The sequence below is a fragment of the Apteryx rowi genome, unplaced genomic scaffold (assembly GCF_003343035.1).
Source record: "Apteryx rowi isolate R43461 unplaced genomic scaffold, aptRow1 scaffold_17, whole genome shotgun sequence".
Lineage (NCBI taxonomy): Eukaryota > Metazoa > Chordata > Aves > Apterygiformes > Apterygidae > Apteryx > Apteryx rowi.
In genome coordinates, this window is record NW_020447974.1 from 2,685,757 (window position 1) to 2,755,970 (window position 70,214).

General features: G+C 34.7%; 1 protein-coding gene across 1 annotated transcript; it reads left to right on the forward strand.

Annotated features, from left to right (window-relative positions):
- The first annotated feature begins 15,249 nt into the window (after nucleotides 1-15,249).
- Nucleotides 15,250-43,867, forward strand: FGF7 (fibroblast growth factor 7). Its single transcript, XM_026060631.1, has 4 exons — nucleotides 15,250-15,458; nucleotides 15,996-16,565; nucleotides 42,863-42,966; nucleotides 43,356-43,867. Exons 2-4 carry the CDS (start codon nucleotides 16,280-16,282, stop codon nucleotides 43,548-43,550), a joined length of 585 nt encoding a protein of 194 aa, XP_025916416.1. The 5' UTR covers nucleotides 15,250-15,458; nucleotides 15,996-16,279; the 3' UTR covers nucleotides 43,551-43,867.
- Nucleotides 43,868-70,214: the final 26,347 nt, after the last annotated feature.

Sequence of the window (70,214 nt, forward strand, 5' to 3'; positions counted from 1 at the left end):
GTTAGACCATCTGAATTCCCCCAACTTTTAGTATAAAATTACAGTAAAAGTAGTGAGAGGGAAAGAATGACTTTTTTTTTTTTTTTAACATGACCAGGAAGGCACCAGGCTGAGTCTCTGAACACATTGGTTACTGCTGTGCAGAAAGCACTGGAAACGTATCTCCATTTAAAAAGCAGACTAGTTTTCACACACACAAATGTATTCTCAGAATAGCAAAAAGCTTCAACAGGTGCAGTCGTGCAAGGAATTGCATGTGGACGCAGGCATGTGGTAGAGGATCTAGCAGGAACCCAGCTCTATAACCTTGGGTATTTTCCTACAGTTTGAAACTCTGTCTCCAAATATTTAATATACATGTTTATCTGTTTGTAATTAAAAGAAAAAAAAGCAAAAAAACCCAACACACAAAACAGTAGGTCTGACTCCTGAACTGACTCATCTCTTAACGAAGGTGTCAGAATAATTTATCCAGACAAGCAATACAACAGACTGAAGCCATAGCAGGCTTAATTAATTTGTCACTTCAGTAAATAGATTAAAAAAAGTTGAAATAGAAAAGCTGAGCAACATATTCATTTAAAAGTGAGCAAAGGAAAATGTAACATTTTAACTAAAAATTAAGTTACAAAAGACTTAACTTCTTACAAAATATGCAGTGAAATATACAACAAATGAATAGAGAATTTGAGTTTCCTGGGGCTAAGTACAAAAACAGTATATTGATTTTAGAAACTTATTCTGCAACAGTTTAATTTTAAAATATAACTGGCCTACTCGAAGCATAGTTAATCAAAACGGATTGATTTCTGACAGCTGTTATTGTTTGAAAAGTTAATATCTAGGAATTCTGTATTGATTTGAAAGGGCATCTGTTTCTAGAATGTGTAAAGCTTTGATAAAGCAGAGATAATTTATCTGCTTTCATTTTGTACAATAAAGCTGCTCTCAATATTCTTATCCTTATCTTATAATATTGCATGTTAAATAGAGTGGCTTTATCACGCCATCAGTTTTCAAGCAGAATCATTGAAGTCAGGTGGGCTTTCTGCTCCAGAACGGAAGGAGGGATATGATCCAGTATCATCTTACTTGTAGTGGGAAAACGGAAGAAAACTAGTTATTTATAACTATATAAAATGAAATAGTAAAGGCTGTATTATGCCACTGATTTATAAATAGTTTGTTCACTGATAAAAGTGAAAAATTATACTTTGTAAGGTATAGCTAAATTCATATTTCATTCTATTATGGATTTATTAAAATTTATTGACCTTGCAACAGTAGTGGGGAAACGTTAACAACAGCAAAGTATTCCAATTTTTATTATTCAAAAATTCTTTTGAACTAATTATTTTTGCTTTTAAATATTCACTTTAAACAAATAAGTGCTATTGTAAAGAAAAACTGATGCACCTTTTTTCAGCCTTGAGGAGATACATTCTGGAAATAGTGCTCTGTTTCTGCTTCTCTTCCACCCCTCTGCATCTTATTTACTCATTTATTCAGCAAAACTCTAAATTGGCACTACACACCCAGAAAAAACAATTTTTGTGGTGCAGCTGTTTCTCCAGCCAAAGGCAAAATTGAGCTGCCTTCCATGCACAAGACAGTGGTATCTTCCAAAACAGAAGGTGGAACTAAGGATTTTTACAGGGGGTCAGGGCAGAGGGGAGGAGAGGCTTTCTCATAAGATTTGGCAAAAAAGAGCCTCTGTTCTTGTACTGAAGTCTAGGGTAGAGTTGTGACAAACTATATGCTTGACATCCAACTAGCTGAGCAATGAATTGGTAGGGAAAAAAAAACAACCCATAGCTTTCAAAAGTCATAGAAGTTCTATGACTACTAGCCATTTACTGAGCTTTTATCCTATTCTCTGAATGTGTTTTATTCCACAACAACATACCATTCCTAAATATATGCACATAGAATCTGTGTGTACGTGCATGTATTCTTCTGTACATATACAAAAATGAGCAACACATGACGACATGAGTCTACCAGAAAGTTAAGCTTGTAGTCCAGCAAGGGGGGTGGGGGGAAGACGCATGCTAAGTGGCTGTTCTCATTCTCAAAGCACCTGCAGTGAGGCCACCTGAATTTAACTCCCAAATTTATTTAACTCTATTGCTGTCTCATTTCATAACCTTGGAAAATTTACATCTCCTCTTCATACTTCCCCAGCTGTGATCCCAAGATCAAGAATTCTCTATATTTTTTTCTTCAGAATTAACGCTGCTTGCATATGCTCCTTGCTAGGGAGCTCCTAAGTGTTTTCTGAAGAATACTACAAAGTTTTAGAAAACATAAATTTTCATATTGGTGAGTTTCTTTTCTTTTTTGTTATTTATACAGTTTTGTCCAAGAATTCTGAAAGCAATCATGCAGCTCCTGCAGAAATAAAATTGCGATATATACAAGAAAAATACTAGAGGAAACCACTTGAAGTCAGACCACAAGAGTAGAAAAGTTAAACCGGGATCTTGAAAGACAAATTTGGTTTGCCTTCAGGGTATAATTTCAACACCTGAAACATTAGCCAACACACACCATCTATGACTTGAATTACATCCCAGGTTGGAACCTTGTTACCATACCAATAGCTTGAAATTGGCTACCAGGGAAATCTAACGAGGCCAAGCAGACGGAGAAGTGATTCTCCACCCCTTTCTTCAATAGAAGCAAAAATATTTTTGACTCATGAAAATACTTCCAAAATGGAACACTTAAGATGAGAACAGTTTATAAAATACAGCTGAAATATTTGAAATTATATAGTGTCAAAAAGGGAATAACAGTCAACCAAATAATAAAATCCAGTTCACCAAAGTAACATTTAAAAGAATCTTCAATCTTTCCATTCTTTTCAATTTTATAATTATTTTTCCCCAAACAAAATATTTCTTATTTATATTATCTGGCAGAGAAATAACAGCTCCGCAAATAGGATGAGAATTCCAAAGTACTTCTGCATGTAGTACATAGTAATATTTCCATTCATCTACCACTGAAATGCATCCATGTCCAATAGGAATATAGCATCACTTCAAAAGTGTGCAGCAGAACTGAGCAGTTTAGTATCTGAAGTGAAGAATATTTTGCCTGATAGAAATTATACAAACGGAATTTCCCCAGCAGAATGAACCCTTCTAGCAAGTAACTTGAGTGCCTAAGGTATACATTAGAGGTATATATTAAAGTGAGAGTTCTAAGAAGTATTTTCAAGGCTCAATCAAAGGCTCTGTAAAGTACTCTGTTATCAGCGTTTTCTCAATAAGTAACAGTAAATTCTCCCCGCCTCCCAAAGTTATTTCTAAAGGAGAGCTTCTTCAGATTATCCTGTCATATTATGGAAGCCTAGCCTGGAGATGGCATCAGAGTGGATTTACTTTAAAGTACGTGGCAATGCAGTGAGGCAAATACGAACGTAACAGAGGTAGGTCCACACTTCAGCAAAGCCTTGCCACATAAGGTATCAGTCTGCTGCTTTGCTGAAGGACTATTGTTAATCCACACAAAATTGCAGAGCTAGTATGTTTTAGTTTTACTTAATTGCTAAAAATAGGTATGTATGCATTAGTTAGAGACATGATAGCAGTCTCTCCTGCTTGTTGTTGGCTTGAATCAAGACAAGAAACGTAGAAAACAAGTATTGCCACCTGAAAGATTTTGGCAACCTACGTGAAACAACAGGGCTCAGCTTAGCTGCTAGTAAACAGTCTTGTAATTAAATTATTAGTCTTGTAATAAAATAACCACTGTCACTTTCTGGCAGTCTTACCATATAGGCCAAGTAGTGAATCAACTAATAAAGTAAAGAAAAACAAGACAAACCAACCCTATCCAACCTGATCACCTCTAGGTGTAGGACTGGCATCAAATAAAACACAGAAAAAGCTTACATGTAACCTAGCTGGGATTGCTTTACCCAAACTCTTTGTCAACAAGAATGCTTTATTTTCCACGACTATCAGTGGAATGCTCATACTTTAAAAAAAAACCAGGAATTTCTGACAGTCTGAAGAGTTTTCCTATGCGGATGTCAGATATTTCTCTGTTATTAAGACCCAGGGTGAGTTTAATCTGAAAAGAGATCAGTTGGCCTACATCATTAACACACTTCTACAAACAGTGGATAAAACAGTTTTAAATTACCAGAAGTTGCATCATTACAGATTATTATTTTAGCATTGTTAGCCCTCTATAATATGATGTTGCTCCCACAGGAATACTGATTAAAATAGGAACCAGATGTGCTTTTCATGACCAGATTGAAAAAGATAAACAACCAGAAAATCAATTCAAATAAAAAGGATGCCCTAGGGGTGTTTCTCAAAACTGAAGAGGGAGAGTGTATGTATCTTTTAGAAGGGTGGGGCAGGAACTGAAAAACACTTAAAAACAGAACTCTCATTAAAAAAAAACAAAAACAAAAAGCACCTAAGAAACATGGAATCATCTAGTCTTTTAGACACCGATTTTGATAATACTCCAAAGCAACATTAACTTAACGTGTTGTGCATAAGCAACACTAAAACAAAGAAAAAAAATCAGTATTTTCAGTTTTGCTCATAAAAGACATCCATGAGAAATAAAGCTCAAAGACTATTTTAGGCCTAGATTCCAGTGTTTTAAAGGAATACTGCTTTGGCTTACTGGCTTGTAAATACGATATTGAAGTTCCAAAGAAATTATCTGTCTTCACCTCCGGACAGACACTAAAAGGAAGCCTTATCTTCTTGCCAATCCTGATTGGAGCACTTTTTATATTAAATGCAGGCCAGTATCTGGAATCTTGAAGACTGTGACTAAGACTTAACAGTACTGCGTTCCAGAGCAGGCCAGCTGTTTCTTTTCTTCATATGCATTAGAAAACAGCAAGACTTCCATTCACGAAGGAAGAGGGATCACAAATCACAAAGGAAATTACAGGATCAGTCCCCAGTGCCATAGATTCCACTGCAGATTTCAGTGTGGCTTTTTTGAAGCCATATATTTTTTCCCCAATTCCTTGCATGCACAGGCCATGAAACAGAAACCACTGAAGGAGGAACTTCCCTGTCTCCTCTAACAAGCATGGAGAAGAAAGGTTTTTCCCATTTGGGCAGGAAAAAAAAAAAAAATCCTATGTCTTTGTCCCTGATCTACCTTAATCTCGTAATAGCCAGTGAGCCAGTTGACTCTGCTCAGTACCGGCTCTAACGGCTTTTGTCCTGATTGCGCCAGGCCACTTTGCTTCAACTGAGAGTCACTTCCACTATGGAAAACAAAGACCACATAATCAGGCCTATATAACTTGGCCTGAAATAGTACACCCTATAAAGGTAAAAGAGAGAACTTGTTCCCAGCTTTCACGAAGAAACACTTCTGGCTATCAGTATCTTATTTTTTGTATGAACAAAGCTTTGTCACTGCTTGGCACAGTAACTACTCCACCCCTACTAGTCCTTCACTGCAAATAACAAAAGTCAAAATACATTCTGTATTGAACATACTTAGCACAATACTTAGAAATAAAAGATTACATATATCTTAATACACATTTAGTTTGCCAAATGATATTTCTCTTAAATATGTTTTAAAAAACACCAGGCAGGAGGAAGGGGGATTTAAATGAGTAGCAACAAATAAATTCCTTGGTCCCTCCTTGCACTCTCTTAAAATGACCCCCAGGTTACTAGGGTTTACTTCCTGTGGACCTCCCCTCTATTTTGTAGCTCCTGTTTGCACAGTTTAGGAACTCATTACTTTCCTCTGTTGCTGCCTAGGTCTCACATCTCTCTCCCTCTTTCCAAGAATTCTCCAAATTTTTCCATTACTTCTTCTCTGCCAATGTTTTAAATGCCCCCTTAATTTCCCTTTCCCCATAACTGATTCCCCAGTCTCTTCCATATGCTGGCACCTGCTAGTGCAATATCAGGCCCCCTTGGATCCTTGAGGACAACGAGAGTTTACCAATCTTGCCAACTCAGACAATAGCCTGGCTGAGAGGTAGTATTTGTGGATGTTAAAATATTGGTATTGGATCAAAATTGCATTCTTTGAGACATCATCTGCTGTGTTTGAGACGCTGATGTCTAATAGTTATTATAGAGACGATTCGGGTAGAAAAGTATTAAGTAAGATTCCTTGTTCCTCACACTGAAGAAAGAGGCAGAAGTAGCTGGAGTTGACAGAGCAAGCACCCCTCTGGAGGTATAAGAAACAATACTTCCACAGAGCAAAATATTTCAAATAGAACATAATGGCAGCTTTTGTGTGTCTGCAAAAGTTTTGTGATCCTACATTTCCTCCTGCCTCACACTACAGATTGTGGAAATAGACAACTATGATACCCTCTCAACTCCTCCAACATCAGAAGAATATTGTTTCCAAAGTCAAGCACTCAGACATTGGGAAATACCAGAATTAAGACTGTTCATGTAACCTTTTGGGGCACATAAGTGATCTTTCTTTGCATGACCACATATTTTTGCCACAACTGTAAAACTAGACACTTCTATAAAAATTATCTTCTCGTTATTGAAGTAATGGCTATCAAAGTTGTGTTGGTTGCAAGTCAAATGAAAAGGCAGGCAAACATACGGGGCATTACTGATAAAACCTCACAGTCCTCATACTAGGGTTTAAGAATTGTAATAAACCTCCAAATTTTAAGAATACTTTAAGAGATCTGTCTTTTCTTCCACATCTTTTTGAGGTCTTGAAATTAGTTCTTACCCCATCTCCCAGGTATTACTGAGAATTAACACAAAACAGGCGAATGAGGACTTCTCAAATCAAGAAAGGAGCCAGACAGAAAAAGTTTTAGTCACCAACAGGAACAATCAGGAAGGGCACAGCCCATTTACTCAAGTAGAAAAATTAATCTGTACCTCAAGATTATAGAATACATGTTAAATTTGATAAGCTATTCACCAGAGACATTTAGAGACCAAGAATTCATACCAGACACTGCCAATGTATTGTTCTCATCTAACAATACTATGAAACAAATAAAGGCATGATCTTCAGAGAGGAATTTTATTGAAATGTGGTTAACTAGCAAAAAACTGCTTGTCAAAATTCTTAAAAAAAACTTTTCAGTAACTTTTCTTAAATATTTATATCTTCTTATTCTGCGGTTTTCAGTCAACCGAATTAAAAAAAATAAAACCTTGTTGGCTGCCATGTCAAGGGACTGTCACGTTCTGTAACTCAGCACGATGCATTTCAGCACAGTAGCTTCCACACTGGAGTTCATACACCTATTCATTGTGAACACTTGGACAAGGTTTTTTCATTTAGAAAGTCTCTGGAAAAAAGATATTTTCACAGTATTGGGTATTTATGAATTGTTTGTTGTGCACACTTACTATTTTTGGTCACTAGTCTCCAAAATCACATTATTTCTACTTCCTGAGTGAATGATGGGCATTCTCAAGAACAGCTATTCCTCAAAGATATCGCATATGTTTTTCAAACATATGCCACATAGTTTTTCATCCATGATATATAGGGCAAAAGCAAGGCGATCTGTACCACTTAAATCCTTGTGGCAAAAGGGTTGTACTCATATGTTTTCCCTCTTTTATAGGATGAAAAAGTTGTTTGCCATGGCAGAAAAGGGAAAACACAGATGCCTTAGTCCTAGCTTTTTTTAAATCTATCTACCTACCTACCTATCTTTTATCTACCAAATGCTCTGCATTTCAGCTTCACAGGACAGCAATATTTAGGCTTGAGTGGAGAAGGTTTTATGTACAATGAGTAGTCTTTCTCAGCAGTAAGCATGAAAAATTGTCAACTGGAAATAATGTTAAAAGCGTAGAAATGATTTTAGTAATGTGATAGTTATGATAAGCAGAGTAAGCCAGGGCTCAAGAGGCAGAGCAGCCAATATCAGTTCTGACTAAGATCTGTTTCAAAGCCTGCCCTTCATCAGTTGCTGGCAAAATTCAATCCTTGCGGATGCCGTGAGAGAGGCGCATATCCATCTAACATAGCAACAGCTGCAGCAGGAGACATTTAAATTCACAGAAGTACAGCTGTTCGCATATAGAAGAGATTACTCTTTGAATCTACAGAAGAACTACACAAACAGAGAGGCAGGAGGGTGCTATTTACTCAGAATAGAAACTCTCTGGTAATCTTTAGGCCAAGCATCTTTATATTTCAGTCAGTTTGAAATCAGGGAAGTGTCCCACCCTGCTTCAGCTCTCTTGCCGGAATTCTGCACTTTTAACACGTGCTCAGTTTGCCCTGCTATTTTGAATGCAAAAGTATTTTGAAACTTTCTTTTCTTCTCTTTTATAATCAGGCCATAAAAAAACTGGTCCATTGGTCCATACCCACATTAGACAGATGTCTCAGGAATGATGTTTACATGCTCATTCTAATGCAGCACTCAATTCTGTGGAACTGCACTCATATCACTAGCACTTTACATCCTCCTCTCATACCTGTACTAATTATCTAATGACTATTCTAGCCAGAAGTTATATAGATTTAGCAGGACATTGTGTAATTTGATTACCAGTAAATGGGGAAATGGAAAGAGTGAGGAAATGTGGTGGAGCTCACTTTGTAAATTAGTTATTATCACAGTTTCTCTACTAAAAACTCCATTTTATTAGATTTCCTCACTTCAGCAAATGCTTATCTATCATTCAAGTGGTAAACAGCTGAAAAACTTTACAATTTTGTGACTAAATGGTGTCCCTGTTTCTGATGGATTGGGTAATGAATAATGTTAGCATTACAAAGAACTGCTCTTGTTCTGAATCCACTGAACCCACAATTTTTTTTTAAACTACAAACAGCACAGCTTTGCAGGGGAACAGGGCACTTTTCTCCTACCTTATTTTGCTTCTAGAATGCATGTAATGATAGGCCATATAATTAGCTGAAGATTAGGAAAGGTCTTACTCAAGCTATTTACTAAAATCAAATATTAAACGTACAGTTGTTAACCAGTAGCATTTGTACCATACATAGTCCCACATTTTATTATTTTGCATTTACTTGTACTGATTATACCAATCTTCTTCATTACCAACTTTGCACACCAAACAGCAAGCGACTGAAAAAAAAATCTAGTTAAATTTGAAGACTTAAGACATTCCCAAATGACAGGTCATTATAAAGGGAACCCCTGTTAAACCTCAGGTGAAATCCTGGACCTACTGAAGTACATTGAATTCTGCCGCTGACTTAAAAGTAGCCATAAACCTTAAACTGAAGAAGCCATAATTTGTCTCAATGTTATTCCACATGGTGACACTTTTAAAGCATCGTGCATGCAAGTCTTTAATAAACCAACTGCAAAGGCTAAACAACACCGGGAAACTGAAAATTCCATAGTTAAATCACATCCTGCTTACAATTTCTACATACAATTTCAGTAGCAATTTATATATACATCATGGTTAAACATTCTGCTGTTAGGTGAATGTGCCTCAGTGAAGGGACAGAGCTTTCAGAAGCTACACAATAAAATTAAATATTTGAAGATTTGAGGAAAGCCTGCTTGAACAAATGTAAATGGATAACTTACAGAAGCAAAGACTAGCAACAAAATCCAGGAAACCCACACTACCTACACTGCATACATTCCTATAATTGAGGGCCAGATGTTTAACTGTGTAAATCACTGCAGTATGACAGAAATCTGACTCATAAATCATTCTGATTTAAATAAGAATATATTACACATACATTTTAAAAGAACTTTAAGGTTATAAAGTTAAATATTCATAAGTCAGGAGATGAGAGGGGCTTTCTTTGATAAAACAGATTTGGCTGCCTTTTTGTGTATGTAGCTCGATACAGAGTTTAATTTTTAGCATCATTCTTTTCTTCACAAGTTCCATGATTCATTTAATGGAAAAGATGGATAAATAGTATTTTGTGGCTTTTGAGTATTTTATAACATTAATAATGTTTCAAGGTAGAGTGTGTATGTGCGTGTGATGAGGCTTTTAAAATTCCATCACAGAAGCAATAGGGGTTCAATAGGGGTGGTACATACTGGATCTATCATGCTTAATTTAACTGGGGAAACTATAACTGTAGAATGTTGCAATCACATGTAAGCACCTAGCATTTTGGGCTATGCCAAAAATTTGCAGTGTAGGCCCACATGCAGCTGAAAAAAATGCTTCTGTATAAGGCTTGGTTTCAACTTCAGGCTTTGGAAAAAAATTCCAGATGCATTCTCCTTGTTTACCTACTCCCAATCTCCATGCTTCAGGCCCAGTCCTTTGCTCAACTTTCCGCAGTTCCCTTTGTGAACTATCTATCTTCCTCTTTTTGGTGCTGGCCTCTCTCTTCCTCTGTACATTCCCAAGAGTGCCTAATCCCAGTCTCCTAATTAAATCCTAGTGTTTTCCCACCCACAGCATTTTTTGTCCAAAATCTGACCAATCACTCTTTTTTGTGCATAGCCAGCTCACCTTCAGATGAGTTATAGACTACTTTATACATATAAGATTACCAATCCTTTAATTATGAACAGGCATACATACTTGTAAGATGTTAACAGCCATGTCCCATTATACTTGCAGTACATTTTCACTAATTTCACTGTTACCCTTCTTTCCTTTCTGACTTTAACTGGTAGCATCTTTATGTCAGAAAATGCAACAATTCTAAAAGCAGTCCTTAATGCACTGCCATCTAACTAGATGTCAACAGATAGTTGCTGGTGGTCTATTAATTATTCCAGCTTTATGGTGGTCTAGTTGCAAATCAAAGAGTAGACCATATAATTTGCACAATCCAGTTCTTTGTTATGAATAGATTTTAATTGGGGATATAAAGAAATATTTGACTAAGAGGATAATTTTCTATTCTCAACCAACCTCTGTTCAATAAAGTATATAGGTAGTATTAGTAGATCAGTGAAGCCAGTTTTAAACCTAGGGGGGGGAAAAAAAAAAAAAAAGGGCTGAAAAGTCTGCCATCCAAAATCTGCCTTGCAAGGGGCTCCAATTAGAAGGCACTAAAATTGTTTTCTAAGATTAAAAGACTAGCAGACAGACAGCTAACAATGGGTATATATTATAATGGCAACAAGGCTTTATTACTGCTTTAAACTTTATTTATCTATTATATTTTTCCCATGTTAAAAACTCTTATGAGCCTTGAAATGCTTAATCATCAAGTAAATTACAGTAACAGTTATGCTTTATATGGACCCATGTGAAGGGTTAAAAAATACTAGCTTCTTTGAACACTTAAACAAAAAACAGAAACCATTTGTATATCCCATTCTTGGATTATATGCAATATTCAAATCTGTGAATAGCTATACTCAGAGATAAAAGCAGAGCTTGAAGACTATTTCATATTTATTACTACTAATTGAAGACTTAATAATATGAGGTAAACTCATGGGAATAATATTTTTAGCAATGTTTTTAAAAAGATTTTTTGGCAAAGTTCTAGGAATCTAAGTCTTAAATTAATTCTTATCCAATCAGCTGTGTCTACAAAAAGATACTGCATATCTTAAAATGAAAGAAATAAAATATATTTAAAATCAGGCAGAAGAAATCACTACATCATAAGTATTCTGGTAAAAGTAAAACTTGAATACAAATGTGCTAGTCACATAAGAAATATAGGCTTTCCCAAGTTCATACCTGGTAATAGATAAACCAAACTTTTCTCTTCAATAGTTTATCATCTCAGTTTTTAAATCTTTCCACCTTCACCAAAAAGTTACTGTTACAGTTCAGTTCTGCTACATCTTACACTGTGTTAATGGCACTCTAAGTGTCCTGATGTCATCACAAGTGGAAGGATTCCCTGAAGCTGACTGACAGCATGGTTTATCAAGCTATTAATAGCAAGGAGACCTATCACAACCATATACTATGCAAGCTACATTGAGAAAGGAGGGATTTATCTGACTCCCAGAGGGTTCATCTTTAGATAGACAGAATAAAGCAGTGTGGGATTCTATCTCCTTCAAAAGTCAGTATCATGGTGTTTCATCCTCCTAGGGAAATAAGCTGGGATGCCTTTACCTTTTAAACTTATTACTGATTGAGGCAAGGTATTCCCAGCCTTTATGTTTCCTAAAATAAGTTATATACAAATAATTTGCTGGAGTTAATTAATAAAAAAAAATTGTTATGTATTTGTAAATTATTTGATAATAATTTTTTTCTTAATATCTCCTGCATCCCATTCCAATTTTCCTGTAGATTTAAATCAGCTTGACATGTTCTGGATGAATAATGGAGCAAACAAATATAAATTAATGATGTTTCAGGGATTCATTTTGAAAATTGCTAGGAAAAACGTTTGCCTCTAAAAGGAGAAAAAGTAGCTTCCCAGGTGAGTGAAGAGAGATAAAAGTTTATCATGCTGTTTCTATTTGAATTGGAGGCCTGGGCACAATCCTCGTAACTGGAACCAAAGTGGTTGGCGTTCATTTTCTGTCTTTTCAGGCCATGCACTGCAGCAGTGCTGTGGACAACTGCCTGCCAATTAGCAGGCAGGAACCAAAACAAGGATTACTGTAAAAAAGGGAGCAGATTTAGTTAAACATTAAAGGATGGCTTAAAGTGTGTGGATTTTATGCATTTCTCTAAGTTTTCATGTTTCATGTGGTCATGATGTCTTAACACATTTCTACAAATGCATTTTGCCAAAGAAACACAAAATTTCTAGCATTTTAGGGGAACAATTTCTCTATTTTATTAAAGAATTGCTTGGGATTTGATTTGCAAAGTCCTGGGCATGCATGTTTGTAAGAAGATAGAGGAAGAAGTGCAGCTCAAGTCAACTACATGATCTTCCATAAAACTAAAATAGGCCAGTTTGAGAGAGGAATTAATTATGCTTGTCCTGAACAGAAGTGGGCTGAACCATTCAAGGGACCTGGGATTTATGTGAGAAATCCTGACTTGCATATGCAGATCAAGATGGCATTCTTTCATTAAAAAAAACATGCAGTTGTACTTGTACAGTAAGACATAAAACTGCATGATTAAATAATACTACAGTAAAAACATTTTGGAAAAATTTATTCTATAATTAGATAATAAGAGGACATGAAAGTTAGCAGTAATTGAAGATTAACTGCATTGCTCACTGACCAAACTTACAGCTAGTGCCTTATTTAAACTGCTTTTACAAAACTTCATAAAGATCTGAACTGAAGCACCACTTCAAAACATACTTACAGCAAATGATTTATTTTGCAAAGCCAGGAGAAATACATGCCTATGCCTGGACACAAGTAGCTCCAGCTTTCTGAAACTGAAACTTCAGGTATGTATTCCCCCCCCCCCCCAACAGTCAGAAAAAGAAACAGTGAGTTAGCAAAGAGAAAGAAAAATTTAAAAAGTATGGATCTAAAAGTGAAAGTTGTTACTGCTCATAAAAGACCCAAAATATTTACAAAAATATTTCTGCTTGCATCCTACTTTGAGGAGTAAAACACAGATTACATTTTATCCTTGACTGCTTTCTTTATAATACAAATACATAAGCCTTCTGAACACCACAGATTTTTTTTAAATTGCTATCATTCTGAATTCAGGCTGTGGAATGGATCTGAGATCATACTGATACAAACAACAAATGTACTGGCAAAAGTGCAACTGCAGTAAGTCCTTTCAGTTCCCACTTCTGGCCAGAATAGCGGTCATGGGTTGACAAGGTACAAGCTAAATTGGGAACAGCAGTGATCACAGTTTACAGGGGTTAGCCTTAATGAGAGCCACTTCCTTCTGTATCTACTGGAGGCATCCAACCTCTGAAAGGCACACAGTGCCACCTCTTCCATATCGTAAGAGGTGTATATATCAAGCTCTTTGCTGAATTAGGAAATTTTAGTTGAATCACAGAACATGGAAAACTGCCTAATAGGCTGAAATGGAGATAATGAGAAGGAAAGTTGATCACCTTTGGACTTTGAGGGAAAATGGTTCAAAAAAAAGACAAAGTAAGTGACAAATGGGATTAATCCAAGCAAGCTCTGAGGAAGAAGTCGAGGACTTTAAGGAAGGAAATGACTCATTCTCTGTGCTTGTGTACAGGAAAGATCGAGTAATATAAGATCTCCTGGTGTCATACACCTTTGATGCTCATTTTGGAACATTTCAGTGAAAAAAACTAATTTACTATGTCCCCCTTACCACAAGGTGGCACATATGTACTCCCTATGATTTTTAACTACCTCTACAGTTTGTTTCAATCAAGTTTTAAGAAGTAACTGTTCCTATTTCTACAAAGAGTGAGGAGTGGGGGTGGGAGAAAAAACAGGAAAAGGCAAACTACATTATAATACCAGTTATAGACAACTACAGGTTCTTGATACATCTACTCCTTATAGAAAACCAGAGTTTCCATATGTTTTACAAATACATTCATCAGAATACCAACAGAATCTTTTAAGGCTGAAATGGAACACAGACTTTGGATGCCAGGCTGGTGCCACAGCTGAAAATGAGCATATAGCGGCAGAAAACCCAGCATATTTAGCCATTACTTTGATCCTCTGCCATTTAAGCCTGCTGGTCATCCATTGTTCAGTGTGCAATAAATAGGTTTTACTTGCATTGCTCTAACTTTTCATTCTCATGTTGCGAGTTTCAGGACCTAATATCTACATATGCTAAGGAAGACTGTTCCCTAGTAGTTCTTTTTTTCCTTCATGCTGATAAAAGTTGTGCTTGAATGTCAGACTCTGAAACATCCAAATACACATTCTTATTTTCCCCTAGTGGCTGATTAAATAAAAATCTCAGCGATTTTCTGTGCAGTTGTTCCTCTTTTACAAGTCTATGATACACAAATATGCCACAGAATCTATAATGACCACAGCACGCCCTCTCCACAGTACATAATGGACCCACATGTTTCATTTATCCATCAGAAAGGCAGTAAGCAGCATATGAATCTATCAAACTGCAAAAAAGATTTGAAAGAAAACAGAGATAAGTGTGTGTGTGTGAAAGAGAGAAGAAAGATTTTTTCTAAGAAGAGAAAAATACTGACTTAAAATCAAAGAACAGAAACTCTAACTGGTATGTGAAGCAACTCTATCTACACACCATAGAAAATATGTTTTTACAAAGTAGATTCTTGGAGATTTAAAGTATAAACTATGTACATAGCTCCCTCTGATGACCATTGGACACTATACAACACAAGTCTCCTTTTATTTTTGTTCGTGGATTCAACTGACAGCTGACTGGTTAAATTCTAATTGCTTCCAAGTGAGGTCAGCAAAGGTATTTATCGAAAAGGACTGAACAACAGGCTCAACACACACATGCACGCGCACGCATAAGCACATACACACCACCTCTCTAGCGTCTTGATTTATGGAAACAATTATCATTCTGGTGGAGTCTCTCTGAGCTGAGAAAGTTTGTAGCTACAGTAGAGTGTCTCATGTTGCAAAACGCAGAAAACAGAAATGGAATACTTGGGTATCCAGCTGTTATCAACAGAAACAAGTAAGTTATCTGTCCTTTACAAGAACATTCAACAGTTACTAATAGCTAATAGCTTTTATCTTGATTTCTAGATGTTAGATGCTAAAAAAGTATTGAGTAATTTTTCTATTAATAAACTGAAAAATGTAGGCATAAAGAGGAAGGGATAAGACTACGTGGTCTGTCTTGAAATTTGGACTAGAGAAATGTTCTCCGATAAAATGTGGCTAATAGTGAAGATATATGTATGAAGTAATCAGCAGTATTTTTCAGTGCATGAGAACATAGTTCAGCTGAATTGGTAGGGGTTTTTTGGAAGGACTTATAACTGAACTGAAGACAGAAGTATGTTTACAATCAGTTTAAATGTCTGTTTATGCAAAAAGCTTTATAAAGATATCTGTTGTATATACATTTGCATATTTTTAAAAATCAGCTTAGCATGTTATACATTTATGTTTGGTACATTTCAATAGTTTAATATATTCTTGCACATTTGTAACAACTGATCATAAAGACTTATACATGCAACTTTTCTCACAGATCTTTTACTTTCAGTGCAAGCAGCAAATTCAAGTAGTACAGAAGGTCACAGCAACAAAGGTTTTTATAACTTGTGTCTTTAAAGGATATTTTGACTGAAAAGATATTTAAGAAGCTCTTCCATTTCACCATTAACTATTAAGGAATAAGGATCAGAATTCTAGAAGAGGGAACAATCTCATTTAAATCAATCTGTAACTCATAAAGACAGAAGGCAGGTCGGTGACCTAAGAGCAACAGTCTACTTGAGATTTAATTTTCATTATGTTGTTCATGAACACCCAGAACACTGCACTATAATGCACAAATGGATACTGACATGGATCCTGCCAATTTTGCTCTACAGATCATACTTTTACATTATCTTTCTAATGGGCACTATATCTTTAGCTTGCAATGACATGACTCCAGAGCAAATGGCTACAAATGTGAACTGTTCCAGCCCTGAGCGACATACCAGAAGCTATGATTATATGGAAGGGGGGGATGTAAGAGTGAGAAGACTTTTCTGTCGAACTCAGTGGTATATGAGGATTGATAAGCGAGGCAAAGTAAAAGGGACAAGAGAAGCAAACAACAACTACAGTAAGTAATATCTTTGCTTTTGCTATTTGTCTTCTAAGTTTTTAGAAAATAACGCATTATTGTTTCCTATCCCTTGACTTACAGTAATTTCAAAAGAATTTGTATAGCGTACTGACCATTGTATAAGACAAGTTTTCCAATTAATCCTACAGTGGGACATTTGTTATTGATTTTGAAATGCGTCATTTTAAATACTACATTGTAGATCTGCTAATGTATTAGTTACAGCTGGTAACTATTAGCAAACAGAGAGCCTATTTTAACAAGTGAATTAAGGTTGTAAGTATGAAAATGCATAACCACAAATTCTGCTCATAAAATACTTAAGAAACATTAAACCACATTTATATATTCCACAAACTACCTACAAGTTTGGTATGTTTGAGTTAACAATTGAAACATATGCAATACTAGAAAGTTCAATGGAAAGAATTATGTAAACCGTCTTGCAAAATCTTTTAGATATTTTGCCAAGCCAGGAACAAAATCTATTATAGTTTCTGCAGTTCATTATTACAATGATCATGATGATGGAAAAAATATTCTCTCCTTTTTCTTCCAAAAAGGTGACTCATCTAGAGAGAATGGACATATAAAATTTTGCTAAGTTCTACCAAATACAATTTTTGAACTGGCAAAAGAATCATTGTTCTAGAATATATTTTCCACATATATACCTGTATAACTTTCATTTGTAACTACTTGAAGGCATCACTTTTACATTCACTATTTTTGCCAATTTAGCTTTTATGTTATCACAAATATGCTGTATGTCTGGAGAAATATCACATCTCCTTTAAAAGACTACATTAATTTTTAAAAATATAACAGAAAAAAAGCATAGGATTATATTTCATACTTTAAAACAAAATGAGAAGGAAAAAGGGCCAGAGACATTCTGGTCTAGTGTTTACAGTCAACTGAAAGGACAAATATCTGTCCAAGGATGCAATTAAACGCCATTTTAATATATGTTGCACAGATTATTGTGCTTTATATAACAGAAAAAAAAACAAAAAAACCCATACTTCAAGAACTGTTAATGTGTTTCAGCTTTCAACTGAAGATGACTGCTTATTTTCCACAAAAACAGCACTTTTCAATACTAAGTGCCTAGCTAGTGCCTAGCCTTCATAATTTATTGCTCTACTTCATGACTGCACTAAGTATGTGGCATCTTGCATGGCTAAAACTTCATTGACTGAAGTTACCGTTTCTTTCAAAATTTGTTTCTATAGGTCTGCTTTCTTCCCACACTATATTCTGCAAAACCATAATGCTCTGAAAGGTATCACATGGCCAGAGGCCAGATAAATTTGGTCCATATTCAAGAGTCTCATTGAGTTTCAGGAGGACATTGCTAAACTAGCCCTATAGGTCTTTATTCTAGAAGTGAAATGTTGCTCCCATAGAAATCAATGGAAAAACTGTTACTGTTGAAATAGTTTCTTCTTATTTTTTTTTGCAGAGAAATGAATATCGATTTTACCCACTTTTTCTGTTATTATTTACAAAGAAGTATTTTAAAGAGATTACGACAACATATAGAGCTAAATAATTATATAAATTTGCTTTTTGTGGTCCCATGCCACTTAACTAAGGACTTGGTTAGTAATTTAGCAATATTTCAAATTCAAGTAAAGACTCTCAATTCTCTGCAGGATTCCATGCTGCTGAAGCACACTAATGATACCCTGAAATGTTCTGTAGTGAAACCATTAGAGGATATCAGGTCATCTTGTGCTAAAGGCAGTCTATTTTCTTGTAGAGTTTTCTGAACGCTTTATGAAGATTTACTGATGGCAATAAACTACTACAAATTACAGGACTATTACCTTGATTCATTAAACATTTATACTGAAAAAAAACCCAACAAACCTTTAATCTCTTTTTTGGTAAATATAATGGTTATCAGGAGAAAAAGAATCACAACTTGAATGGTTTATCTGGTAACCGAGATGCGCTATGATGTGCTGAGATGTCTCTACTGTATTTAACTAAAGTATGTGGGAAGTCTCCCACCATATTAAAGTCTCTCATTGTAATTTATTTACTGCACACTAGGAAATAATTATGTGAATGCTTCTGTTGGATAAGTAGAATAGGGAAATATAGATGAAGGGGACTGGAAAAGTCTGAACACTGATAACATTTTCTGAAAAATACAGAAATTTAATATTGTAAGACTTATTTTTTTATCATACTCTCTACTCAACAGAATATGTAAAAAGCCTTCTTGACGATGTGTTTATGGCCCTATACCACACTTTTAAAGTATATGACAGAAAAAAAGACTGCACTAATTTGCTTTCCCCAAACAATTTTTTTTTACACTAGAAGACTCAACAGGCTATTTTTATCCAGGGTCTCTGAAAAGCATAATTTAAAAATTATATGCATTACCAAGATGGATTAATTTGTGTGTTTAAACATTCCTGTTCTGTGATTTCCAGTTCTGAAATTTTTAAGTTGGTAAATGGTAAATAAGACCTGTTTCTCAGGATGGAATCCCAGAACAGCTGTAGCCAAATTAATCAACAGCTGTCAAAAATGTTGCTCTGAGAAGTATCTTCATACTTTATTCTAACTGTCCATTTATACACTATCATAATAATACAAAAACAATTAACAAGTTCTCTACCTTTCACAGAGGAAAGCCCAACTCCTACTCTTATATTAAGTGGAGATGCTTCTATAAATAATAAAATATCCTGTTTCCATGATCCTTTACCTTGTTACAGGTGTGAGAAAAGGAATCCCTTTGCCTTTTGAATCACTAACATAAGATACTCAAATGAAATAAAGAAAAATTTCATATTTTTAACCATCATAAGTTAACTTAATAAAAGAAGCTGCATTGACAGTCTTGCAAAATCAATAACTTGTTTCCAGCTCATGAATTGTGAAGCACGAACACTGTGTAGTGCAATCATCTTCACAATTTGAAATGTCTCTGGAATTATGATAACATCATTATTCTACACTGTAACGTTGGCAAGTGCCAAAATACATGGATCTCCTCATCAGTCAAGACTACAAATATAAGAATGTAAAGACAGCAGGGAACAGGATCTCTGCAGTCTAACTTCTGTAGTAAGTTACAAAATTAAAAAATATATATTTTTATACAAGTCCTATAAGAGCAACAGGTGAAATAGGAAGCTATAACACTGTCATTAAGATATTGATGCAAAATCCACCATATTAAATATATGTGGATTGAAATTCCATGACCAAATTAAGTACTTAACCAAATCTTTACTCACAAATCATAATTAATCTATCTGTATTTATCATTCACTGGTTTCAAAATGCATTAAAATTTAACTGCTTACTTCAAGAAATATTTGCATACCACATCATTGCAAGAAAATTGTTGAATCCTATCTATAATAGCGATGACCTTGTTAGGTACTCAAAGAACATTTATTCCGTGCATAGTTCAGTAACCAGTAGAGCCTTCTTGTGGATGTAATGCAGATAACTCAATAGTGAACTAAGCAAATCAGAGGACAGTGATTTCCACCAAGCAGAGACCTGACAGAAACAGCTCTGCTTTTCAGTCTGAAAACTAAAATGCAGAGTGAAAACTGAGAGCCACATACTGAAAAGCTAAAGTAAGCATCAGGAAACAGCCAAGAGACACAAGACCATCCAGTACAATTTATAATTATTTATAAAACATTTTTCTCTTTGACAATCATTTATTATACCTTATCCAAGCATAGATTATTTGCTTCTTTAATTCAAAAATGATTTTTCTATCTAGTTCATTTAAAATAATCCAAGTGGGCACACAAACCAGACTCACAGAATTCATGATTAAAAAGTGAGAGTGACTGAGCAGATGATGGCGATAATCTGGCAATTTGTTAACTCTCCATCTTTGATGAAAAGCAAGTCTCTCTATTACTGCTCAGGTTTTCTTTCATTTCAGTTTTATGTTTATGAATTTTGCCAGATTTATTTGGTTTTGTACAGAAAAAAAGAAAAGGCCAAAACCAGAGTTTATTTTGACTCTATCCAGAGGATTTACAACTACAACTGGATGATGCTTTAGGACTTTCCACGCTCTGTTGCCTTTGGAATCTCATTTTAAAGACTTCAAAGGGCCTCTTAGTTACTGAAAAGCCTTCCCGGAACCTGAGTCCTAACATGTCTGATCCTATCATATTCCATGTGTGCTCTAAACCCAGAAAGTGCCTATTTCCTCCTTTTTTTCAGTGGAGGAAGCCAAAAACATAAAAAGAAGAGGAAAAAAAGAAAAGAAAGAAAAGACAGTCTGCTGATATATTGGTACAAATAGGAACACATTTTACATGGGGAAATTTTTTCTATTTTCATCAAAATCCAACAATTCAGTTTTCAGCATCATTAAATGAACTCTAACTCAGTTTTGTTCAAACCTAGACCCTAAACTGATGACAAAATACGTTTTAAATGCATTTAAGCAGTTAAATACTCAAACCCACTTAGAAATCAAAGTGATCTTCAATAGCATTTCATATATACTTTTTACGATAAAACAGACATTGGGATATGCATGCCATGCCATTATACCAAATTTTATTTTTGTTATTTAAATATATATTGCATAAAGAAACAAAAGATTCGATATCTAAAAATCATAAAATATATTTCAAGACAGGCTTGTCAGCACGCCCAGCAAATTTCTCTCAATAGCTTCAGAAGCAGTCATCCAGATTCAGTTAAGGATTATGTGCACTCCAACCAAATAGAAAGTCTGTCTTTGTAACTGCATCCCTGATTTTTCCAAGGTTTGTTGGTTCAACCAATGTGCTGGCCTAAGTGGAAGATAAACCTTGACATACTTTTGCTTCACATTATTACTCTGCTAATCTTTTATTATACCAGAAAGGGGTTTCATTTAATGACGATATATGTATTTCCTCTGGAAACTTAACTTACAGTGCCAGGGATAGTATTCTCTCCTAATGAGATTAATTAATCAGATCTATAGATAACATACTTTCCCTACTCCTTGCTTCCCTCTAGCTCTTTGTGTAGCCCTGGTGGTAATTACCCTCCCTATGTCTGCACAGGCAGAAGAGACTCTATACCTACACCTTAGTCTATACCTCACCACAAATCCTAGCTTTTCACCATCAACTGCTGCTGAAGATGGGTTTTAGCAAAGATGCAGTTAGCAGCAGCAGCTGAGGTATGGCTGGCTGCCAGCTTCAGCTGACTTTTTGATAAGAGCACCCTTTGGAGGAAGTGAGGAGAAGAAAGGTGGGAGTAAAATCTTGAATCATTGCAGCAAGATTCTTCAGAGCTCATGTATCAATGTCCAGATCAGGATTCAGCTGACACAAGATGACAGGTGTGCCACAAAACCGAGGAAAAACTGTCCATTACTTCTGAATTAGCTTCCTGAATTGTCATCACCTTGTCTATTCTATGGTACTTAACAGCTGAAAAACAAGTGTAAAGTACTAGCAAATCAGAACAGTAGCAGTTTACACTCACTTTCTCTCACTCTGAGCACTGCAGGAGTGCCTAAGCTGTGCGAGGGGAGAACCGAACCTCTGGGCTCAGGCACAGTCAGCTGCTTCCCAAGCTAACATACACCAACTGGGCCATACGTGTCTGTGCATGCTTCAAAACTGGGGGATGAGCTAAGAGCAATGCGAGTAGTGAAAAACATTTAGGATGAGTCTACATAGCTAAACTGATGCACTTGACCTTAATATACCCTTGTAATTTGGTTGCAACTCTGCAGTTTTTTTCCAAATCTCTTAATATTGAGATTTATCAGAAATGTAAAATGTTACATTTTTATGGAACCATCAACTAACTGCAGAAGCAGTTAATGGATATTTTTGTTTAAAAAGATAAATTACAGACCCATCACCCACACAGCTTTTTTTCTCCTCATTGTTTATAATTTCTGAATGTAAACAAAATTCAGTATTGTATCATTAAGCATGTTATTGCTCCATCCTGAAGAAAATGTGCTGAAGTGGCCCTGACCTGAGACTCAAGAGACTTGAGGCTAATCCAAATTTTTAAGCAATTTGCTTACAGACTTTGGGAAAAATTTTCAAACTATCTGTGCGTCTATAAAGGAGAATTATTTGCCTCTGTGTAAAGAGCTGTAAAAGTTATTAGTGAAGAAATCTCCAAACCTACAAATGAATTGTGTAGTAATGTTATAGACAGTAAATACTTTTATTATGGAATACTAATTGCAAACTAAAATAACTAGAGGGAGGAGCTGGACAGAACACAGAGCTTAAATGAATCTCAAAGAAGCAATTTTCCATACTAGTAAACAGAATTTTCAGTAATTTGATAGAATATTTAATTTCTAAAGCAGTCTTTCTTGCAAAACAAAAACAAAATCCAGATTTTCCTCTTTGCAGCTTCCAGCTTTCTGTATTGTTTGAGTATCTGAAAGTGATTTTTTTAGATTTCTAGGATCTTAGAGTACTGAGCAAAGCCCTTTTTTCCCTTGCACCCTCCTTAAAGTTCATGAACACCAAGACATCCTAAAACATGTAATTATACTGTTCCACACTGCAAGACTTATCAACTAGTAGTATATTTTGGAACATTTTCCTCATCAAAACAGAATCTGTTTAGCCAAATGAAGGCTGTTACTCTTCTTGGGTGGCACACTGCTTTCATTGCATAATTGACTGTCTATGACTATATTTGGCAACGGTATTTCAATTGTCTTTTTTGACCTTTGACTTTACTTTTAATTTTTAATTCTGGATATGAGCTGATGTAAAGGTCAAGTTAGCCTTCTGGTGTATGTAATTTAGAAACATTATTAAGAAAAAGTTAACAGTGAAAATTCCTATGACAATAACATAATAGAGGTTAACAGTTATAGCACTGGATTGTCACACTTTAAAACTTTCATAACACTGACATCATTTATACAAATGGAAAAAATTCTTTGTAACAATTGGTGTTGAAAAGTTGGAAACAGATATTCACAGATGTGTCCGACAACTTCATGAAAACACAAAAAAGGCAATAAAAATACCAATGCAATCAACATGCACTCTTGATTATTATTTAGCTTTTGAAACAAAGAACAAGATGAGGATCAAATTCTAACAGGATTTCTTTACAATGTTCACATGCTGCCTAGGACATGAATCTAATACCTGCACAATTTATCAGCAGAAGACCACAATATTCTAAACAGGCTGAATCAGACAATCAGCCAAGTAAATCCATGTATGCCAGTTAACAGCAGTAAATTCAACTTATTGCAACTGGGGATTAGCTCTTTTAAATTCAAAGTTATAGTGGGAATCTAACAATTCAAATTAAAAACTACAGGCTGAAACGACAAAAGAATCCAGACGTTTCATTAAAAACACTGGTTTTTGAAAAGTTGCTGCTTTTCAAAATTCATCACAGTCAGGACATCAACAGATCAACGCAAAATCATAAATGAAAACACAGGTAGCACGCTCATGCCGTAGAACTTATAACTACAAGAACTTCTAAAATAGGGGGAAGTAACAATCACCATTCATCTCCACCATCAAAACATTTTTCAAATACTCCCATTAGCTGTTTGGGGTTTTTTTGTTTGTTTGTTTTTTGATGGAGTCTCCTAACATTACTATTTCAACCCTTAATAATACATATGCCTTATCTTACTTCCATTTTTGGTAAACTGTCTTGCTTTATTTTAAGTATGCTAATAGACACTGGGAGGTGCTATAGACTATAAAAAGAAGCTGATCAGACTTGTCCTCAAGTCATTCTGATACTTGGAAAGTTTGATGCTTGTCTAGCTAGAAGGCAATGTCTTCCAAAAAAAGGAAAAAAAAATCCCCACTAACAGGAATCACATATTCATTAATAATCTGTGCTAATTTGCAAGGGTTTTTTTTTATTATGACCTTTAAATGTCAGATGTGATTTGACATTTCAGTCAAACAGAAGTGACTGTGTACAGTAAATATGTCTAAATGAAGAACTTTATGATTGTTAATGACAGAAATGATTATACATGAACATGCATATTATCTAGAGCAGGAGATATTAGGAAAAAAATTCACAACTTGCATCAACTCTTAACACAGTGGCATGTGTAGCTGTGCTGTGCTGAAGTCCCGTAGTTGCTCAGATGAATTGGTGTCATAATTTTGTAGGCTATTTGTATGCACAGCTGTAAGCAATGTAGTGGTAAATGTAAAGTTTTTTGTGCTTATCAGGTGCACAGAAATGTCCACTAAAAGAGCTTTCTGGCTTCTTGGACAACGCATGCCATACCATTTGCATTACCATGACAGATTTACCTTTTGAGTGGTCTACACAAACTCAGAGGGACAATGTTCAGGCTCTCTAGCTAGCCACTGAGCGTACAGATTTGGGAGTGAATGCTGACGTAGCTAACTCAGAGGAGGAAGGTAGCACACAGCAGAGAATGAACCAGTACCATCCATTCTTGTTGTAGCTTCTGCCACAAAAGACCTTATAAAAACAAAAGCTTTACTCCCTGACAGAAACTCTGAAGAAAAACAGAAAAGATTACTTAATTCTAGAGACTGCAGTGAGTACTAATACAGCTGGAAAGTGCAACTTTCACCAACAAGAGCAACTCCAATTGCACCATGCTCATTTGTTTCCTTTCAAGTAGCTTATACTGTTTAGGTATGCCACATAATGTGCAAGATTATACAGAGAAATCCAGATAGTTCTTGAGTGGTTATTGGTGAGATTTTACAGTGATTTAGGAAAACCAGCTATGTAAGTCTAGGAAATAAATTTTCTTAGTGAAAATACATGAATTTTAGATATCTTTCTAGATATATATAGGCATATATCTATCTCTATATATACAAGCACACACACACACATTTTATAGCAGAGAGACTTGCTTATTAGGGCCACCTTGCAACCAAAGACAAATTTATTCTGTGGGAAAGGCCAGTAGAAGATCTTCCTCAGCAAGTGCTTCATGTTTATGTTATGTGGGGGAACTGCAGATAAGAAGCCTTGAAATGGACATAGCCATATCTCTTTCCAATGCTGCAGCAAAATATTTTATACATCCCTAACATAAGGATAGAGACACAGACAAGTCTGTGGCTAAAGTGAGATTCCGCCTCATTGACCTTTCCAGCCAACCTTTTAGCTTTCATTAATGTGGCACCTCCAAACAATACCATGCTACAACACAGCACAAAAAGAAGTTTCTGCACGTGTCTAAGAACATATGAACTACAAGCATGACAAATAACCTGTCTGCAGGTATTATTACTAATCAAAACCCAAATTGCATGCAACTTCAAGGGGCTGTTTTCAAACTAATTGGCAACAAAAAGCCATTCTCCTAATTAAAGTAAACACCCATCCCTATAATTGAACCTTTTACATTTTTAATGGAGCACAGAGTTCCTGGCCATTATTTCTTACTTCAATTTAAAACCACAAAAAAGTTACATAATGGCTAGGACAAGCAAGCTCTTGCTTAGAACACTCTAAAACAGTGTATACAAGGCAGAGGAAAAAGAAAGAAACACTTTCTTATACCTTACATCCAAATTATGATTCCAAAAAGACTATTCATCCACTCAGGAAACAAATACTATCCACCTGCTTAATGACATAAGAAACAACATGACCACAGGCAGGAACGAGTCCATAGGAGGAGAAAACCACACTGGGAAAGAGAACAGGAGCCTTTTCCCTGTATGGAACCCTCCTTACTTGCTGTTGGCCAACCCCAAGGAGCTGGCTGGGTCCTCCTTCCTCACACTTAATAATGTGATCAGCTGCACAGGTGTTTTGAGCCTCTTGCTCTCTTTTACACCCTGCCACCCTGCAGCAATGGTACTATTTTTTCAGGGTGCTAAACAGCAGTTTGAGCATCTCTTTCAGCAGTCAGGCAGCAAGTTTTCTTATTGAGACAACGATATGGTATGTTTTTCTGCCTTGCTACTAGCATACCAGCCATACATTTGGGTGAATTGATGTTGGAGTTTGCAGTCATGAGTTCACAGGAAACCAAACGTGATGTCAATTTTGAGAGTCAGCTTAGGAGAGTCTGCTCAAGTTATAAAGTAAATGGCAAGAGTCCTAGGCCACCTATACTGACCCCTTTAAAAGCCTCTTAAGTTGAGCAACAGAAATAATGCAACTATTAATAAAACCATTCTTTTAAATTATTTTATACCCATTTCAGTCAGAATGTCCAAATTAGCAAAGTGGTGCCCAAACTACTTGATTGTAAATACAGCAGCAGAATTACTGAGTATGCCTTCATTTCTGTCTGCTTGCGTGCCTTGAGAAATTCAGTCTATAATACTGAAGATAACTGTCATGCAACAATATTAAAGGAAAAAAAGATTACCACATCTTTCAAGGAAATCATGCTCTGCTAATTTGTTAACGAAATAATCCAGTCTTTTAAATTTGAATTAATCTATTTTAATCATATTGTTCCAGGACACGTTCTGAATAATTTAATAAGAATTTCTAAAATGGCACTTTTATCCAGAAGGAACACTGGAGTCAATACTGGTCTATACAAAAATGGTAACACTATCATCACTTAGACTAAAAGCAGAATTTTGAAGGTGATTCATAACACAGGAGGCATAAAACCCTTAATTTAGTACAGTGGTGAACAACCAAGCTCTGATCATTTAAAAGAATGTGATGAGTTCCAGTGCCTATACAAGTAGAAAATAATCTAGGGATGGAAGATATATTTAAGCATAGTGGAGAAATTTTTCAAAAATTTTTAATATTCGGGACATAACAAATACCTGTTTTTGGCAAAACAGAAATACATATTAATCTCATTTTTTCTTAGATATCAAAATATTTCATGGCTGACATGACAAAAATCTTTTTTTCTCTCCCCTTTTTCTCATTAGCAGCTCATTTTTTCTTTCGGTGATCCCTTTTTTGTTTGGGGTATCCCACATTGAATAGTTCATCCATATATGAGAAAAATTTAAAAATACTAGTTTTGTATAAATTACACAAGAAAGTAATCATACTTATCTCCCCAAACAATTAACTATGTGAACTCCAGACCTAGCACGTGTCCTACCCCCCACTCTAGGAGATGCAGGAAAATGCAGAGTATTTCTGCCTCTATACAGTGACACAGTGTAAATACTGAAGATTTTGGACCATCACTTATTAGATTGTCTTCTGATTGTGAAGCCTACTCTCATACTTCAGCAATGCAGTTACGCGCACTTTCGGTTGAACTCTGTAGCAAAGTGGAATTGCCAGCTGCAGCTCCTGTGCCACGAGTCAACTCTCTTTTGGCTCCAGGCCCACCAAGTGGAATGCTGCTTTTCGTATTTTCCCCTTAATGTCTATCTGGCAGCTCCATTCCAAACATCGGCTTTGGTAATCACATGTGCTGCGTTCTACCTCACACGTGGTCTTGTACAAAAAAGTCTGATTTGAACCCTGTCGGGGGGACTGTGCCATGCTTATTTCATTAACATAGATTTCTACGGGAAAAGCTGTTCCCTTCTCAGTTGCACAATATTTGACTGAAACACACTCTCAATAACTACAGAGATGTAATCAACCTGAGAAAAGAATCATTGGCAAAGTACAACATTAGCTCTTTTTTTCAGCCTAGAGTCAAGATTTGGTTCTTCTGATCATATTGGCTTACTGATAAACTACAATGAGCTATCATTAATAGTCTAAAGAGTTGTTTTTGAAAGCAAAGAAACATTGCACAGCTGTGGAGGAGTTAAGTTACTGACTAGTGGAAAAGCTATCTAACCCTGTGATTCATCAAGGAAAAGTCTGCTCAGGAGTTGAAAGACCCATATTAGGAAAGAGAAGAATATGTGCAGTTTGTAAAAGTCTGGCTCTACCAAAATCAGTAAGAGTTTTGTTACTGATTTCCTACAAATGGGTTCAGGAGCTAACTTAAAGGATGCCAAATAAAAAAAACTATTGATACTACAAATTATTTGCTTTACTTTAAAATATGATTCCATAACCCTGGTAAAATAGACTGGACATAGACAAAAATGAAATCTCTGTTTCACCAGTAATCTCTTCCTGACTTTCAAGTCAGCATTACTCATTTGTATCTTACCAATATCTCTGGAGTAATGTTGCTATCTCTAATTATTCTACTACTCAAGATATGGGCTTTAAGGTGCAATACACCAGAATATACCCAATTTAGGATACTCGATTTAACATACTTAGCTATAACTTTTCAAATATAAGTAAGGAAATATATGTGCAAATTTATTTTTCTGTACAGAAGATACTAATGGATGTTATCACTGAGTTTTCTAGAGCTATATTAAAACAACACAACTACATATCTATACTGAATAGAAAGTGATTCCATTATTTACACCAAATAGAATTTAATAGTAGATATACAACAATCTATTTATGTAAAACTTTTCTACAGTGTAACATTTGCATCCACACATGACTCAAGAATACAGTGATAGTCACAGAGGAATTAAGGTGGCACAAAAAGAGCAAGTTAAGAAAGGCAGAAACACTTTGTTTCATGCTGTGCAGTAAAACCCAACATTTTTCTCCGTCAATTTTGGTACTTTTTCTCCAACTTCTTGTTGCAATACAGTGGAAGTCACGAACACTTTAGGCAAAAAAAGAAAAGGTTTCTTCACCACTTTAAGTTCTTGGAATACCCCTAATTGTTTCAGTCACAGCAAAAAAACATGACAAATCCTTCACACACAAATGAGGTTTTTGTATGTATTTTAGAATGTACCAGTACTTGTACAGCCAAGCTCCATGCTGCTTTAACTTTATGGTCTTCAAGAGAGTTCTGATAGGGCAAAATTTCCTGCTGAGTTTAGTGTTACACAGTAACTGATCTTCCATGTTACAATCACTAGGGAAGCACAGTACCCTAAGGGGAAGATGTGCCCTACAGAAGAAATCTCTACCATGTTACTGTTTCCTACAGAGAACTTATTTTACTCTTCCTTGCTTGAATAAGGTCCTTGTTTAAGCCCATTAGCTGAAAAGCATGTTTTCAAATATCTACATATCATAGACCACCTGCTTTCCAGATTTTATAGGGGTCTGTATATTCTGTTATAAATTGCTTATATATTACCTCTATGGAGCTCCTCAGAATTTCATGACATCAAGACATACAAAAGTGAAATAAGAATTATGCCAATTGTAGCAGAGAAATTGAAAAGTGAAGGATGTCCCAAAGGCTCCAGTCTGAAGATGTTATCAAATGCCTGAGTGGTACGAAATCTTCCATTTTTTTCAAGATCAAGAGAAAAGTATGTCTTATGCCAGTGCACTACACTGTAGTCTATCAAAAATGTTGTTTGAATATTGTTAGAGATGGAAATTTAGAATTCTGCCAATATAATAATATGGCTGCCAGGATGGATCTGAATTTAATATCCTAAATATTTTAACAGACTGGTCACAGATAACTTTATTATAAATAGTGACACTATAGCGATACAGTACCTATGTGCCCAGAGAGCCAAGAAAACAAACTACTGCAGTTTACAGGCATAGGCATCAAATAGAGCTAAGTTTTTAAGGATGTTACAGTAAATAAAGATGGAGATAGGCAGCAGCACCTATATGAAAATCCTTCTTTTAAACTAGCCTGTAGATGGAGTTATTGGGGTAATGTGAAGGAACAGCTGATAACAATGCAAGGCAGCTTTTTACCTTCATAGTTTCCCCTCTAGATATTTAGCTGACATAAACAATCGTAATTTCATTGAAATAAACATAACTGCACTGATTTACACATGAGGATATAACAGGATTAGATCATAAGCAATGGGAAACTAGGGTGTGTATACAAACCAATAATATATAATAAAAATGGATTGTTAAGCTTATGTTTTATGTTAACTACTCAGTCCATTTATTTCATGACTTTTTACATTTTAACTATGACTGATAATTTCTCTTCAGAACATAGCATCACCATATAATAACACACTGGAAGCATGCAGACAGTAGTTCTAGACTCCTTCTTTCTAGTTTTCAGGTACAAGTAACTTCCACTAAAAAGCTAGTATGTTGTTTCTCTGTAACAGTTGGGAAAAGCTAAGCACAGAAAGGCTGTGGTCAAGTCATGGCAAAGATAACAGCCGACCAGTGACAGATGCCGCAAGGTGCTTAACACTTTGTGTAACGTGATGAGCAATCTCACATCAGGTCTCATGGTCACCATATGTACTGTTTTGATAGCATCCTTCTGGAAAAAAGAATTGTCAGCTCATAGTACTAAAATAAAAATAATTATTTATATAGCTGAGGCATGTGTGTTTACAAACCCATCACCTTTCAGGATCTACTACAGGCAACTGCCAATGGCATTATAAAGGATTCATTCTAGAAAATATTTACATGACATCCGTCTCAAAAGTATTCTCACAGACTACAAGATTATTCACATGGGCAAAACTAAGCCGTGTGCATGAATATTTGTACCATCAGACTTAAAAGGGTAACAGCTGATTTCCTCTACAGCCTAGTACCTGAAGTCATTACAACAAAATAGATTGATTTTGAATCTGGAAAATTCAGCTGAATTAAGAAAGATTAAAAAACATAAAAATAAAAAAAAATTATACAAACAAATACAAAGTAAGAAATTTGGCTACAGTTCCCTTGGTATATTTGGTCCAGTAACAGTAGTTGTTCCTGAATGAAAGAAATAATTTTCTCCATTGCTGCGGACGCTGTTTTTTCAGTTTTGATATGGAACTGTAGAGCTAGAAGCCAACTAAAGATTAACTGGAGAAAAGTAACATATTTATAAACATCTCATGATGTAAACAAACAGAGAAGTTTTAAAATTCTGCATGTGTGTAAGTCACTGGTAAACATCCTATTGGTTTCCCCACAGTCAGGATTTCACCTTAGACAAAGAATTTTTAGACTGGTAAAATTGTTTGTAACTGGAAGTAAATTAATGACATAAATAAGACAAGGATATATTAAGCTCAAAATAAACTACTTGGAAAAAATCTGCTTGAAAAAAACTGATTGTTGGATAACTGGCAAACACCCATTTTGAACTGTATACTGAGTAAGACCTGAGAAAATTCCAGGTTCAAAAATCTTGATTTATTTAATCAGAATTGGATTAGATGAATTGATATGGGGGGGGTTGTTTGGGATTTTTTATTCATTTTGTTTTAGTCTACATTTCAGTTGGTCTAATGTAGATTTTGCAAGTTCAACTAAAATCTGAAGTATTTGTCATCAGCAAACCCAAAGAATTTGAGAGACCATATCATCTAAATATATGTCCAGTAATGTTCTGAAGGCATTAAGAATGAGCCAGCTGGTTTCTATCACTACCCACTCTGTGATGCAGCATGGGGTTAGCACGACTTTCCTAGCAGCTTCTTGCATTTTGAACCCTGAAAGGAATTACAGACTGCCTGCTTGTGTTCTTGTAGATGCTGTGATTAATGTATTTAGATGTCTGGCTTCAGTTGTTTCTGCACCAAGAAACAAGTCTGGAGTGATTGAGTTTGGAAATTGAACTAAAATGTATTCAGTTGGATAGTATTTGCTCTACCTTTTACATAAGTACTTAGTCTGAAAAAGTCTTGCACTATGGATTGCATTGTTTATGAAAGAAATTATTTCTTAACTGTGTCAGACAAGATTTTACTGTCCAAAATTTCAAATCATTTAAATCTATCTGCTCCTCTGCTAGCGGCTCGAAAGTGTTAAGTTTGAGCTCTGGAATACTACAGTCAGCTTCTTGTGTGTTCACTTTCTCCGTTTTACTTATTTTAAATAATTCAGCTACTAGCTATATCTGGAAAACATTTTCACTATTAAGAACACATTTTACTTTGTATTTAAATGGATTTTACAGTTTTCAGCACTGAGAATGTCATTGCGATCATTTGTGAGCATTTAAAAATAGTTCTTAGAATTGTTTGTCAACAATGTATAATTCTAAATAATCCTAAAAGAACAGGAAAGTTTTTAGATTCAGTTTGTCTCCAGTATGTGGCTATGATATTCCTCTGTAAAGCCTATGCCAGGGACCAGAAAAGCTGTGGCAGGAGTGGTTGCAGACAGTACAATAAACAGAACAAAACAGGTACATCTCTAGGGTGAGCGAACATTTCATATAAAAAAGAACACATTTTGACTTAAATGTATTTTTGCCTCCTTTAACTTTGAGATGAGTCTAGCACCCTTTGCCAGGTGATATTTACATAATAATTATGTCATATTTACTACTGTCCATAGCCGGCTTATACAGGTAGAAGCCATAGTATCACAAGAAATTCACCTGGAACTGAAATTCTTCAGAACACAATAATCAATCACACAGTTTCTCACACAGAAGACAATATGTGCATATGCTCTCCAATTTTCCTAAGAAAACCAAGGGAAAAAGTCTTCCAGAGAGATGTGATAAATGACTAATTTTATGTCAGCTATGATCACTAATTATACACATGAAAGAGGGAAGGAAATTCCCTTTTCCAGATGAAAACACCAAATAGAATAGTAATAAATACCAAAGAACAAGTTAATTTATTTAAAGACTTTTCCATTAAGGAAGAATTTGGAAAGACAGGAGACTCTGGTCCTATGTGAAATTTTCCAAGTGTCAGGTAATCAAAACAGCTGTAAGCACTGAAACTCTAAATTTGGGAGGTTTCATACCACTAAATAGATGCATCTCATTTTGCTATGAAAAGGTTCACTGCCAGTAAGATTTTTATGCAGTTTTGCCATTTTGAAGCTAGATTTCCAAAAGTCTGCAAAGTTTAAAGAGATCATTTATTCTAGCGAAACTAGCACAACAGCTTCCAGATTAGGAACATCCTTGATCCGAGCAGTAGAGAAATTATTTTGTTGTGCAAGTTTAGTTCTAAACCATTAAACCATTAATTTTCTTACTGCTTGGAAGCTATTATCTTTTGTAAACAGTGGTTCTTTCCTCCTTTCCCCCCCCCATTTTTAATATGAGTAAATTAAATTATTAATGCCATAACAGAAGAGTGCTATGTCAGACTGAAGATTGAGTTTTATAGGACACTATTAATTCTAAAAAATATACATTTTTCTTCATTATAAGCATATGTTTAGCTCCAAGGCAATTTTTACTGCAATGTAGTTTCCAGCAAAAATGAGAGGTGACTAAGTGCTGTACAAGAAGTTGTTCAAGAAAATATTTATATGAAGTGCACGGTGGAGATCAGCAAAAGTGAAAGGTTCTAATGAGTTTAATGAGAAATTCATGAGTCTATGCTTGCTTGGGGCATGGTATTCAGTGGTTGATACTATATAGTGCTGCCCACAAGACAGACCTCTAAATTGCAGAAGTTCCACAGTTTTACAATCTACTTAAGTGAAAAATGTCATGCTCTTTTTGTTTTCAGGATCAGATCGAGAGACATACCGGAAACAGAGTGGTCCAAAGTGCTAACAGTCCAAAGAGACATACATAGGAGAGAAGGCAATAAATTCTTATTAAACTATCATTTACAAAAAGGAAGGAAGCTTTCCTTTGATTTACAAAAGCCTACATAACCCACCAACATTAAAGGATAGTCAAAGAGGTTGTACAATAAGGACAAGTATTCTCAAACATTCTGAACAATTTCTTTTCAGCGATACAGAATCATATACATTTTTATTCAAGAGAATATTGTCACTGAAATCCTTGCTGCGATACTTAGTGGAGATAAACTTTACAGACTATTGTCAACTGATGAGCACTATTTTACATTTCTCATTCACTTTGAAAAGTAACTGGAAAAGGTATTATGGATTTTAATATTTCTCACTCAGGCTGCAGATTAAATGGGGTAAGGTTATAAGTAAAAAGAAAGGTTCATTTCCTAAACATCAGTCTGGAAATTCAGCCAGACTTTTCTTCTCATGCTGTGGTACCAGTAATACATATTCAGAAGGTCAGATTATACCTTTGATGATGCATGTGAAACTGAGTAAATAAATGCTTCAAACAATGCAGACTTAAGAGTCAAATTTAGCTTACTCCTTCCTTCTCTGTCATGAAGGTAAATGCTCACAAGTCCAAGTACAAATGCAAAGAACAGATCTTGTAAGTAAAACAACAGCATTTCTAAACAGTCGTTTTAGCTCCCTGTTGTGTTTTCTTTCTTCTATTTGGTTCTCATCTTATCCTTTTTATGCTATCTTCATAGCAGTTAAGTCAGTGGTTTCTTTCAGAAACCTTCACCTGGCTTAACTTCCATAACTATCTTATCTGTCAGCTGTTGAACACCACCAATGACAATGGCTTATTATTAAGTTGTTCTGTTTAGCAATCCATGTATTGAACTGTTTTGGGGATTAACAAACAGCTCAGAAAATTATGGGCAATACAATGTCAAGAAAGAAGGCTTTAAAATGATCAGTAAATGAAAATACACCAAAGTAGAAAAATAGATGGTCTTCTGTTTATCAATTAGTTGATGTTTTAAATAGCATGCCTACTGTTTTTGTGCCCAAAGAATTGCAAACAAACTAATTAACCATCAGTCACTTATGCTCAACCAAACAGCTGTTCTGAATATGGACTTGCAGGCTTAGAAGCAAATTCTGCTACTTGAGGTGCCTGACCAAAAAATATGCTGCACCAAGTCCTCGAGGAATATATCTGTATTGTCTCTTATGTTTCCTGAGACAACTACAATCTTCCTGCTTGAAAATTAGGTACAGGAGGAAAACAGGAATTTTGAATGCTTTGGACATTTGTCCATGATATCCAGATGTTTGGCACCGCATTGAAGCAGTAGCTTCAACTGGACTATTGAAAATCCTTGACAGAGCTATTGTTTATATGCAGATCATTTTTAGTCATATTTATAACTAGAGTGCTTCAGACAGCCTACGCATGAACGGTAAAGGCATGCATGGATACAACACAAAACCTCTTAATAAAAAGCTTTTTTTAGCCTTTCACATTGGTCTCTGCCATAAATAACAATGTATTTTGCATGTAGTTATGCCATAAAATCTACTATGAGTATCACAGGGAGAAGCAAAAATATTACAAATAAAAAATGAAAGTAATAGTGAATGTATGTACTGGCTGGGGTGTGCCTTCTATGTAACTTGTTTTCTGTTACCATTTCTTAAAAACACAACCACAGACAGAAAATTCCTGGTGTGGGAATGATCTCTTCCCTGTTGTCAAACCTATTATAACACGTACTTTTATATCTAAATCTACTTACAGAGCTTACGAATGTAAATTCTGTGTGGCACCATCTTGAAAACTCTTTCACTCTCTTGTTAAGGACAGTACAGAATACAAATGCAAATTCTAAATATTATCAATTTAGTAATGAGGGGAGGGGAAAAAAAGAATTAAATAATCCTACAATATCTTTTAAATGAGTGCCTTTACTTGTGGGAATCTTTACATCATTAGGTTTTATATTTGAGAATGAGCATACAAATTCTCTACCTAAAAATGAACTTTAAAATAAATGTATTTTGAAAAGTCATTAAGAATCAAAGTAACTTAAGCAAAAACTAATGCTTCATATATATACACACTTTTTTTTTTTAAGAAGATATACAAAGGGGTAATGCTTCTTGAAACCAATGACTTACAAAACTATCCAATGAAAGTACTCATTTACTTTCAGAAAACAAATATTGATAGAGTCCTCTGGAAAAACACGTCAAGTTTAATAAACCAGCTAATGAACATTACCATGCTGACTTACTGAATGCACTAGTAACACCAGTAAAAGCTATCAGATTTTTCCAAAATTCTATATGATTGACATCTTTATTTGTATTTTCTTGCTTTAAGAGACACAATACTTAATAAACACCAGAATAAAAGAGAAAATAATCTTAAATACCATTAAGTTCTTTCTTATAAACAATGACCTGAGCATTTTTCTTGGCCTTCAGTCACCTCTAAATGTCACTTGAATTCATAAATATGTACCCCAAATTTAATTAATTAGAAACGCAAGTTAGTCATATTTAAGAAGTTTCATTCTGTTTTGACTTATTCTCCATCCAAGTCTTTTCTGCTCCCTCTTTGAGGTTTCAAACACTTTACTTTAGGAAAATGCTACCTAGAAAAGGGTGTTTCACAAGCACATTCCTCACAAGTGCTTAGTTGTCAGTGCCAGCTTTCATACCCTTAAGCACCAGCAGCAGACTCTTTTTTTTCCAGCTTCAATACACAGAGAGGCCATGAGAGATAAACCGCTATAAGCATTAAACAAAATTTGGTACTGTAAAGCATTTAGAACATTTTAAAATCAGCTTTAGATATATTATGTTAGCTATTTTTTTAAAAGGAAATTCTAAGAATGTAAAATAACAATTAGGTTCTGCACATTTGACTTTTTCTTTCCTTAAAAAATCCTACTTTCCCTTTTCTTCCTTCCTTCTTTCCAGCATTTACAAGTCTTAAAAGCCACAGTAGCTAAACTTCCAGCTTATCCTTAAATATTTTCTCATAATATATGTACCTAATAGAAAAAACTCCTGGGATAAAATTGCTGCATGCCTCACTGAAAAAATGTATTTGATGCCAAAACTTTTCTTCATATTAGGGTCTACAGAAATACTGATACTAACAAGTACAGGAGCAGCGACCAGAAACGCCATGAAATATTCCATGAATATCAGCAACACATGAAACATCTGGAAAAACAGCCAGCTCATAAGGGACTCAACAAAATGTGTACTTTAAAATCTCTTTCTATATTTTCTTGAACAACCTTACCACCTTGATATGTTACGGAAGCTCCCTAGCAGGTGAAAAAATATCTAGTCTCAGAAGTTCTCTTCTCTTCCAAAGAAGCTTCATTGAGCAGGTTGTTCCCACCTATTGAGTCTTCAGCAACTTGCTGCACTTACTGTTTTTTTTACAGCTCTCAGAAGCATGCAGAATTTGCTTATATTATGTTTTTCTATTCTTTCAGCCTTCTGGCTGCAAAATGATCAATGACAACCCCCCCCAATCTTGCAAAATCACAATGCCTTCATTACTTTGGAAAAGATAAGATGTTACTCTTTGAGGATATTGTGGGCAAACATAAAACTGTGCCAAGTCAGCTGTGGCTACATCCAGTTAGAAATTAGTTTAATATAATCTGTAAAAAGATTCTATAGTAATACAAGCAAATGTCTACTTTAAAAAAAGAAAACATCGTGGTATTATTAAAATATGTTTTTAAAGAAAAGAGTTTATAAAAAGAACATGAAAAAATCAATGTGAAATTATTAATTACAACAGAAAAAGATACTAATATCAGGTGATTCAGAACAAAACTATTCAATACCATTTGACCAAGAAAAGGATAATCTCACAGGAGAATGTTCAATTTTGTATCAGTGACAGTGAAATGCCAATTTTTGTACCTAGATTTCCAGACCAAGGTACAGTCCTGACCTCCAGGTCACAGTCATGGAATAAATCCAGAAATATGTGTCTACTTTTGAAGCACTGAGGGACCACCATCCTAGACCAAAATGCCAGTAAACTCACCTCATTTATTATGCAAATTGTCCCCAAAAACTGACACAGTTCCACCCATTAAAATTGTTGCATTGACCCAAACGGTTGTTTTGTTTCTGTTTTTTCTACTGGATTTTCTATCAGCTGTCTGATATTTAAATGCCCCAAGTGGTTGAACACACAGCAGCCGGTATCTATAGTCGTCTTCTCCTAAAGAAAAACTATAGTCAGTCACAGCTGAGTGTCAGTAATCTTTTAAGTACACTGGACAATTTCAGCTCTGCAGGAAACTTCATTCACTCCAGGAATCTGAAGCTACACTGACCATGCAACCATATAAAATTGTTTGGAATTTCATGTTGATTTTCTAGCAATTACAGTTGTTTTCAATTTTGTGGGTCCATTTTCAGCTTGCTTACTTTCTGGCTTTAATTTGATTTCCTTCCCAGTCACTTCATCATAAATTCAACTCTTCTCTTAAATCTCTTCTGAACATTTATGTGGATCCTTTAAAGTAATTCACAAACACAACTTAGATTTGCATTTTTAAACTGAGGATACTTAAGACCTTCTCATCAGCAGCATCTTATCAATTTAAGCTTGTCTCTAAAGCAATTTTGAAGTTATTAAAACAGAGTATTTAAACGGAACAATTGAAGGGCTTTTTTGGAAATAAAATCTAAAGATGAGAAATTTCTCTTTCTCATCGCAGCTTGGTGAATTTTTCCTTTTCATGAACAGAGATTGAAAGGATTAGAATTTTTTACTTCAAATGGAGGCATTTAGGAATGGACAGATCTGACGATGCATGGTATACTATTACACTGAAGAGGAGAGCAGAAGTTCTGACTTAGATTGTAGTTGTTTCTTTTTCATTTCTCTAAAGTATCTGGTGCTACATAAACTAAAATTTAGAAAGGGAAACAGCTAAATCGCACGTATGAACCAGTTTGCAGTTTCTCTATTTCTGTGATTTTACAGAAAATATTTTAGCTTATTGTACTGCTCCTGCCTCACTGAAGAAATTACCTTTTGGATAAGACCCTGGCCCTACCGAGTTTGCTGAGATCTTACTATTAACTTTAATGAGGAGAGAATTTTTGCCTTCATGTATAAAATTGCCTTCAAGCATAACATAACATAGTAATTTTACTTCCATTATTGTTTTTCTGTTGATGTAGAGATCTATCTCCTTCCAGTGAATCAGCCAACAGGAATTAAGCATGAAGACTGAAGTACAGCTACATTTAAGTTCCCAGGAGAGGAGCAAAGAAATTAACACATTTTCATTTTGTTCATGTCTTATGCTCATATCCTAAAGGCAGTCAAAGAAGATGTACTAGAAAAGACACTCTAGCTCCAGCAAGATTTGCTTGACTCAGATTACTGTTCCTTATAAAGTCAATCTTCAGAGTAGATTGCTGTTTTGTTATTAATTTTAACACCTTCAGTTGCTTAGAAGCAAAGTACTTCCTGCATTTCTAAAAAATGCAGGTTACTTTCCAGTAAAGCAAAAATTGTTTATGGCCAGTCCTATTAAAAGCATAGCAATCATGCAGAAATTCATGCTCTGTTTCTTCTTTTGGGATTGGTTAAGAGACTACAGAACAAAAAAGACATGATCTAGTACTGGGAACAGAAAAATGAGTGTATGCACAGTTTGTGACAGGCAAGTTACTTCTGAGACATACATGTTCTGAACAAAGAATCAAGAACACAAACTCTATTTCTACTTAATTCTCTGTGGTCTCTTCCTCTCTCTTTAATATTGCTAATAATGCAACCGTCTGTGACAAATATTGGCGAGTTCATGTAATGTTCCCAGACTAAACTTTACAAAGATATACACATAAAGAGCATTTTTAGAAAAGTGCTATTCAAAGACTTAAAAGTGTCCTTCAGATTCAATATCACCTCTGAGTCAGGCAGTCAAAGGTTATTTATGTGAGAGTTGGCCCTAATTTTGGGGGCAACTAATTGCTTAAAATTGTGAAAATTATATAATAATAATATAGCAAAGAGTACTAAATATGCATTCCAATTTATGAATCTTAAATTATCTGTCTTTAATTATAATAAATGTATTGGTTTGTATGCACAAACAGGATTTAACAAATAAGATGAAAAGCCATGTAATGGTCTCCGAATACTGTAAATCTGTTACAGATACTGTCCTTTCAATATATGCATAGAATATAATTTTGATAGCTAACATTTTATTTTGCAAAGTGCTTCAGATTTGCCTTATGGGAGGCTTACAAAATATTTCAACATCCCCAATTTCTATTCTTAACTCAAAAATTGGAAAAACTATGCCGAATTCCATTTGCATACTCAAATATCTTGAGTAAGTGCTATGTATTCACCTTCAGGATAAGTTCAAGAGCTTTTTTGATAATTTGTCTACCCACACAGTTATGATTATTGATTCTTTAATTACAGCCTTCTGCAACCTTACAACAAGGATGACAACATAGCAAAACTCTCCTGTAAGACATGTAAGACATTTATGTCTTAAATGAAAATAAAACAGAAAAACAAGTACCCAAAACCAAAACAAAGTAATTCTTACAAGTTAGTATGAATTTCATCATCCACTTCAGAAAAAAAACAAATAACGTAAAATTCTAATAATAATATTGTCTTGGGCAAAAGCTTTTGGCATTTCCTTTTTAAAAGTAGCAGTATTTCTTACTGCTGTAATTTCAGCCAACAGCAGCTTACTGAAGGAAATCTCAATTCTTATTAGCGTAATTTGTGTTACAGAATCATTCTAACTCTTTCACTTTTTTACTGCTGTAAAAATAGAAAACTCAAACAGTTTTGAAAAGAACTCTCCTTAAGATAATGGCCAACATAGGCAAGAGAAAAAATGAATATAAGCTGTCCCTGAAAACATGCAGATTACAAATTACTAGACAGTCTCTAGCCATTAAAATAAATCAAGGTCTGAACAGCCTTCAGTGGAAATACTGGGGGCAAAGAAATAACTCCTATTTAGTATTGGCAAAGTTTATGAAAAGAGAATTATCTGATGTTATTCCCAGGGTAAGAGAGGACTGGACTTGATGACCCAGAGATCCCTTCCACTCTTTTCTTTGTTTGGCTAGATGCAGATGTTCATCTGTTTTTCAGCCTTCACTGTGGTTTCTCTCAAGTGAAATTTAAATGAAAGTTAACATAATTTTTAAGTTTCAGTTAGAAATTGCCTTTTGCAAGAACTGTTGCTATGCCTGCAGCAGAGTGGAACTTGTCAAAGAATTCAGAAAGCTATATTTAAAGTTGGCTTAGCTTTACAGAGAAGTACAGAACTGTAAGTGTTCAGAGATGAATGCCCAGCAAAGCACATACCAAGAAATAGGTAACTGATCTACTGGTAGGGAAATAGGAAGAAAAAAGCAAGCAATAACAGGCTAGGGCTGATACATGAGTAAATCAAGGAACAGGAAGAAAGCAAAACAGAATAGTAAGGACATCAGGATATAGAAAAGATATAAGTAAGGAGAAATTTCAGAGATACTCATGCCATCTTTTAAAAAGCTACTTAATGAAAAATTATCATCACTTGTGGCAGCTGTGAAGAGTCAATACAAACTTGAAAGAGGAAAATTTTGTTCAAGAGGAAGGTCATCTCCTCAGGTGACAGTCTAACCCAATGTGACTCTAACACTCTCGAACTCCTCCTGAAATTGGAATAATGCTGCCAGTATAAGATTATTGGCTAAGGATGGATGCACTCGGGAGTTAATTCTGGATCTTTGGGGCAAAACATTCTTTTGGGAAAAGAAGAGTAACAAAGTAAATAGTCCTTGCAAAAATGCAATATTTAATCTCTCTCTCTCCCCCCTCCTCCCCTTAGCTGCCAGAATCTGCCTATATTTGGCTGACTTTGAAAGACCCCTTCTTTTGGGGGAATGAGTCATAATACAAATTCTACTACATGCAGCTTTGTAGGTGACTCAATATTGGAAAAACATGGCTCAAACTCAGAAGTATAATTCTAAAGTATTACTTAAAACAACAACAATAATATTTAAGTTTGAAAACTATCCGATGTTCCTTAATACCTTTTACCATCCTCCTGCCTTCACTCAATCTTATTCTTTTTTAATTTACAGAAATATATATTTTACGTTACAGGTAACTTAAGTGTATTGTAGTAACCACAGAAAGCTGTTAAAGATACACATCAGCCAGATGAAAATGAAGTAATTTATATAAGATAACTCCAAATGTTTTCTGTGTAAAATATTTGAATAAGTAAGTTCTCACAGTAGCTTTTAATTGTTTTCAAATGCAGGCATCTTTAGAGCTCCTATCAGTTTTAAAAGCATGTAGGGTCAAGCAAATCCTTTATCTTATTTAAGACACTGCGGTCTGTTTTCTGTCATTTGCAAGTTCTAAGGTTTACTCTTGTTCAAGGAGATGGTACAGCTAAACAAGTCTTCAAAATACAGGCTCTACACAAATTCTGTGAACCGTGATGACTACATATATAACCTTTCCAAGTGAAACCCTGAAGCTGGTAAATTCTAAGATATGTTGATTTTTCGAAAATTAAAAAATTGCTTATACTAACATGGCAACTTCAGAATATAATACCTAAAAGCTATCATACAGTTTTCTTTAAGTGATTTTGTGCAGACATGCTCACATACAGAAGATTTTTAAAGTCTAACTTGCTCTCACATGAATAAACAAGTATTTCTGTTTTCTTTTTAAGAACCATTGCTGCATATATCCAATAAACACAGAAACATTACAGAACATTAGTTTAATTAGACCCTGTAAGCTGATTGCACAAAAACAACCATTTTACAGAACTCACTGTGTTCCTTTGCAGGTATTCTAGAAATCAGAACAGTGGCAGTTGGAGTAGTGGCAATCAAAGGAGTGGAAAGTGAATACTTCCTAGCAATGAACAAGTCGGGAAGACTGTATGGAAAGGTATGGATGCAAATTTTTCTTGGTGTACAATCATCATGTACAATCTTAAAAATATATAGTTTAAATAATCTTAATGTAGTATCTGCATAGTTTGTTTAAAATGATTCCTAACAAATTAAAATGTATTCCATACTTACCTACCAATACCCTTTTATGCCCATTTAAAAATTCAGTGATTAAAGCCATATACTTATTAAAAACGTGAACTACTAAGGGGGAATATGCTAAGCTAAAATATTCCACCAGATAGATTCAAGACTTGTTATTTATTAAACATGTTAATAATATGTACTATTTATGACGCATATTCTTCTCCCATCTTCCCTAATCTATGTATTTAAAAAACACTTGTACTTATTTTATTCTACACTGTTATTCATTCTCAACAGAAAGTATGCAATGAGGACTGCAACTTCATAGAACTGATTGAAGAAAACCATTATAACACATATGCTTCTGCAAAATGGACACACAAAGGAAAAGAGATGTTTGTTACATTAAACCACAAAGGTGTTCCCATGAAAGGTAAAAAAACGAAGAAGGAACATAGAGCATCCCACTTTCTTCCTCTGGCAATATCCTAATCATAAATGATCTATACAGAACTAGTTCCAGCAGGAAGATTATTTTTAAGGAAACTATTGGACAAGATATCGAGAGAGGCTGGAATACTACTGAGAAACTGAACAAGCTGGACTTGCGCATTTATGTTTATTTTTAAGAGACTACATGAAAAAGATTTGAAAATATACACAAAACCAGATTTACTAACTAAAAGTTGTAAAAAATTCTAAAGAGTTGTACAATCATTATCTTAGTCATTGTAACTGGGTAGTTTCTTAAATTAATTTACCCTGAAGAGTAAGTCGTGACTTGATTATCTGATAATATTTTATTTAAAAAAAAACCCTATCTGCTTCTTAAATATGGCTGCTATAATAATAATAAGCAGATGATAATGTTGTGTAAAATATGTCAGACTTTAAGGCTGCTGGAATGAGTTGTCAGATTATCAAGTCAATAGTAAACATGGAGGTTGAGCAGTATTTTAAATACTTCCCCCAAGAAACTGATATCCTATACATAAACTATATGATCAGAAAAAAATATATAATCCTGTAAATGTTTATTGTTGTATTCATATAAAAGAGTTAGTTTGGAAAAATTAAGTTTACTCTACTACAAAATGTTCCTATCTATTAATGAAACAAATACCTAATGCTGCTCTAAAAGATGTTTCAAAATAGTGTATGTAAAATAAGAATAGGAATAAATAATGTACTTCATCTCACTTTTCACAAAGCAACATTTTATATAACGACGAAGCAAAAATTCAGACATATTATGGTTTTTTATGTAACATATCCTATCTTTTGTATAATTCCTGTTAGGGCATACAGCTTTTAATATTGTTTTTCCATCGTTATACATGCTTTTTCTGTTGTTACAGCATTAAACTTTATTTTAAGTTGTATTTGAACTTTATTGTTCTAAGTTATTTAAATGTTATTTATAAAAAAAACTTATTAAGCTGCATCTGTTTCATATGCTTTTAATTCTAAAGGAATAACAAAATGGTCTGGCTGAGATGCATGAATTTTTTCTGTGACCAGACACAAAGTCTAGTACACAACCCTCTTGCCAACGTACATTGGATGGCAGACAAAAACGACAGCCTGCAGCAAATCTCACAATGGACGTCTCAGTGGGAACAATGTAAAAATGTAAAAAATCTTTGCCACATACTCATGCTAATTGAATTTAATCGCATGCCCATAGTTACATCAGGTAAAGGAAAGCTACAGTTCCAGCAGGTAATGGAATAAATGCTCAGATGGCAGAAACTGTACCAACAGGTATAGGGCTATGTAAAGAACCTACATGACTAATTTCAGACTCCAGCCAAAATCAATGTGATCTGATGAAGAAAAGATATTTTAATTTCCTAGCTATTAAAGTGTTCAGCTAAGTCCTAGTGGCTTATCTCATTTCATTCTGCTTAGTTTGCCTACAAGTTTTCTCGTTATTACGATACTTGTGCACAGATAAAGATCACCAAAAAATTAACTAAAACAGCTACTGGATGATCATCACCAGTGTGGGACGGAGTCAGGGTAATTACGAAAGGACTTAAATGCTCTACTTTCCATTACAAGTGTCTTGTAGAAAACACTGATTTGTTCTAATGAGATACTTTCTTTGTAAATACAGTCACAAAAAATTGTCTGCAAGGAATTTAACAATCTTTTTAAACAAATACTTTTTAACAAATACTTTAACTTGGAAATCATTTATGATTTTTGACTTGCATATCAAACATCAAAATGTAGAGATAACCTGATCCATGCAGAAATATTTGTCCATACAGCTAGATCAGTAAACCTTCACTGTGCTTTTGCTAGTTTATCTATTACTTGTTCACTGTATACAATAGACTGTACTAGGAAAGAAACATTTTTGCTGTAAGTATATGTCTAAACTACCTTCTGTGAATATATAAACATTGTAACAAAATTCACACCCCTGATCAACATTAATATACTAGCAAAAGTTTCTAGACCTAAAAACTAGGTTAGTTTACATTCTGAAATAAAAATTAAAAAAAAAATCTCACTGAGATTGTTTGTGTTTAGAATCTCTATTGAAGTTTGAATTAAAATACAAGTATATACCAAAAAGCTTAAAGCAGACAGGCTCTTCTAAAGATCTTTTTATTGGGTTATTCAAGAATACAGGTATACAGTCAAACGATTCTTGAACCCCACTGGTAATTCACACTTTTGATATATGCTTTATCAGAAGGATTACTACATGTACCATCACTATCAACAGATGACTCAGGACAAGGAGGTGCTGGCACATACATTCATGCTGAAGTGAAGAGTAATAAAAGGAAATGGATAAGTAAAAGAAAAACAAAATCAATACAAGGGACATAACAAGCCAAACTGAGCTCTCCTTGATTAATTCGGAGAGATTCTTCATTCACAGCTTGTTATCTTTATATGTGAATCTCAAAGGTTGCCAAACATACGAATATTAAAATTCATTCTTCTATATGGACCAATATCTGGCTGGTTTAAGAAACTCCTGAGCAGTGGGTGGATGTGGAATGGAGCAGTATATACTTCTATAGTTAAATCTGCTCATTTTAGTTACCTCTAACTAGTAACTACTTACAAATTTGACCAGATCATTTTAGTATTACTGAAATATATGTTTCTCTACTGAAGTTCTGAAATAAATGGACTGCACATTTGCAAATGCAAAACATGTTTTCTTTACAATATTCAAGATAATATACATATTGTACATATTATTACATTATATTCTATCTATATATCATTTTATATATTATGGAACATCTGGTTATTTTTAAGATGTGAAATCATTAATAAAAAATGTTTTTTTCTATACTGCACTTCATTCCCACTACCTGTAAAATGATTTCTCTTTCATCCAGTACTGATCAAGGAGAGCAGGCTTGTAGAGCCCTGTGCTGGACTTTCTAACTTTTTCTGTGAATCCCCTTCAGTAGCAGAAATCACCCCTCTAACAGCAGTGCTCAAGGATAACAAAGACCATGGAATATCCTTGATATTAAGTCTCCTTATGAGACTGAAGATGAGTGACTTACCAAGCTATCAGAGCTGCATGGTTGCATCATACTGATTTTTCATTTATACCCAGGGAATTCCAGGGTATGGCAGAAACTTCTGTGATGCTAATTGAATGATCTGAGATAAACCACCCAAGATGATCCTTGAATTTTCTTTCCCAAGGTTTATCTTTCAGATTTTACTGTGAGAAGGAGAGAGTCAGACTTCTGTAATCAGAATCAATATGTTTTAAAGCGCTTTTAGCACTAGGTTTCATGCAGTATAATATCCTTCTTATTTTTTCCTCTAAGAGAATAGAAATGTATGTTATCAAAGAACTTTAATATAAAACTATAGTGCATTATTTTTAACAACTTCTTCACGTTAATACTGTATATCACAAACTGCTGATGTTTGTCAAGATTTTGTGCTTCACCAGCCACACTGTATAAGCCATCATTATTATCCAGGCAACAAGAACTGAAAATATCAATCCACCTACCAAGTAACACAAAGGACTACAAGGAACCCAAGTAATTTCCTAGAAAAATCCTTTGAGTTAACAGTTTTATTTTGTGCTATAAAAGTAGACCTTTGGAATCAAATTTAAACTACTGTGGCAACACATGGCCTGCACTCTGTTCTTTGTAGTGGTGCAAACATACACTCAGAAATGAGATATGGAAATGTAGTGAAATATGCATTTTGATGAGGTGAGGAGGACTGCCACCATAAGGTATTACTTATCCAGCTATCTGAATTATTCTGCCATAAAAGCTGATAACTTTTCAAATGCTGGCAAGACCCTGCCTTATTTTCAGAGGGATGCCACAGCAATCTCAGTTAAGTAGAACTCTGATGATCCAAGACGCTTTCATGCTACTGCAGAACTAAACAATGAAAGAATACTCACGGAAGGCAGAAACAACAGGAATGTAAGCGTGAAAGCTAAGAAAAATACGGCACTTGTGTGGTGGAGAAAGTGAGAAAGATAGAACACGCATAATGTGAAGGAAAGATTCTATCCAACTGTAAGAAGAGAAAACAAGCAACAGAAATGAAAGTGAGAACAAAGATAATTATGAAGCAGAGATAACATGCATAGAAATTGCCAACAAGAGCTACAAATTAGAAAACAATCAGAAAAATATAGGCAATAAAAATCTGAAGGAAAAAAAGAAATATATCCTCAGGTAAGCCAAGGCTGCTTTAGGTTTTACAGCTGTCATATCCAAAATGCATCTTGTGAATGAATGGCTCAGGAAAAGATACTCAAATGCAAATGATGTGATCCCTCAGTAGCTCAGAGTCATATGGCCTTACATGGTGCAATAACTTCTTTATGTTGACTAAGCAGAGATGGGGTCATAATTGAGAAAAATCAGTATTTTACCTTTCTTTTACATTTTCCCTTTCATTTCTTCTGGCATTTTATTAGTCAAATAGACTTAGAGGGTAGAACATACACTAGGTTGTTCTATTCCGGTATGTAATGGAAAAGGTGAACAGAAAAGCAAAGACAGATCAATCCAGTTGAGAAATTTTCTAAATATCTTTAAATTAGAAAATCATTTCTAAAAGAAAATGTATTTCTTTTCAGCTGTAGAGGGACTGCCTCAAAAAATGGGTTTGGATGTTAAAAATGGAGAGGAAAACGCAGAAAATTTATAATGATGACCAACAAGAGCAAACTATTAAAAGATAAGAAAAAGAATTGGTTCTGTTTTCATGGGTATTATTCAAATAGACATCAGAAACTCTCATAGCAGCCTCTCACATCAGTTACCTCACAATCCAATCTTAACATCAATCATATAGTATGCCATATGGGAGGAAAACTGATTCATATGAAAAGAAAGAAACAGATATACCTGTCTGGACATGATTCATTACTAACCTTTATAATCCTACAGGTTCAAGAAAATCCAAATAAACTGGGCTGTAAAAGCCACTGTCAATTGTAATTTCTTTGTTATTCCTACAGTGCATTGGCCTAAATCTATGTTTTTTTTCATGTTTACCACAGATATTACAAAGTATGAATAGACTGTGGTTTAGAACTGAAATATAAACTTCTGCGGTTTAAATAGCCATTCTATTTAGCCACCTTCAATAACCATTCACATTTCCCAGAAACTATTCCATTACGCAGTCCCTTAAATTTAATTAACAAGGTTCTACTTACTTCTTACCTTTTGCATTAGTGCTGATAAATAGTCTATGACACAGAACGAGCTATTTTCATCTGGAGAATCTTGTAGAAGACTGTAAAAGCCCATTCCTTGGAGGTTTTCAAGACCTGACTAGACAAAGTCTGAAACAAATTGGTCTGAATTCAGTATGGGCCCTGCTTTGAACAAGAGATTGTACTAGACCTCCAGAGTCCTTCCAACCCAGATGAGTCTATGGTCCCAGACGAAAGTTGTTTTTCTTAAAAAAAAACTCTGTTCAAACTCTGAACGACAACACAAAACATGAATTCCTTGTATGGGATAACTACACATTTGTCTCATACTGGGTCTATAATAACTTGTATGTCATTAGAGGTATGTAAAATGGTGTCATTAGAGGTATGTAAAATGGTGTAAATACATCCTATAACAAAATAATGAGAAAAAAAGAAAAAAAAGAAAAAAGAAAATTGGGCAATTTCCATAGCGTTTTGAAGACATGATACGGTACAATATGGTCTCACTTTTAGTTCTCTATTTCAAGCACTTTAAAACACCACCACGCATATAATCAGATTACTAAACAATGAATCAATTCAGTAGTTATGAAAACATTTGTACAATGTATACTACTCCTTTAAATAAATACTTGGCTATATTTTTAAATGACTCTAGCAAATAATTTTGATGACATGTTAACCATGTGATTAGTGCCACCACAGGCAAAAGAATTCAAGGAAAGGATTAACACTCTTTTTGCACGAGCATTTTGTTGAAAAAAATTTAAGCTAATATTACATCAATGAAGTAATAATAAGAGAGCAATAATATTTCCCTTCTCTCAACAACCATTATCTGAATAGTCTAAATACTACATAAGCATACGTAATTTATCTCCTCAACACTTCAACTTCTTAAGAACCATAAGAATTTCATAATATTTAACGATGTAGGAAATGAAAGTTAGAGGTTAGATAATTTTCCCAAAATCAGTGAAGCAGTCATCATCAGAGTAGAGGTCCATGCTTAGAAGTAATATTACACTTCTTTTTTACTAACATTTAATAACAGAGAAATTCAACTGCTCACACCACCGGATGTGTTTTCAAAGCTAACAGTTATTTAAATTAAATGTTCACTTGAAGGAGAGAAGGTGAACTCATTAAGAGAAAAAAAATTGAAGCCCTCTACTATTAACAGAATCATTCTGAAGAGTAGGACTGTCTTTAAAGCAGAAACTCAGAAGGGAAAATTTTCAAGGAGCTACATGAGGTTTTAAACATGACATTAACTTCAATGGTATTCACACAGCTAAAATTTCTGAAAAAAACAGCATAGGCTTAAATTGATAGTCTTACATAAAATACCACTGTACAGTATAACATTAAAAATTTGCAAACAAAAAATCATATAGTATTAGAAATACGATGTGTTCAAACTTCAGCTCTGTAAATAACTTCACAATACCTGGCTGAGGAATGCTAGCTTGTAAATCTCAAGTGTTCCAGACACTGCAATTCTATAACTGCTTACATTCCAGACCTAAAAAGGGAGATTTTTCTCAATTCTGTTTGGAAGGCAGATCCTATCTTACCACCATTGGTTTATTTCATTCAGAAAACTCTTTTACTTAGAGGCCTGGCACTTGAAAAGACTGATTCTTAATACAGAGGAAAAAGAACTCAGGTCAGAGGAAATTGCTTCCTGATGAGAATCAAATATTTTCCTTCAGTGATAACCAGAAAAGCACAGGATTTTGAATGACCATGCATATACTTGACACATAAAGGTTACAGTGTTTTTAGACTGAAGTCCAATAGCAAATAATAATCCTTACTTTTATAGTCATTTCTAAAACAGTGTTTTAGTGAGGATGGTTAAAGATGTGAACACTGAGCATTGTTAAATGATACAGGTTTTCAGAGATACCAGGTACCTAAATGTGGGTATTGGTACCTCATGAAAACTTGAAGGTGTTCAGGTAAGTAGGTTGCCAAAGTCCTACCTATTTCAATAGGAAGTATCTAGTGTACTCAGCTACTAGCTGTTTGCCTTACTTAGTGGTTAGATACCTTTGTGAAACTGGTTACAAGTTCACTTCACATATATCAACAATTATCCTATCTTTGACGAGACAGACTGGTCAATTTTAAGGGCGCAATCCTCTGCAAACTAAGCTCTTTCTACAGCTAATGGAGTCAGTGAAATTAGGCAGCATTTCTGTCACCTGGATGATGTGTCACAGAATTTTGTACAACCAACACCGAAATATTCTTTTGCTAGCTTTGCAACATAAACACCGAAAACAATTCATTCTACAGACCAGTCTTCATTGGCTTGCATCTATATTTTCTGATAATGTGCCAACATTTGACTGAATGCAATTACAGTAGACTGACGTATCTATAGTGTGATGTTGACTGAACAATTCACATAGACCCTAATGTCTAATGTCTTAATTTAAATATTTCTGTTTTCATAAAGTACAACAGTCCCTACTTCTAGTTTAGATCTATTTACCCTGAGGAAAGAACCCCAACCAAAAATGTTTCATTGTCCTAAGTTCATTTAAAAGAATCTCAGCTTTATATTTTATTCTTATAACTAATTCAGTATTATTTTTATTCACATTGGAAATTTTTTTTTACAATAAGGTTATGTGCTATAATTTTAGTCAGAATTCAGGACAACTCCCTTTACAATTACAATTTACAGCTGGTTGCTTCAGCATAAAAATGATTTAATTTTACCTTGGACAGCACCAGTTATGATGGACCTGAAGCAAGTCATCAGCTAGTGATTGCTGAATTTTCATGGTTCATCAACCAGCCTTTGAAACCTGGTTCTGCTACAGATTTGTTACATAACTTTAAGCAAAGCCACTTCCAACATCCTATTCCCTACCCAAGAAAAGAAAGTACAAGTCTGATATGTGCTGCTCAAACATTAAACATATGCCCACACCAGCTTTAAATTACCAGAATAACCACGACAGGGCAGAGTTCAGCAGGGAGGATGTCACTTATTTTCTACCCACACCTGGACAAGCAACCAGCTTCTCATTGGTCATAAATGAGAACATGGGACTATTAAACAAAACTGTGAGCATCCTGCAAGCCTAAAGCAATATGGTAGATTGCAGAATAGGATATTAAAAGAACTAAAATGTTCAGGCTTCTCCTTTTCATGTTGCCATTGGAAAAAATAAGTCATTCCATCTTCTCTTGGAGATATATATCAAGATCACAATAGCTTCAGGGACTTCAGAAATTACTGCAGTTAAAACAGACTCAGTTAGGGCATAAGGGTTATTATAATAAACACCTGAGGTGATTTACCAAACCTGTTCCACAAACAATTGCGTTCTACTCAATTTCATACTCTTGTTTTCATATACTAGTGAAGTACTACAATGACAGAGATCCAAAAGGCAAAGGAAATATGATTCTATAAAAACAAAACCATGGGAATTTATAAAAATCATGCAAACATTTCCACTGGTTTTAGGTTTTGTAAAAGCATATTATTTTTTAAACCCAAATGTTCCTCTGACAATTGTCTTCAACAACACAGATACATTTCTATTTTTAAAAAACTGTACTGCAAACTGCGCAACACACAAAAAAGGATTCTGTAAACAAGAGTTTCCTTTCAAGACTGTAACTTCATGAAAATAACATTGACTGTCAACTTTAAAGCAACTTTATTTATTTATTTAACTATTCTGCTTGAAAAGAACCACTAAACTCAAAAAGGAAAATGATGGAAAGCTAACAGGCAATACATAATGCCAGTAAGATGCTTCACTTTATCACGCCACAGATGTGTGCAGCCAATTCATATACAGATTCTGCAAAGCTCTGCGCTTGGGAAAATGCTCATTTATAGAGACCATTTCAGCTCATTTTCAAGAGCAACTCTCCTCTTTGCTCAGAGAGCCCATCTCACCGGGAAGAACCCATGGAGTTCTCTTACATTTACATTATAAGAGAGAGCTTTGCAGGAATCATGGCACATGCTACAACACTTCCCTTCCTCTGACACGTCTGCAGTATTTCACTAGCTCAGGATTTCCTGAGTACAGCATGCTCCATATCTTAACTCCTTATGACATTAAGAGCCTAGTTTTGATAGAAGCTTATCTATCTTTTCCTTTAAAACATTTAACATAACTGTAGAGAAAACAAAGCTTATCGGAGTGACATTGACAACAGTGGGAAGGCAAGGGAAGACTGCTATCAATAGAGCAGGGTGAATAGCCTTGAAAATTTGCACAGAGATATCATTCAGAGGATATCTTATTCAGGTAAATTCCACCAATAAAGAATTTCTAAAATCATTCCTCAGATTATCTTTAAGTCTGGCAAAGAATCTTCCTATTTTATATAGGCAATTATACATTAACAAATGGAAAATCATAGAGTCACAGACTTCACTGACTTAAATGACACCTATGTTTGATGCACAGGTATTTCCCTCTGAATCACTCTGCAGCAAAAATAATGTTTTTCTCCCTTGGAGACTGAAGAAATTATTTAAAAACAGAAAAAGCACATGAGCCCATGGAAAAAAAAAATCCACACAAATTCAGGTACACAAAGTTAACATTTCCCCATCTACATCTTTCCCTGATAACACAGGACCTGAATACCATGGAAGGAAAGTCAGTCTCTATAGGAAACACCAATTCTCAAGAAATCACAGAATTTCAGTGGATCTGCAACCAGCTGGCTATGGCACATAGTTGCTCACAGCTATATGTAAATTTTTATCCATAGAAAACTTCTAGTCTGTCCACAGTGCTTGGACTTCACTGGAATATTCAGAAGAGATCCTATCGGCTTCCAAAAGTATAAATAAAATGAATCAGAGGTAATAACCCCACATCTGTACAGTCCTTTAATATGCATCAGATCTTGCTCTCCAACTGCTTAGCTGGACAGAAACACTAGCACTTACCCAATTAGAAGATCTCATTGCTTGATACATGATACACTTCTAGTCTTGTTATAGAAAAAAGCAAATGTAAGCTTATAATGACTGCATCTTAAGTGGTAAGTCATATAAAAGAGCACTTAAGCATCATGCAAAAAGATAAAATTCAAATAAATGGACCAGCCTACACAAAAAACTCAGCTAGCACTGAGCATATTATTATATATATGGAATATAGCATATCATTTGCACTTTCATAAACAATAAATTGCAATTGACAGAGATGATTACATTCTGAACAATAATAATTTTGGCAACATCTGTAGATAGTGAATGGATCATAAAAAGAACATGTAAATAATTTGGTCACTGGAAACAAAGTGGCAGGTAAGGATGGGAAAAGTTGTTGGGTTATGGTTGGGGGAGAAGGAAGATAATGAACAAGAGAAGAGAGATAGCATAAAATGATGCCTGTAGGTGCTAGAAAGAGCATGGTATCTTCATACATGGGGAATAAGACAGTAAGAAGAATTTGGTTAGCTTGAAGAAGCAAAAAGTTAGATCACATACAAAAAAGGAGCAAGCTAGAAGGAATCAGTAAGCAACAGCAGCACAAAAGGCTTAAGATAAGATCTTAACAGCATGCTAGTATCAAATCATAAAACAGTCTAAGATCTGATCCATCAGGACAGAGAAGACAAAGTGGTAGAAGGTACAGGAGAGAATGCATGGGAAAAATGAAAACGTGATCCAAGTATCAGCAACTTAGCATTAGCAGCTTCTTTAAATACCTTGCAGTGATATTGTTTAGAGCTTCAATTAAATGCAAATATCAGTAAATTGGGAGGATATATGTTAAGACTCAATAAAAATTCACAACTCATTTTTAATTACTGTAACACTTCGATTCTTTGCAAAATAAAGGGAAATAATACTAACAATTTCTGTTGACAATTAGATTTTGCAATGTCCCGTAAGTTTCATTCCAATATGCATAATGTGTATTGTGTGTTTAAAAATATTTACAAGACTTACAGGCTGCTACAGAACCAGCAGATCCGCTAACTTGCACATTAGTAGTAGCATCTTTACTAGTACCATTTACTGTGGTTGCTTTAAAGCTATTAAGATGCCATTTCCTCCATGTACATTTCTTTGGTTTTAGACCTGGAAAGCAAAAGATAAATTTAGAAAAATGTTGATATTAATTTTGAAAACCACCCTATGAATCTTTCCAAATTAAATTAAAATTGATTTCTTCCCTGTCTGAAATATGCATATTGTTATACCCATGCACAACCTTAAGCTTTGGAGCAAAACTGTTAACTTAAACAGTAGTATTCACATATTTAAAGTAAGCCAACATCTTCATGGACAATTTTTGCTATCATTCTTCTGCTGCTGCTTGGTTTTGCACATGAATGAATATCTTTATCTTGTGGTTGTTCCAATACTGGTAATTTAATACATTTGCATGTTCTGTTGAGGTTGTGAATTATTCTGGCAGTGATATATAATTTACTTTACTCAGTGGTTTTCAATATTCATTCCAGCAGAATTTTGCACAGCTCCCACACCATAAGTTTCATGTAGATATGGAATCCATGTCATCGCAGTGATCTCCTACTTTGTTGGGATTTTTTTTTTTTTTTGGTCTGACTAAATTTCAGATAATTCAACCCATTATCTATTTATAGTGGTTACATATTACAGACTAGACTGTGGGTTATCCAGCTCTTCAAAGTGCAAGGCCCATTTGGAATTTGGTGCATATGACTTTGAAGTACGCAAACCTTCTCTAAATTAGATTTTTCAGTGTATTTTTTTCTATATACAATTTTCTCTTTGTCTGTAACTAAAAGGAAAATTCTGCTGAAGAAACAGTGACTGATACAGAGAAAGGTTTTCAGAAAATATTTTTGTATTTTGCATCTACTTCAAAAACATATTTCTATCGCATTTGTCAATCAGCTGCAACACACAAGATAATGAATTCCATATTGTCATAAAATCTAAATAAATAAGCACTAAAGATAGAAATCTGCTCTAAATCTAAGTATTGGAATGGATATTAAATGACACATACAATCCATAAATCATGAACTGTTACTGTTAAACCATGCGGATATTTAATGGTAATAATACCATTTCCAGCAGAAGACTCCAAGACAGGTACAGTCTGAGTCTTGTAAGAATATTCATACCAGCTGACCATTTTTTATATAGAAAAAATTTCAAGGCCACTTACATATAATGAGAAAGATCTTTGGCTTTAACCAAGAAAATATGAATCCTCACTATGTTCATTATTTTTCCTGGTACTTATTAATAGTGTTGCTTAGGCCTTGAATTTTAAGGCTTCAATCCTAACTGCATGAATGTGCTTACCATAGATTCTTCCAGAATACTTCTCTTACAGAGTACCACAATGAAAGCAGCAAAAGGAACTCTACATTCACCAGTTCAATTATAAAAGTTACATCCTACAGTATTGTTATATCCTTGCTGACCAAATCTGCAACAGTTAAGTACTTACACAGCTGAAAGAGCTACTCCAGAACAGAGTCTCTCTGCAATACGGCAATGACTTGGACTGGATTACAGCCTATACAATCTTAAAAATAACGCACTTACATTTCAGTATCATCCAGAAAATTAGCATCTCCAAAGAGATTATCAATTCACATCCATTCAAATTCTGAGACATATTAAGCTTCTAAAAACTAACATTACAGCTCTTATTATATTCATAATTCCAGAGCAGAATGAATAAAGGTTTTGGACTTTCACAATTAAATTTGTCCTTGAAATTACTTAAGAGGGAAAAATACTGACTTAAATCCAACTGACAAATACTCACATAACTTCAATCATCTTACATAGGAACAGTTCTAAAACTGGATCTAAAACATATGAAAGTGATAGAAAGACAGAAAGTAAGTTTCAAAAATTCTCATACTTGCAGTAAGACATCACCACCATCACTACTGAGCCCCGGAAGCTCCACTTCGGCTAATCTTGCTATGCAAATAAATAATCTGAATGCAGTATGCTTCCACAGTGTCAGCTGCATTCAGACAACAGGATATTAAACAGGCAGTCAAAACAGATATATAGCAGTTGAACAATTAAAGTAGATTAAGCACTTTGACATGCTTTTGCCAAAAACATTTTCAAATGTCAGATCCAGTTTTATTTTTTCTTAAATTAGAAAGAGAACTAATGCTGTATAGTCAGCTGACATTCTTTGTTTCCTTTCCAGACTGACACCTATTGTTTTTAAACATTTACTCCTACTTACATATACCAAGAATCAGAATTACATTATTATTATTATTATTATTTGAACACAGAAAGTCAACTTTGACAGTAGTATTACTAATACTGAACTCTGTTATTAAATATTTTTATTAAGGGAAAAGCATTAGATTCTCAATGGAATGCAAATCTGTAGCCTGGACAAAATATGGAAAATAAGGAAAAAATATATATATACACTATCAGTACCTGATATCCACTGAAAAATTAAATCTACTAATTCATCCTTAAAGTCATCATCAAAACATTTAACGGATTCTGGAAATGCTTCACAGAAAGCGACATAAATGACTTGTGACAAACAATCGGGATATACCTGTCAAAATAACAACAACACCATATCTAACAAGGCTACAAAGAGCTTTCATATTACAATTTTTTTAAGTTAATGTAAAATATTCAAGTAAAACATTGTAATCACAAAGCCATTCTGTTAAAAAATAGTACAAGCTTTTATTATTTGTATGACACATTAGGCAACTGTATCAATTATAAGCGAGTGCACGTCTCAGTAATTTGTTTAACCATTGTATAAGTCAAAGTTCCCAGTTAAGTCTGAACTGTAGAATACTGATTTAAACAAACTGTAGATTTGAACAAGTCACTTAAGGCTAAAATTAGGATTCAGAATAAAATATTTGTTTATTTTTAACTAATCATGATATGTAAAGAAAAACAAGAATTTTGGAAAAAGCTTGTCTTTTTATACTGTCATGAAATTTTATTATTCACATATTATATGAGACAAAAAATTCACTTCTGATTGCTCATGATTTCTAGCTTTTCCTCAACAACATTTCTGATTGTTGTCTTGCATGTACATACTTGCAGCTCTCTTGTGCTCAGAGTACTACTGATCTGGCTATATGCAAATTGGTTTATGTGACATGTTAGCATTATGAGCTGAAATATAGTATCTAGCCATATATCACTGCAAAAGCCAAGTAATTTTACTGTTGTACTGTTGTACAGTAACTTTACTGTTGTACTATTACCTGAAAAAAAGCATCTTTAGTATCCCTGGGAACAAGAAGAAAAAGTGCCACAAAACTTTCTGCAATTCTGTCAAATAAGTGGTCTTGATCTTCTCGGTTAGGCTTCAAAGGGGGAAAAAAATAGGAATAAAGGTAACAACATAAATTCAGAAACAGTTGTGTGCTAAAATACTGATGCACGACATTACTAAAGCACTTGTATCCCATGATGTGAGGCACTGACAGCATAAAGGAACACCACCGAAATACAAATACTTAAATTAATTTGGCCTCTTTCTCCAATATTTTTTCTTCAAACTTATTAACAGATGTTTTCCTTAGTTTATTGCAGTAGTTCCTGATTCAGCATAGCACTTAAGTACATGCAATATTTGAAGCATATGTTAAGTCTACCAGCCCACAATTAAGATGGAATCTAAATGCTGTGTTGAATCGAAGCCAGTGTATATAAGCAGTCTCCTACCATATGAACATTTTCCTTCTCTTCTTAATAGAAAACATAGTGATCACCTGAGGTAACAAAATATATACCTTTTTGATTTATGTTCTTAACCTAAATATTCCAAAATCATATCTTATATAAATCCTACCATCATTACACAAAGTAAGCAAAGTAAAATAAACAGTCAATTTTAGCCTAAAGGTTTATTTTAAGCCTCATGGTATAAACCTGCTAACTAAATTAGCTCTTCATAAGTTCAATTACTGCTGTTTGAAGTTATATGAAAAGGTAATTTTGGTGCTACACTTCGTATAGTTGAGTCTAGTCAGTAAAACATTTACAGGTTTGTATTTTTGAATCTACAGTTTATTTCTTTGATTATAAAAGTTCTAAAAATGCTTTAAATTCATTTATACCTTAAACTTTTGAAGAAACCACCACCAGAAAGAATCCTGAAACACTGCAATAGATGATTTTGAGAGAAACAAACTTCTCCAAACTTTAAGAACATCTTTCTGTTAAAACAACAATAAAAATATTCCTTATCCTGATTGCAGAGATTTAAAAACCCCTAGAACCACAAAACAAACCAAAACTAGACAAAGATAAAAAGTACAAGATTTTTCATTTTTTAACACAGTCCAAAAGAAAATAGGAACTTCTTTCCGGTTGGTAAATTACTGGACAGAAAATTAAAAAAAATAAAAAAAACTTGTGGGAGAAATGTTTAAAAAAAAGCAAGTTCTTTAAAGAATCCATTACTTTGGGTACCTCAGCATCAGGTCCTCAAAATACAGACACTGATCTGCATTTCTCAGAAACACGCAACTCTCAGTTTTTTACTGAATTTATAAATTTTCAGTAAACCTAGGACTCAGAGTCCAAACATCTCAAGTTTAACATACAAAAATGAAGGTATACAAATTAGCAAGACAGCAAGTCATACCTGTTGCATTGAAATCTTAGCACAATGACAACTAACAACGATCTAAAAGCATAAATATTATAAATAAAGAAAACAACAAAGCAAATTCAGAGACTGGATTCACTTATTTCTGTTGACATGTAGTGATTTAAATTGTGCCAAAACCGTGCCCAGAAGTGCTGAGAGGGTTTGGAGAGTCCTTGCATCATCCTCATCTGGGTACATTTGCACATATTTAAGCAAAAATAAACAAAATTTTAAAATCAATCCTCTAAAGGATTTTTTAAAACATGCATGTGGTATTTCAGAAAGCTACATCAGGTTCTGGCTGTGTATTACAAACATCTTTATTAGGCTAGCTGCAGATTATAAACTCTTACCAGCCTTTTATCCAATGCAAGTAATAAGGTCAACAGCTGTTCTTTGAGCATGAATACATTAGGTTTTATACAAAAAAATTATGATGTTTTATATTTGTAGGACCAGTGATTACTGCAGTATATTGATATTGCACTAACAATTCAACAAGAATGCTTCTGATTATATTTAAACATTTTCACTCAAAAAAGTTACATTTATGCACACATGTTTTCAGCAAGCGCTGCCAAAAGCCACTACTTAAACATAGAGTATACCAAGACTGCTCGAAAATATGAATCTTGAGTCTCCCCCCAACTCTGCAAAATTTGTTTTTGCCAGCTTGATGTTACTTGGACTTGAACAAGTAACAGGAATTAACACTTTCTATCATTTATAAATATCTGAAACAGTCAAAATTCATTCAGAAAAATCTAACATATAAACAACATAACATTTAAAATATTCTTCAGTCTTATCTGGTGGTAACTGTTTTCACATAAATTGTGAAATTCAGTCTGTGTAGCACTATTTAATCATAGTTTAATTTGTAAAAAGACGTAAAAATCATTTTTATACTGCTTAACAGTAACAACTTAGCATGCAAAACAGATCAAACATCAGGATTTCATAGTATCTGATGATACCAGTAACAGACTAGTGACAGTTTTATGTTAGTGCTAACTATGTTCACATTCCTATTAGGAATCTGCTCTTCTGTAATCTTGTGTGTGTGTACATATATAGAAATATATATACTTTTTTGTGCGTGTGTGTGTATCTTGTGTATTATATATATATGCACATACATTTATATATATATATATATCTTTGCGTGTATTTATACATATATACATAAACACACACATACACACACACATATATATATCTTGTTCCTATCTGTTCTTCTTGTTTATATATTTACATACCAACGCAGACCTACTGATCCTGCAACATAAAGCATAATAGCATAAAGGAAGTAATTTTGGATGATCTAATTAAGATATTGAATTTCTAAAATATTTGTATGGTGAGAATTCAAATTTGTTCTTAAAATAAATTACTTTTCTTTTTTCCTTATCACCTAATTTATAGTCTATGTATATTTGTCTAATCTATAACTGATTACATTAAACATTTATATTTTCAACATAAATACTAATAAAAGATTACACATTTCCACTTCAAGTGGAAGTTACAATAAAATCTAATATACTATATCTTGGCCTTCCATGGTGCTATGAATTCTGACTCTGCTGCAAACTGACTCTTCCAAGGAGAAGGCTACTCTGGGCCAAATAACTAGGCACAGGAACAGGGATCACTACTGGAAGCAGATCACAAAGATGGGAGAGAGATAGCTCAAAAATATCCCTACTGATTTCACAGGGGAAAGAATATGCCTCCTTGTTTGTCTGCTGGTGGGGTAACTAAAGCATTTAAAGCCATAGCTAATTCCTATTAAAGTCAGTAATAATTAGAATACAAAGGTTAGGGTTGAAATTATATTCTAAATTGTCATTTACAATTTCTGTCATAGATGGCTAATTCAGCCCAGGGGGAGGTACAAAAGCTATACCTTTACATGTAAATAGTATCCACATCAGTCCTGTAAAAGATGGGTGTACGCATACTGGAGAAGTTATTATATTATCAGATAATCTTGCCTTGGCTGACAAAAAAAGAGCTGTTAACTATCATTAATGAACAGTGCACACAGAAGCAGCTGGACACCATAAGGCCTTCATCTTGCTGCTGTTGGTCATATGAAAGAAATAAGGAACGGTTTCACTTTTTACATCCTCAAGTGAGAGACATGAGGAGATATATACGTGACGCAGATGCAGTGAGGTTCTATCTGACACTGCTGCTACAAGATCATTTTCACAAATATGAGGTTTGTGCCCACCAGCTATGAATGATCACCCGCAGGAGAAACAAATACAAAAATGTCATGATGGCTTTTCTATTGTGAAATTCATTTGCATAATAGCATTCAAGTGTTTTATGTACTTTCTGCAAATTCCTTCTTTACCAATCTCACAATTCCTGCAGCAAATCAGACATAGATGTTAAAGACAATCATCTCACTCACTGCATAATCTTAAATCATTCCCTGATGTCAGAACTGTGTACATAATGATTGAAAAAAAAAAAGAAAAAAAAAAAGATGATGTGTAACATCAAGTTTTCTAAATTCTAATTCTGGCTTTACCTTGCTTTTGAATTTCTTTTCAACTTTAATATTAGCTTAATATTATTTATTTCAGTACTTTAATTATTGGTCAACTCTGGGACATAAGGACAGGGAAGCAGGAAGAATCCTTCAATAATACTGTTTTACTAATAAATGACTCCTAGATCTGTCAATCTGGTAACTTAAAATGCTAACAGTGATACTAAAATGTGCACCGAAATGGAACACCTAAGATAAATGTAGCAAAATATTTGCAATACTCTGTATCAGCCGCTTCTGTTTAGCAATTGGAACAAAGAATACGTACTTTGAAACGCTGAGCTTTTATAACTAAGTCCCAAAGTTTTGAAGCTTCCAAATGTCTTGGTAATTCTAAAAGTTGTTTTACCTTGAAACCAGGGTAGTTATAGCTCTAAAAAGAAAAGAAAATATTTAGAAACTAAAGCTAATTATTACATTCCCTTTGTGTTATATAACTGTTCCACTGAGAAAATACCATATCAAACATATAACCATTTTTTTTCTAAAGTAAGATTTAAAAAAATATTCTAGATCAGAGGTGTTCATTTGCTCATGGCCCCATTTTATAAAAATACTGTTTAGCAGTTGCTTTCCTTTAACACCCAGTAAGAGTCTGTCAAAGTACAAAAATCAGCCACTTCAGTCTTTACTAAAGTTTGTTTCCTGTGAGTTTCTGCTTTCTCAAAAATTTGTTTTCTGTCATAAAATATGAGTAAACCCCAATGTTTTTTACAGGGATTTTTGTTTCTTTCAACCTTTATATTAGTTTTTCAATATGAGATTACATTAACCATTTCTTGGCCACTTTGGCTATCTCTGCTCTGTTCTATTAGCACTGGGCATGAGTTCCCAATCATGTACAAATTCTGATTGCCCACAGAATCTATACAGTGACTTTCTACATTACAGAGTCTACCAGAGTAGCACTGGTTTGAAACGAGCCAACTGGCATTCCAGGTAGTTACTGACTTGCAGTCAAACTGTTCATATAGAGAGTATATGTGCAAGGATATCATGCTATTTGGTTCGAAGACTTTGATCCTCAACTCGAGCACAGTCACCAAAGCCACTTGACTTCCTTGCTGAGGGTATTTCCTGTACCGTTACTCTGCTAATTAGGTTTCAAGCACATAATAGAAAGTGTCCCACCAGAAGCTAAGCCAGGCCTCTGTCAAAGAAAACAATTACTCTTCTACTTCGTATCTACTCACATATAACACAAACGCACTGTTATCTTTTACTCAAGTCATGGCTCAGCTTGTATTTAAAAAGCACAGAAAACACAAATGAAACTTAGCTGATAGTGTTCAAAGCACTATATAAATAGTAATAACACCACTGTTACTTGGTTTCTGACCTACTGATATCAGTATTACAGATCACAGGCTAATTCAGGTTGGAAGGGACCTCAGAAGGGCTCTAGTCTAACATCCTGCTTAAAGCAGGGTCAGCTATAAGATCAGACCAGGTTCTCAAGGCTTTATCCAGTCTGGCCTTGAAAATCTTCAAGCACATAGAGTGTACAAGCTCTCTGGACAACCTGTCCCGCTTCTTGATGTGCTGGAGACAAACATGCTTTGACACGTTTTGAAATTTTTGAGATGTCTCAGAAGAATTTAAATGGGTTTGTTATTTTTACATACCAATTTTTTTAACTGAAGTTTAACTGAGCTTTAATAAGCTCAATGATAAATATGGTATGGCCTTATCTTAAAAATTTTGCCTCATTTAACATATTAGCTCAACGAGTTATTAATTGGACCCAATTTTGTAAGTATTCACATTAATATTTCAAATAAAGAAGCTGATTATGCTAAAGTCCAACCAGGTTCCAAAAAACACCAGGATCAAGACATTCCAAGCTATCAAAGAGACACATTTGTTCTCCTTCAAGTCTCATCTAGCACATCCTGGAAATTCCAAAACACTAGGCCCCAAAGATTCAAGCAGAATGTGTCAAGTGAATAAAACTAGCAATCATATTTACACTCTATTGGGGATTTCCATTATGCAATATATACAAATTTACGTAATCTTAGAAAAATTGATAATGAATTTTGAATATCTGAGTCTCAAGACTTTTCTTTCCCTTGGTTTGGTATCAAACATATCTGATTTCCAATTCACTAACAAAGTACATTCATAAGACCGAATGCTGTGTACTTTTTTCAGTAATAAAGCTCACCTCTACATTTCTACCCTTTGACTTGTCAACAGTGTATTTGGCAACCTGAAAAATGTTTAAATACATAATTCAAAATTAATGCTACATGTATTTCACACAATGAAATTAATGATATTCAGCCAGTATAATTCAAATTATGAACTGCAAATATACTTCAGATTAGAAACAATGGTCTAAATTTGAGATGTCAGGTGACATAATACTACAAATCACCTTTGGAGATATAAAGGAAAAAATATACATTTTCGAGGGTTTTTTTCCCCCCACAAACATACAGAGCTAGGTATAATCTCACTTCTGGATTTAAGGAAAAGAATTTGAAAATTTGGTCTTCCCTTTCTAACCTGAAAATAGAATTAAAAATAGGTAACATATCTTTGCTTTCCCCACCTCACTTTTCAGATTTGGAACTTCTGCATCAGTTTGCTTAGCAGCAATGGCTTAAAAAATTAGCAAGATTTAGCTAGAAGTCTAGATTGGTGATTTTATCAACTAAAACTCTAATCAGGCAAAGACTTTTAATATACCTAGATCTACATCTAAATGTGTATGTGCACAAAACTTAATACACTGTGTATAGTCCTACTGCATCACTGAAATGATTGGTAGGTGTAAAAAAAAAAAAAAAAAAAAGTCTTTCTATAGGTCTCTCTCTTTTTTTTTTTTTTTTTTTTAAATAATGCCAAAATCTGTGGAGAAAGACTTAGCTTTCACAGACTTTTGCCTGGACTTTGTTTAGGCTTGAAACAAAATGTGCCTAAGACCTAAGCAGAACCAAGACTTTAGCTTATTAGAATTTTTTAAATTATAAATTTGACACTTTACTCTTACAAACTGAGAAAAGACTAAACATGAGTCGACTAAAATATAATAGCTCAATATACAATAGTGACGTGTAAACAGCATTTGGATCCTTAACATTACTATCTTCAAAAAAATAGCACGATACCCACAAGGATACCCACAACACTCAAATCTTCTGACCAGAGCTCAGTGTGGAGTCTGAAGTCTCTCTGTGAAGAAAGGAATCTCTCTCGCTCTCCTCTCACTAATTCCCTCTCTCCAGCTGATTCATCTTGTTAGCGTGCCAGACCTGCCCTAGCAGACTTTACCCCACAGTGAAGCCAGTGTACAAGATAAACCTGCAGTTGTGGGTTCAATCTCCCTCCGTCCCACTTCCCTTGTGGTTTGGTACTCATTCCTCTAGCACAGCCCCGTTCTCCTACTCCCTCTCTTCCTGGTTTCTGAAGATCAACACTGAACCCCAAACGTGGCAGCTCAGCTCAGGCAGTTTCCCGGGAAGGAGGAACACCACCGAGTGGGGCATTCAAGCAGCCTCCAGGCCCTCTGCACCCCTGGCTCCACTGCCCTAGATCTGTGAGGAGGCAATAGGGGAAACGGAGGTAGAGCTAAAGCAGCGCCGACTGGCACAAAGTGACGTACAGGACTGATAACACAGATATTGTGCTACTGTGCTATTATTATCATATAGCAGTTTTGGTATTGTACCTATTCAGAATAGCAGTACTACTGCGATATTGGTATATCACCCAGCACTAGTGCACAGCACGCAAATCCTAATTCAGAGAGCTCAGTAACTGACCATATCAACCAGCACCAGGTATATTTGCTTATTAAATTAAAACTCCCCATCCTATTACATCTCTTGGAGACCTGTTTGTTTGTCATGAAACGGGATAAGGAGAAGAGCAATGTCTCACACCCATTTAATATGAGCAGTATTGTCTTCAGTCTCAGAAATTTGCAGGAATTAATACAGACGTAGAATGCTGTCCCCTTCCAAGAGAACACTGCAGACATTAGTGTTTCTTGCATGATACTCAGGGCAGGAAAGTATCCTTCAAATTTACACACAGGAAGCTGAGGTACACAGGTACAGAGGGCACACAGGCAGCCTGTCACCCCCACACCCCAACCCCTCACTTAGCAGTGCTATCCTTCTTGGTTGTCTGGAAAAGAAGTTCTGATATTGGTATTTAATATCTTATCACAAACAATTATACACACAACTCTGAATTCTTACATTGCTGTTTTTACACTTTGAACCTGCCATCAGTATTTACTTGCACCTCCTGAAGTGCTGACTACTTGCCTTAGCATAACCTATAATCACTTATCTGGAACAATGTCTTTAATTTAACAAAGTACCTGGAAGCTTTCTAATGTGGATGCTTCATTTTACTTAAATTTCTAGCATTTAGCAAACTCAAGCTCTACACTCTAAATCTACATATATAATCTTAAATTTTTTGGCTACTCCTCTAAGCTGTTTCCAAGAAGTGGAAAGAAATCACCAGTTATGTAGGCCTTAATTAAAGGGATTAAGTATTGTTTTCACTTTCTAACTACAGTTTCTATTAGAAAAAACTAAAATGACTGTTATTCCGTTCAAGCGGAATAAGATGTTCCTCTAGATATGCTGGTCTGTGTTGTAATGAAAATATTTTTTCAGCATGTTCCTCTGGTTCAGTGTTGCATGCATTTATTCTCTTCTCCAAATCTGAGAGAGGGTTGATGTTCAATGGCACATTTTCATGCAGATATTTAGATACAGCATCAAATTAATAGTCTTTCTGTAATTTATCCACCAAAGAATAAGGTTCATCCAGAAAGAGAAATCTTGGCCACTCCTTCTGCAATCAGTACACAGTAAAAATTGTTATTTCTGGATATGATAAAAATGTAAAGATTAAATTAGGTAATTTGTGAAATTTGTTTTATATAAATAATTGCAATATCAGTATAAATGCATTTTACATACACCTTCAAAGAATCTCTAAATTTTGCAACCTTGTCAACAGAGACTGTTTTCCTCCTATTCCCTATACTGGATTCAGAGATTATTATAACATCCCAAAAAGAAAGAAAAAAAGAAATAGGCCAAGGAGGCCCATTATAGCATACACAGAGTAATTAAAAAGATTATAACTTTTCTGGTTAGAAAAGGAGTTACTCAATGAAAAAAGGGTTATCATGTTTCTAAAGACACAAATAAAATCGTAGGTTTTGAAAATAGTCTTAGAAGCATAGGCAAAAATTCTGTTCCTCGATCTAGCAAAGCATTAAAACTAGTAGTTTAAGTAGATGAGCAAATTGTTGATGCCAATAGCAGATATTTGAAGTTAATCATCAAATTGGTTGCTTTCCTGAAAATATTTAGTAAGTGTTAATAGAGAGCAATTTATTTGTTTTTAAACCCTCTAAGTATAGTTGGAAGACAATGGCTTGTTCTACCTTAATAGCAGGACATCAAGACAAAGTATTTCAGAAAAAAAGAAAAGAAAACTATTAAAACACATGATCATTTTGGGAAAAAAGAGAAAAGGCAAATAAAACCAATTAAAATTTGAAAATGTATTAATATTTTGTTTTGACATTTTCCCCAATTAAGTGTTTCCATTTTTGTCAGGCTGTTCCTTTTAAATTATATCTTAAAAAAACCAACATAATGCAATTTCGATCTGTCAAAAATTTTTTATTTTTTCTTCTTTGTTTCTTTTGTGAGAGAAAAAGCTCTGGTTCAGTCAAAAAGAGCATTTTTTCTTACAGCTCTATAGTTGAACGGCCTTGAGTGAATCAATACTTGCAAATAATGTAGATAGGTCAATAGGAATGTTCTGTTTCCTCCAATAAGAATGTAATTTGAATGAATCACCTGTATCCACGTTATATGAAATTCTGTAACAAAATACACAGGCATATTCAAAGATCTCCCCAACAGTCTTATCAGCACAAGAAAAGAAGGAAAGCTTATTTAAAAAGCAAAACTAGCTATTCCTCCTTTTACACTTCTCAGAACTTTTTGCCTCGGGGTTTAGGATTTTGTATTATGCTAGTAATGTTGTGGACTGGTCAAATATTTTAAACAAAGCTTGAGTCAGTGTCATTACTGAAGCATGCTTCCAGCAATAAAAAATTGCTGCATAGCAGACAAAAGACTTCCTCCATGGTTTACCTTTGAGAAAAAGAAAATTTAACAACAGGCAGGCTGTTCTCTTGAAGGCCTGCCATTTCTACAGACCTCTTAGTTTCCAGTGCCTGAGGGTCTAGGAAATACAATCTACGTTCAAACTCAGTTCTCAATATTTATATTCACATGGCTTTGCTCACGACCCCGTTCCTGCATATTCACTTCACCATACACATGGGTAGTTAAAATAATAAGCAGTAGGACTCACCAAATTTTGAGACTGTAAGAATTCTTCAAAAGAGAAAGGAGGCTTTTGCATTTTCTGCTGACATACAAATAAGAATTGTTCTTACAGAATACCTTAAAAAAACTAAGACAACATGTATTAACACATATTTAAACTTTAGATGATTAATACTGACAGACAAAGCTACCTTTGTAATGTATAACGAACATGCTCATTATCATTTGTTCCAATAAACAAAATGTTGAGAAACATGCTAAAAATATGAAAGATATGTAAGACACTGAATCGTAAAAGCAGAACTACCATCTTGTTCCAAGTATCTCCATACAAAATATCTGTGTATATATATATATTTATTTATTTATTATTTAGGAACTTCTAAAATACACACTGAAGAAAAAGTGAAAGTCCACTCACCTGGTAGATCTGCTCTGTTCTTACATATACTCAATTTTTGCCTACAAATTGGAGGAAATGAGTGCTGCAGATTAGGAAAAGCCTCACAGAAAAGAAATCAGTCAGCTGGTATCTGCTGAATTCAGTATAATTAAAACTCAAGCACAACTTTGTAGTGTTACTTGTGAGCAGAAACCAAGTGTGAGAAATATCAGTCTCAAAAAAATTACCTTTTTAATAAATTGTGAAATTAAGAACCCCAAATAAAAGTTATATAGCAACCATTCTGAAGAATGGTTTTAATATCACAGCTTTCAGTTGCAAATAACTGTATAGAATAAAATGTAAAGGACTAATTCAGATTTCAGGCCCAGCTTTTAAATGCTGAGCTCTGTCATTCCTAAACAGTTTCTCTCTGGACCAAGCATCCAAAGAAATCGTTCAAGCAAAGCAGGAGATGGAACACTTAGCAAAACCTAGTATGATTAAGTTTGGCACGAAAGGATTTTAGAACTATTGTAACATTCTTTGTGTCCAATAAACATTTGTTACTTTAATGTAATTAACTACTGCACATCAAGACATATTGTCACAGCATAAGGAGGTAAAAAGCATAAATCATGTGAACTGTCACCATTTTTTCCTTTCTACTGCAATGTATTACATGCCGCTAACAAGAAAAACAGATCAGGTCAAAGCAAAGACAAATAACAACAGAATTCTGGTAAAAATCCTCTGCCACTGAAGGCAATACCACTGAAGTCAATGAGGTTTTAAGGGTGTAACTGAGATCAAAGTTTGGCATAAAATCTGCCTACACTGTTAACTTTTTCCCTAAGGCTATTACAACTAATATATCACAGACTTTATTTTATTTCACTGAGTCAAGAGAAATCTTCTGTATACCAAAATTATTGCTTTAGGTTAGCCATTTCAACCTAAAAATGCAGCTGCTGAACACTGAATGTTGGGCAAACATTACTGCAGAGCATCACCCGTAATCAAACAGAGGAGCTCCACAGAAAAGATTCCAGGTCCCATTTAGCGAGAGAAGCAAAACAACAAAAACAGAATACTACAAAAAATATTTTCCACTCCTTAGTATCAACAGGAAGTATGCAGTTAACACTTGGCAAAAAAATACAGGTTATTAAGTCTAAATGTTCTGACTTTCCTGGAGTTAACGTGGGACTGAAACAAAACCGCGACTTCTGTCACAGCAGCTGTTTCCAAGGTGCTTCCAGGGAGCAGGTCTCCCCCCGGCCCCCAGACCCAAGGGCCAAGGGCCAAGGCCCCGGCCGTCACGGCCGCTGGGCCCGGGCACGAGGCGGCTGCCGCCTCCGGGCGAAACGCTTCAAAGCCATTAAAATTTAGGGAGCGGTTTAATGCGGGGTGGGACAACCTCTGCGCAGCTGGCACGAAAACCAGCCGAAAACGGTGTGTATCTTCCCTGCAGGTACCAGGACGCGGCCTCCCTTCAGATTTGGGGGTATAAAACGTGAAAACGCGACAGGGAGGGGCGACGCGGC

Excerpts from the sequence above, each read along its gene's own strand:
- FGF7 (XM_026060631.1), top strand. The coding sequence starts at position 16,280 with ATGCACAAATGGATACTGACATGGATCCTGCCAATTTTGCTCTACAGA. Across the intron at positions 16,566-42,862 it reads AGAAGCAAACAACAACTACA|GTATTCTAGAAATCAGAACA; the intron begins GTAAGTAATATC and ends GTTCCTTTGCAG. Across the intron at positions 42,967-43,355 it reads CGGGAAGACTGTATGGAAAG|AAAGTATGCAATGAGGACTG; the intron begins GTATGGATGCAA and ends CATTCTCAACAG.